Raw genomic sequence first — 57,195 nt, 5'->3', positions numbered from 1 at the left:
TCTGGCCGTGGCCGAATTGGAAATAAATACGCTTCGTTCGAATCTGTATCGCTGGGTCGATCGGTACAGGCAACAAAAATAAAGTTACATTTAGAGTACCCGGTATATACGTGCTAGGAGGTCGCCGCGAATGACCGAAGAGTGCCAAATCTGAAAGATCAGCTTTCTTCCATCCTTCTTACGAGTTAGAGTCCGAAAATCTCTTCTGTTGAATATTTGTTAACATCAGAAACGCTACTCCAATTTAACCTGTATGTTTCAGGATAATTGTCCATAGTTTAGTCTAAGCTATATCATATGTTTCGAAATAGCTGATGAGCAACACCGTAAACTATAAAATTCTTTCTTTTAACATCGCTTTAAGTTCGCTTCCTCGAATCTCCTAAAATCGTAAAAATCCGATGTCCCCTTTAAATTAAACCGCCTTATGGCAAATTTACGATGCATCGAACGCACTTGTAAATTGTAAATTGTAAAATTGCTGTCGGGAACAGTTACCGCAACTATGGAACAGGAAAATTCCGCTATTTGCCTCCTATTTTCACTGGTGAGAACGCGCTTACAATGGCGTCATCGCATTCATCACGCGATCGTATTTTCGTGTCCAGCGAGATACGATTTAAAGAACGTCCGAACGTCACTAGGACGTATTTAAACAGATGTATTTGCACCGGTGTTGAGGATAAATCCGTTGGTCGATTGCTCGCCCCTAGTTTCGATTTGATAAATCCTTCACAATGGCAGACGATTAATTTCAGACAGGATTAAGGAGATTTGCCACGGAAGGTGAACGTAGAATGGAAAACAAGGAAATACGACTGTAACTGATCGCGGTACTTGATTATTCTCATCTCAGACTATGCGATCCTTCAACCGTAATCGAATTCCAATTGCGAAATTGGACAAAGATATCTCGAAGAGTTTCCGGAAAATCGAACGGAGGTGAAGATGACTAAACATTTTCTTCGTGAACGAAGATCAAAGGTCACGAGTGACATCATAAAGCTTGATCAACAATTTTTCCTACCCGTTTCTTCCAATATCCCTCCTTCTCGAATTTCTATTTATTTTTACCCATTCTGTTTGATATTTGATACAATTATCAAGTAAGTAAGGAATTCCCTTAAAATTCCACGCTTAACGCTATGGTTATCTTTAAACAAACCATAGTCAAGACCAGCGTTGTCAAACATGACAATGGTCCTTTGTACTAAACTAAACACGCGTTTCTAAATCGAAAACGTTCCAGGAAAGAGGAACCGAAAGATACCACAAATTCACGAATATCTGACCTATAGATATCGATCGGTTCGACTGTACAAATTGTAAAATCAACGCGAAACAGGACAGAGAGGATCAAGAATCAGAAAGCCATTTAAATGGAAACAGGTCGAGAGCGGGCTGATTACGTTTTTATCCAAGGAAACTCACGAATATGTTTGAAGATCGTGTTCTAACGCATCGTTACGTATCTCGCAATATATTTACGGACGAGCACACGAGCAATGACATTTTCACGACAAATATACACGTGACTGCAGCCTTGGAGAAGGCCTCGCATCGAGCACCCGAGTATCGGGTATTGCCAATGTCAATTTGGCTTGACGCTTGTCAGCAGGTAGGTATGATTGAGTTTAACGCGGTCGGTTTGCTCGAAAACGAGAAAGAATAGCTAAACGGTAGCCAGCTCTTGAAATACAAAGACTGTCAAATTGCAGAAATCGAGTGTTACAAAATCGCATTTCTGAATCGATCACTTTCGACATTTCCACGAAAATTTCAACAAAAGAGCCATTAATCGTATAATTTTGTAGACAATTGACGATAGTTTTCTGAGAAGCAATAAATTAATAGGTAAAGATCGTCAAATACAGGGTGGTTGGTAACTGGTGGTACAAGCGGAAAGGGGGTGATTCTACGCGAAAAAAGAAGTCGAAAATATAGAACACAAATTTTTCTTTCTTTTTTTAAATTTTTCCATCGAGACAACGATCTACGGTGAGATCCGTTATAACGAGACGCGATAAAGTGGACGCGTACCGAGCGAAAATTCAAAGTCGATTTTCTCGAAAACAAAGCCTCGAACGAAAAATTGTTATTCTACATTTTCGACTTCCTTTTTCGAGTAGAATCACCCCCTTTTTGCTTGTACCACCAGTTACCAACCACCCTGTATAATAAGAGGCTGCAAACAGCGCTTCTAGGTACTTGAAATGTAGCGCGGATTTGTAATTTTCTTTGGATTATTTAGGTTTGTGCAAGTTAAAGATATTATACACTAAATTCGTTCATATGAACGTATACAACACATCAAGCATAGAAAGAAGACTAAAAAGGAAACACCCAGCAGATCTCATAAAGGATATAACATAACAAACACGAAGATGGTACCCCGCTGGGGGTAGCCACCCACGTGATAATCAAACAGCTAAAAAAATCTAGCAAATGTCCAAATTGGACAAACTGTGAATGTGAAATATTAAATAAAAAAGAAAAATATGAATGTGTAGTTAAGGGATAAGGGTAGAATATTGTATCGCTACAAACGTTTTCTTAATATGGTAACGAGATATTAGTGATTTTTGTCATTAGCGTATATTGGTGGTGTAAAATTGATCATCGTCTAATTAGACGATGACTCACGATCAAATGCTCAGACGATTATTTATGATTAGAATGTCTCATGATCTGTTACCGCGAATATGATGTCATTTTGTTTATCGCACAATCTATATTATTATTTACGTTCAGTCTCATGATCGATTAACATAAATACGATGTCATTCTATGCGTAAGATATAGATTAGGTCATATTCTGAGAATAATATTTATTAATATTATTCAGATAATTTTTAGAGAATTAGTTATTCTTTAACGCTATTAGATTCAATTAGATTATTTAGGTTTAAGAATATAATCGTTTGTTTAACGATACGAACTGTATTATATTCTTTATTAATTGTAAATAGTCTGCCAGTGACGAAGAATCAAATGGAAAAATAAATGATTACATTATTACCTGTTAAAAAATAACTATAATTTTCCAAACAATTATATTCACAGTATAAGACTTGATCTTATAGCATTGTAAACGAAACAGCATCGTATTTATAGCATTATATTTATCGATTTGAACGTTTTTAATTAATTTCATACCGATATCATGATTGATACGTGTCAAGTGTAATAACGCCAACGATGTATTAATAACAAGCTCTGCATCCACGTGCGTTTCCTTACCCTCTAGCTTTATAGTTAACACGTATTAATCTCTAAACATTTTACATTCCGCGTGTTGGAACCTGAAAGCATTACGCAGAACGATGACAGAAACAACGTATGTACTTGCTATACGAAAGCGTATTCTTCGAACTGCCTAACCAAACCAACCGTGTGCAAATTGCGTTTAAATGTTCCCTCATAAATTCTCGCCACTTGTTTACAACTATTAAAATCAATCAGTCGGCTAGTTCGTGTATCGGCATATATATATAGCAGTCGAAGATAAAGTCGTTCGAATAAACGTCTACACGTACGTCGTTATATTTCTTTAATAATAATCCTTAAAGAGAAGCCAAACACCATCGGTCGATACGTATTGATTAATACATCTTTGATACATATCAAAAGCTAAAAGCATTCAGATATTCGTAGATTGGAAAGAAAGAAAAAGAGAAACGCGTGGGCGAACGACGACCGTGAGGAGGCGATCCGCGGTAGAAACAAGCGAAGGAAAGGCTTAGTAGACGGACGAAGAGGACGAAGAGGAAGTTTCGATACGGTCGCGGGTCGACCGATCGACCAATCGCGTAACGTTGGCGGGGGTTGAGCCATAAATGTCGCGTGGCGAGCCACGGAAACTCGCCGACAGGTCGGCGCCACCGTACCGACGCTCGGTATACTAGTCTACATTTTTGGCGGCAGCCGCCCAGTCTAAGGTCCAATCCTCGAACCGAACGGTCGTCCGAAATACTTAGGTAAAAAAGGGCTAATTTCCAATCGACCACCGCACACCGGTCGACATAGTCGAGTTTATTCGCCAACTTTTTTTTTTGTTCCACTTTCTTTTTCTTCCTTCTCTTCTACTTCGATTCTTCGTTCTCGGCTTACCGGGAGAAAGAAAAGAAAACGAGAACAAGTTGACTTTGCTCGAGGATTTTAAACGATCGCGCGACCACTTATTTCATTGGTTCGAGAGAGAAAGAGACAAAGATCTGGACGTTAAGGGTGGGAAAGAGATAGATAAATCGTGAGTGCGACACTCTATCTGGCTGAACCGATCGAGGACGATACCAAGAGGAACGATTCGCTGGAAGAGGAAAGATCGAGGATTCTCGTCCGTGTGTGCGCGCCAGTGTAAAACAGGGCGAAAAATAGGAGAGAACGCCTGACTGGACGTGGGCCTGCCTGCGCTTGTCCTTCTGCGTATATTTAGTAGGAATTCGCTCTTCCATTAACCTAGACTGCGCTGTTCTAGTACACTTAAACGCGAGTCTGCAAATAATTTTAGATTGTATCACTGGTTCGTTTCGTTCACACTGGTACGTGTGCTTTTTAAGACTAATTGATGTTACTAACCCACGAGAACGAGAGGAACTAATTACACTGTGGACAAATTGATGTACACAGTGGTGATTAATCTTACGAGACAGAAACGATCGAATCATTGGACCATTTTATTACGTCGATAAATTTCTAATTTCAATTTCTAGTAAGAGAACAAAGAAATGAACGAAATCACATTTTTACGAATGATCGTTGAAGTCTCATTGACAATAGAAAAAATGATCTATCTGTCTGTTTACGCCTGATGTTTTACAATGATAATACCATGCATGACGATGTTTGTACCAATCTATATGTAGTAATAATCGTATCTATAGTATTATAACAATATATGTTTGCGCGTGATTTAATAACAAAAGAAAATATGTAAAACATATTTCATCGTCGATCTTTAAGAAACAAAAAAGGAATACTACGATATATAAGTAATACTATATCGCAAGTCCCGAAGAAAGAAAAACAGTGATATTACAACGAATGTTTCATTGTACGAGTCTATAAATCGATTCGATAGATTTAGATAATATGAATGACTCAGTGCGTTCAACGATCGATCGATCGAACGAGTCGTAAAGATACAGTCGCGAACACCACCGTCCCGAATCAAAGTTCTAATTTCGTGGAAGCACGTTTGCAATAGTTGGCGCGACTCGCGTCTCGGTTTCTCTGCTATCGCATACCAATTCGAGGCAGACCGATCGTTTGCTGCCGCGTGCTTCTCAAAATGTAGTGGTAACGTACAAGGCACAGACATCGATGCTCGAGGTTTCTCGTACGCGTGTGCCAATCATACAACCGACGGAATTGTTTATAATAATTGGCAGCGATTTGTTTGGCAGTTATGTAACGCGCCGCGGCGTGCCTGTCGGGATAAAAATATCCGCGGGACGCCGCCAAGTCCGACGTGTCTGTTATAGCCGCTCCCTTTCTGCGGTTAAAACGCGAAACTCTTTTTTTTTTTTCTAATATATATACGTTGCGGTGAAAGTGCAAAATTTAGCAAATTTGATCCTTGCAGGAACAAACAGATCATACAATTAGAATTCCATATAATATTCATAAAATATCGTTCGTATTGTCCATTTGAATAACAGACGTTCATTATACTGACCGAAATTTCCTTCTATTAAATGAAGTTGAGATAAATAGGATTTTAGTACTTTACTATACGCAGCATCGATATTCATAAACTGACACCGTAAATTGTCTAATAAATTAAGGATAATTAGGTTTCTACAAAATGTGGGAATGAGAGCTGGTCGTCAACCGATATTTTTCAACCTATTCGGTACTATAGTACGACTATTTGGCATAATTCTATTTCTACAAATTCAAAGACAGCGTCGAAGCACGCGAAACACTTTTCTCCCAGCAAACGTATGCATCGTCTCGGTTGATCCACTTTCCGAGTGTCGTCTATTCCTCACAGACAGAAGTTAACGTGTTAATAAAAATCACCATGCACTCTGATAGCTTTTGAAACGTTTTCAACGATTGTTTTTAAGAAATAGTCGAATACTCGGAGTAGCTTAGAAACCTTTTGTCGGACTAAACCTCGTTCTCATAGGAGATTACGGCTAATGGAAATATTAGGGTTAGAAAGTGGGAAAGCGAGTTATTTAAACGAATATTGACGTAGAAAATGTGCAGGATTATAAGAATTTGTTCAGTGCTGACGTTAGAAAAAGAAGTTGCGAGTAGCGATACACTGTCATAAATTTTTGAGACGATGTAACGCGTATAAAATTATAAACGGCTAAAGTGACACGCTCCAGATTGCTCATTCTCTTAATATCATAGAATACGTCACAAGTGCCAAGAGGCGCCTCGCGCCGCTTGACGAGCTAAACTACGCGTCTGACCGAATTAAGGCGTCACTACTTTCGGCCACATCGGGCTAAATATAACGCCGCAAAAAGGCGACTTTCTAGCCGTGACAAAACTTCAATTCTGAATCAAAACAATTATAATTAACGTCCGTCATCTACGTTTCTCTGTTCTCCTTATACTTATTAAATTCGCGCGATTTAAATTGAATAAATTTTTAAACATGTTAGAAAACTATAATAATCAACGTTATACGTTGTAAAGTTTATATGCTATACAAGTATTTTCTCCATAAGAGAATAACGTACATTTTATATTGCAGAACATATAAATAAGTATCCGGGTCTGAATTTTTTAATTCCGAAAAATTTTTTTTTTTTCAATATGCCGATTATATAACAAGCACGAATTTCATCCTACAAGTTGAGGGTTAAATATACTGCGTTACTATCATCCTTGAAATGTTGTTCATTTTTTTTTTTTTTTAATATCGGAGAGCGTGGTCTTGAAAGAAGAGAATTAAACACGTTTATCTATTTGTTCGATTTGTTTCATAGATAGGTCCAATATTTATAAGCAAACTCCAATTTACTTCGTGTTTATCACTTGCTTCGTATTTGTAATCATTTTACGTAAAATGGTTTATTTTAGTACCAGATTTCGTTTGTCCGACCAATTGCACTCTGAATCTACTTAGTACGTTCGTACGTATCTATACAGGTTTCTATATAGTACATCATATTCTCCACTACTTTTTTTTTTACAAATTTCACTGAGAATTCGTTATAAAAATTAAAGGTGCTAAACGAATACTCTATCAAAAAATATATATATATATATCAACGATAGAAATTTCAAGCTAAATGAGATTTCTCAATTAATTATTCGTCGAAAATCGACAAAGTTTGGTATCTCCATCGAGCTAACGTTATTGATTTCTAAAGAGCTTCTCCGAACCTCAACTCGAGCAGCGTTAGAGGAAACTTTTGATGCGTCCAGACGTTTGATATTTTCTGGGTTAAATGGTTTCTAGCGTTTCACCGCAACGTGTCGAGCTGGCTGTCTTCGGTTGATAGTTAAAGTTTCAACATTGAAGGCCGATGTGCGAAAGTTTCCTTTTCCTCTGTTACATTCTCGCCTACCCTTCATCGGATCACGCGAAACCGCCACACTTAGAAAATTCGTTCTTTGGCAAGTTTTCAATGTGAACATAATTTCTGACCACGCCATTACGATCGCTAAATTCGCTTCCTGCTGGTATTCTCATTTAAAATTGTACAATATCGTTGAAAGATTTCCTCAACATTTTTCTCTAATTCTTGAATTACAATAATATCGGTGGAATACAATTTTTAACAATGAAGTTTAAATATCGCTTTAACGATGAAAAATCTTATTTACAATCTCTTTAGAAATATTTTTCTGTTGTTTAATAACAGTGAAATCTAACTTCTGTGATGGAGTTTCATTTTTCAAATTCAACTTGCATAAAGTACGCAGAAAGTACTTGTTTTCGTGTTAGAATTCCGTCGTCTGACTAATGACTGTCCGAATCTCCTGACATAGGACATTGCACTAGTTGATAGTACGAATTTACAGATGTTAAACTTTCCAATAATCGACCTATGTAATAGGTGTTCGACATAAATACCTCGATACTTAAAATAGCTGACTGCTTGTTCGCTCTTTTACGACCGGTTCATTGTTCTATCTAAATGTTTCCATTGAAATTTACAACGAAATATACATACAGCCTAAAATTAGCTACGACATTACGAACCCTGTATCTATCTATTCTGTAACAAAACTAATTCGAAGATAATACGAAACGCGAGACATTCTCATGAAACGTATTGAAAAGTGGCGACCTACCTAGAGAATTCGTAGATCACAGTTAAGCCTTGAACACTCTTAACCGTGATACATTCTGACGCGATCGTTCTGGCAGGGAACAATGAAACAAAGAAGTAACAGGTGTCGGGGCACCTAACGCTATCAGCTGTCATCGACGTTGATCCACGTGTTTGGCCGGTAGTCTGGCATACGTCTCTGATTATTCAATTTCTAAAGGCCGTCATTTAAACGTGTATTACGCGTCCACGATGACGCACGGAAGTGGAACGCGCTGGGTGAGGACCTAACGCAGTTGTAAGCCAGCAAACGAAAAGTCACACCGTGGGCCGGCACGTATTTTCAGTTTTTGGACCTACGCCCCGGATGATTTGCTTGAACCCGTCTTGCTTATTTTTAACAGTCATCTAGATTACACGCGTGTTCGTTAGATAGAAGAGTTGGGCAAAAGTTATGTTGAAGAATAAAAAGATAAATTCGATTCGTTGGTTAGTTAATATTTATAACCGGAATTTAACAAAAGTTCGAGTTATTAGTTAATTAGAGGTAACTAGCTTTACGAACAGAATGATAAGAGCTTAACTATGAAAATTATTTGGAAGGATTTAGCGCGAAAAACGAGAAACATGGGAACCTTTGGGAAATTCCAAACAAGTTCTCAGAAAACTTGCTCGTTCCTAAACTATCGTTATTATTAGAACGCTATATCTTTTATTTACCATACTTGCTAACATTCCAAACATTACGAACCATATAATACTCTTTTCATCTTGGACATAACTAAAAAATTTGCCATCACTGAATTACCCTGTAGAATCGTTCTCTAAATCTCCGTTTCTTGCATATATAAACATTCTCCAACTATCAGATATCTTCTCAAACAGGAGACTAATTCGAGCGAATTCTGAATACAAGGTACTTCATCTTCAACTCACTCAGAATAATAATTTTCCTTGATATCCACCTTGCAGGTATATAAACTATCAAATTATCGAAAAACTCTTAAGCAATAAACTTTTAAATGAGTCGAGGTGATCTTGAACGATTTGAACAAATAAATTCTCTAATTAGCCGCGCATGGAATCTTATGGACCGAAGGGTGGGCACGTGTTGTTTTATGGGTCATTATCGTCGTCGCGGGCATAAAGGAGCCCATTCCGATGGGGAAGGGGGGTGGGGGGTTCGCGAAAATCGGTCAAAGTCAGCCAGAGACTCGTCGACTATGCTGCCTTCGCACAGCTTGGATGTCCACCTGTTTCCAACTAAAAACGGACCGGGGCCCGGGCAGCCTAAATATAGCGACCGCGAATCCGGGACTCTTACGTCACGACGCGACGCGACGCATCATTCTGCGTCCACGACCACCGAGCTTTTTCTTATTTTCCCTTTTCCATTCGCCACGAACTCGTTCATAGATGATAGAAAGTATAGTACGATAAGAAGCATCGATTTGATACTAGATTGTTCTGTAATATAATGATTGGATTGTAGGTGTTTGTGCATTTATAGGAGATTTAAATATATTATGCAAAAATACCATAGAACATACCTTAAGTACTTATTGGAACATTCCGAGAGCAAAATAAATTTCTATCTGGGTTCATGACCTGCGTTTCTTTAATTGCAGTCGAGTGATGAACGTCGTTACTGTTCAATAAAATCGTGTTTCGGTTATTTGAAAATCATAATTCATTTTTGTATACTTTTATCAGAAAGCTATCATTATTCACAATCTATTATTTCATTTACTGGTGAAAGCAAAAGATTAAAGTACAAAATATTAGCTTCAACGCACGCAGTACCTTCAAATTTGTGGTATGTAATAATAATCTACCAAAGAAACAGAAATTGCACATACCTTTTCTTGATTGCATTCTGTAAACTGCAACACTGGCTCCATTGATGCAACCTGCAGAGACACCTGTTAGTACGATATAATATTATTCGTTGCTCTATTTTATCTTACGAAAAGGAATCATATATACGTACATGCATACATACTAAGATATTTTCCGAATTACATTATAGATGAATTTTTCATCATAAAACATTTTGAATGACTATTAATTATGTATATACACATATATGTTTGTGCAAATACGACAAAGCAAGGTATCGACTTTCGTTCGAAAGAAAAATGTCTCTACTTTTCATATACATTAATTCATATTAATTTTCTTATTTTCGTAATAATATTAAAGTTATTACCATTTAGAAAGCTTTATATTGAAATATACGCAAATATTTAACAGTATAATATACATCACTGATAACTTTCTACTCAAATGTAACAAAATTGCATACTATGAAATTTTCGTTACAATTTTATTATATTTATATCTCTTGAGCAACAGGTATATTAAAAAACAATTACCTTTGATAGATATTACTGATTTTGCGTATGGTTTGTGCCATTTGACCGTTAAAAACTTAATTAACACACTACGAAAAATTGCACTTTACTTTTGTGGCCGAAGGGTCAAGCAACGTTTCAAACTCAGTCTTGCAAACTTCTATGAAACAAATTTTCATACGCATAAATTTCAAAATTTTCAAATAACACAAATTATTATTCGATACTAAAATGCATTATATAATTCTTCTCTTCGGTAGAAAGAAGAATTATATTATAAATTTTCAATTTTTTGTATTAATTTATTTCATTAAGTACAGAGTCGTACTTTAAGGTTGGTAACAATTATATTGTAAGATAAGTGGCGCCAACTTCTTCAAATTATGAAAAGAATCACAGCAATAAAACATTTGTTTCTAAAACAACTTATAGTACTCAAATAACACAGTAGCTAATTTACCTGAGAATTTTCACGTCTTTACACAATTATATAGATTTTTTGTATCTAAATCCATAGCCCAAAATTTGTCAAATACAAAGTTATTCCCTAATATATACAGAGAGCAAAAAAGTATCTAGATGTCATTCTATTTAGTAATTATTATAGCATTTATCTTTTTTATACCAATTAAATAGATCCAACTATAGAAAATTACTAAAGTATAGCAATAAGTTTTGTATCATTTAGTAATACTTTGATACAACGACAAAAATTTGATACTCTGAAAATAAAACGTAAAACTGCTAAAATAAAAATATGTGCAAATACTTTTTGTAGCCACTATAGATATAAATAATTCTCCAAATACCTGATCGTAATTCTTAATGGAAACGGTTCGACAAAGTGTAGAAGCATTCATTAAGTTTCGACGTTCCATTCGATTACTACGCAGAAATACGTTCGGTGATTAACCAAACTATGTAATTACGAGGAAATTAACTCGGTCGCCAGAATCAGGCATTAATGGACGACCGTTGATTTAGATCACGTATTCCAAATTTATTTCCGATGACCTTCGATCGCTCTTGCCGAGAATGAAATAGGAATACATGCGAAAGCGTTCGGATGATCCAGGCCGAGTATGAAGTGCGCGCGTTTCTAAATTTAACGGCACCATTGCGTCAACAAAAAGAAAAGCCGATGCTCCTGTTTGTGTCGCAGTCCTCGATTGGCTGATCCGAGGAATGCCGCAACCAATCGTAATACACGTAATACCATTCGCTATTCGAAAACAGGACGAGTACGTGCTTTTCAAATACGAGCACCAAATTCGAGCTTTCGTATTTTATTCAATGAAACATTTCATTGATGTTTAACGTTTCTATCTAGATATGTATATCTATATATTTAATGTAATATTATATATAGGTATTATATTTAAAAATATATTTCTGGACATTGGCAGATGTATTATATAGAATAAAATTAAGAAAAAATAAGTTTATAAATTTTAAATTTTATTAAATATAAAACGTAATACGCTAATGTGATTTTAATCTTGGCACTAGATGGCATTATGTGTTAATACCGAGTAGTATGGTACAAAGTGTTAATGAAATCTATTTTTTACTGCCAGTTTTAAATAGTAGTTGTAAATATATATAATTATAAAATCTGGTTTAACAAGAATGATGAAGAAATCGACCGCGAAAAATTGCGTCCGCTATACTTAGAAAGCGACAGGATGCCAACAAACACCTTTGCAAATTATCGTCCATAAGTTTCTTATTTTTAGCGCGTTTACTGTCTGCTAGCATTACAAGCCCTAAATTTGTGGCATTATTATCCTCGTACTTGTTAGATACTATCCCAGATACCAAACAGGGAAATTTTAATGTAAACATAATCTTAGCGAAAAGATATATTTTACGGCGCTGTTTTTTTTTTTATGTATTTCAAATTTAGAAATTCCTTGTTGTTTACAAGATCGATTATACACATACCGTTATATTTACAAATTTCCGTGAAAACTGTATTTCTAAGAAATTGTAGTCTTCTATTTAAGTTTATCGCTCTTCGATATTTCTAGCGATCTTATTGAGAAATATTATATATTCTAAACATTTGAAATTTGGCACGCTGAAGTATCTTAAATTTGAAATATCGAAGACATCGTATTTTATAATTAACATGCACTTACGCAATGTTTTTCTCTCGCCTTAGACATTTATTGTAACCATTTTTATTCCGCAAATGATTAACTGACAAAAGAATACGTAGTGTTACATCAATTAACGATTAATCTGTTTCAGAAATTGCATTATCGCTAACATACAAGATTTATACCAACGAAGAGCAATTCCTATATCGAATCTGAATCAAAATCGTCGATCTTTCCTCCCTAACGCGAACAAATTAGATCATCGGATATCTTCACGCGTTGAATTATAAAAACGCTAAAAGTAATTTACGTTCGTTTATTTTAGCGAACGAGTGTGGTTAGCAGTTCAGTAGAGCGGCAAAATGGACGCGCGCTTTAGAAGCAATCTCGACATGATCGGGCGCAACGAGCCCATCACAAGGAAGGCCAAATTCTGGCAGAGTTACGTTCGAGCCTTAAAAGGTACTCCTTCATGCATTACCTGGAATTAAGAAATTTAACGCGAACAGACTTTAACTTGAACGTTTATTCGCTTTCAATTTAAACTCGATCGTTGCTGAAAAAAGTTAGTTTCTCCTCTATCAGCTTGATGTATATTCAATTTTTATAATATCGAATCCTTTTTGAACGAAATTTTAGTTCTTTTAATTTCTTTCGTGCTTCTCGTTCCCTTCTCACTTTTTTCAAACGAAATCACGTAACTTCCAAATTTTGTAATAATTGAGAGATTTTTTAAGCATGTATACTTTTGGTATGGTGTTTACAGGGGGCTAAGAACGAACAGCCTATAAAACTATTACTGTTTACAGGCACCGACGATATGAGAGCCCCTGAACACACGCACAGACCTCGCAGCATTTTCCGCTCAGATTATCCTGAGCTATCCACCTCGTGGCCATTTGGAAAGTCTATCTTTGAAACCCCCATCCATGCGGCTGATCGCATCAACGTTCCTGGATACAGGTAAGATTTCTTGGAGTACCTTTGAACTCGTTAACTAACAATATTTCAATCGATGCTTAAGAATAGATACTTCGTTGAAACTTTGATAACATAAATAATTTAATTAGGTAGGCAAGCCACTCGTGCGATAAAAGATAAAAGAAAGATCATCTTAACGTGTTTTTCATAATAAGACTACTACACAATACATCGTCAAATGTAATGACGAACATTTTTATAGAATAACCTTATGAAATGTTGCAAAATCTCAGAGTCGATGTAAAAGATGTTTGCGTGTTTCTATTACTTATACACACTTGAGCAACGACAAAATGATCGACTATGTTCTTACAATCTGGCAATAGCTTTACAACGATTAATTTATTCGAATAATTATCTTGAATAATATTATTTATCATCTTAAATAATAAGACGAAGCAAACTTTTTTTTTATTAAAGTAAACGTTATTCCCTGAAGGTACCTGCCCGTCCACCGTGAGATCTACGGTTACACACCGAGGCAGATCTACCCGCATCAATACAAACCTGTAGAACGCTTCATCCCCGGTACGTACTAAAGAACTCTGAGCAAAAGTCCAAACCAAAGAGAGTGAACGACGTCGTAAAACCAAATCAAAAAAGTAATTATAAAAACCACAGAAAAGATCAGACAGAAAGAATCGAGAAAGGAAAAGAAGCGCGAAACGAAACGAAAAGAAAAGTTTGGAAAGTTTAAACGTTGTTGTAAACACGCGTCTCGAACGTTTACGAACGAGAGAGAAAATATAATTATAAAAATTCTAGTGCCAAAAAGTAAAAAAAAGAAAAAAAAAACGGAAACGACAAAAAGATACGAATGAAAGCAAAAAAGACCTGAGTGAGAACGAAAAAGAGAATGAACGAAGAAACGCATGAGAATGTGGAACGAAAGCATTATCGTCGTTGAATCCAATTAATTAATTAATTATAACCGCTCGTTCTCGGAGTTTTCTTCCTTTAGTTGATAATTCTTGTCAAAGTTCTTGTCAGTAATTTGTAACCAGGTGCTTTTGGCTTCTGCCTGTTGGATAGACGAATAAGTTAAGATAAAAGTTAAAACTTTGAAAGTCGAAAATAAATAAACGAACGAAAAGGAAGGATGTAAAGACACATTAACTTTGTCGGAGGTGTAAATATTTGGCGGTCCGCGAATATTTCCCTCCAAGGCCTTTCTCAGAAGCCAGAAACGCCATCCTGGAGGATCCGTCTCGTATCCTTATGAAAAGAGCCCTCCACCTTTGCTTGCACTCCATCGTGACTAAAAAAAGAAACGAAGTGAAAATGAGTAAAAAGCGAAGCAAGGAAACTGAAAATATACATACATGGGATGCTCCCAATCCTTCGAAAAAAGAAAAAAAAATACCTTTGTATTGTTATGTGTCATCCCCATCCGACGTGTGAAATGCGTATGCACTTTTGGACACGTACGTGTTTTGAATTTTTTCGAATCGTATTTAATTCACCTCGAGTTCATATTTTATCTACAATCCGTGTCTGAATACCTTTTCTCTTCACGTACACAGAACCATACCATAATATGTGTAATATTAATTTACTCTACTCCGTACACTTTGTATCTAAGTTATTATACTTATAATGTCGCTATACGAAAACATGCATCTATACATACGTATAAAAAATATATATAATTATGTTGAATATATCTCGAGACTTGTTTGCCTCGCGATTATACGATTCATTTTTCTTCTTCTTTTGCGCCTTTTGAAATAGATTTTTCTGTTTTTAATAAAAGGAAAGTAAAAGAATAGTTCGACTATATGTGACTGAGGAGCAGCTTGACATCCACTGATGACCGACGCTCCCATTGGTGTTCGCTGGTGTTCAATTAATTACAATAATTATCTTTGCATCAGAGATGGGCTAGAAATGATTTTGGTAACCAATTAATGATTAACTCGGTCGTGGTGATAGACATGTTTGTTAGAGACTTACGTACTATTCGATCGTAGATAGCATCTGATCGAAGATCGTGGTATCGATATAACAGATATAATTTTCGCATCGCACGTTTAATCGCCAACGTAATCGCGTTGTTGCATCTCTTCGTGACTAAATAAATAATAATACGATACATACGTTTGCAATTGAATAATCAGTGAATAATCAGTTTTAATAAAGAGATAGCAGTACATCTACCCAACGAATTGGTGTGCTATAGTCTGTCAAAAATTAATTGGCCACTCAAGGCTGCTTCACAGCACCAGAAATAGCACATGTCGGCACTAACGCGTGTTTCTTTCGCATAATTACGCAGCTATACTATAACAGAATAGCTATACTATGTAACTACTATATCAGAACGAAATAAAAATTCCGAAATATACAAATATGTAATAACGTGACATGGCACAAACGATAGTTGCTTTCAATGACAGAAACTAGACATATAATGAGGTTTTACTATTGAATGGCCTTGAGCGATTAATTAATTTTCGTCAGACTACAGATAGTCTACGTATACAATTCTCAGTAACGATAGCGATAATGAACTAAACTGTAAATAGTCAGCAAACATAATGCCCATCTCTATTTTGGAAAAAACTACAAATTTAAACAAAAGCGTGGAGACATTAAAACAAACTAAACGTAGAAAGTGTCGACGTATACTAAGCGATAGCAAGCTCGACCGAAGCAGCACAAAACCGTGAATTAACAATTAGATTAATATAATTAATACCATTAATACGATTGTCCGTTAAAAATCGGTGGATGTCTCTCGTGTTGTTCGATGTCGTCAACAATGGAAGTGTCGATGGATGGAAATGGCGACGATCAACGACCGAACGACTGACAGAAACGTGGCCAGGCATCATGGATCATCGTTCATCGATCATCGATCACACGGCTCACTGATCTCTCACGCTCATACGTTTTATTCTCCATGCCTCTTGCGTCGTCCGAGAAAACGAAACCACCATCATCATCGTCATTCACGTTGCTCGTCGTTGTCCAGATAAACGAGAAAATATCTGCGAGCTAAGCAACCGCCCGTTAAATGGGAACAAACGAATCGCATGCAGCTCTGATCCTAATTTCTTTCCAGGCACTAGTCCCAACAAGTGGCTTTTACTCAATCGCATCGTCGATTTGAGCGACCTTAGGCGACAACAAATTGCACGACACTGGCAGACTAGAGAAACTAAACAACGAAACACGCTTACTACAAAAGTGCGACTTCGTCATTGCATACGAAGAAAGGATACTGACATCTTGCGCGATACTAACCTACTCACTGTCTAAACTATACCCGATACGCTCCCAATAAATATGATTAGCGATTAGTATCTCGAGCTTGGTGACCTTACAGTGAAGTGTGATATTGCTAAACATTGCAAGTTTGTTTATTATCGTTCTATTTTTGACTATTATCGATGATCTTCACCTTAGGAGAAATAGACGCGATAGAAAAATATTTGACTTTTAATATCGAGTGTATCGAGCGTTCGTACAACTGCAACTGCCACAGATCAAGATATTAATTGCTGAGACATTAAGAAGTAACCCTTAACATTTGCTTAACGGTACACAAATAATATCGTCCTTATCCTGCAATTTACATTAATATCTCCAAGTGATTAAACTAGTGATTTCTTCGTTCCGAGTGGTACACTATCAACCAAAAGTACTTACCTGCGTATTCTTTACACTTTACCATTCGATTGTTTCATAAAAAAAATCCCTATATAAAATTACTTTTACGCGTGACCCTTCATTTATTAGGATGAATAACCAATTAAGAACAAGTAACAAGTTGATTACACGTACGAAGTATTCTCACCAAATTCTTATTTTCCATAATTCTATAATTTTATTTTTCCCCGGTAGAGCTTCTAAAATCAATTTCGCACTTTTCGTTCATAGTGTACGGTGAGCACGAATCGTACACAAAAATCAGATCCAAGTATACAGTTGTGTATGGTAATTAGCTGGAATCATGCAAAGCGTACTTAACATACTAATAATACGCCTGCATCACATTTTTATCCCATTTCCCTCATCGACACGAAAACGAAAGAAAGAAACGAAAGCAACGATTTCACACATGCGCACGTGCCTGGATTTTTCTTCATCGATGTGTTCAGACGATCGTCGAGAGAATGTCACGACTATCCACGGTTCTCGAAAGCATGGGAAAGGAAATATGATCGAAGCCATCCTGAAACAGTGGCCAATGCGACGGATCGAGAATACGAATCGCTTTGTAATAAGCACGAGAAAGCTGCTACACACTGTATATGCATATGAAATTTCCAATAAACTCAAGTGACTCAACGAACGAACGTTTTTTTGGCTAATAATTTTTCAGCGATCGTTTTTTACTTTTCAAGATACGGCATATTTTTATTTTTTCGATTTTATGCTACTTCGAGACAATTTTTCTAATTATACGCGGGCGAATATTTTTTCAAATGCGATATTTTTCGTTGCGTTTCGCCAGGAGCGTTGCCCTCGCCGACGCCATTTTTGATTTTTCCTTTTTCGCTGTATAATCGAAGGAACTTTTTGTCTTTTCGCTTTTGTCCACGACGGCAAACGATATTTAGGACGTGTTAACTCTTGCAGCTGAGGTGGAGGTCGCAGTTTGATTACACTAATCTGGATCGAAAAGAACGAGAGATGAATTAAAGAACAAAAATAAAAGAACGATTTGGATAGGTAATCGGAAGAAAAATATAGAAAGGAAGAGCGTATGACGGCGATTCGATCGTAATAATTGTGGTAAAAGGCTGAATTCATCAGAGAAAAAATAGTCGTGAGACTTATAAATAGAAGAAAAGTGAAAAAAAAGGAAAGCAAAAGGAGTGAATAAAAGGAAATTCAATATGGCCGCCAAACTTGAAAAAGCTGGAAATTTTCTCTCGACGCTTGCGCGTTCTAATTTTTTACCATTGATCTATTTGATCCAATATCGTCACTTATCTCCATTCGTTATTCAATTTCTTAATTTTTATATTCGTTATTATTATATTATCATAAACGAGGACAAAATGGAGAAAAGAATCGAATATAGGAGATAGAAGGACGATGTGGAGCAATTGACCCAAACACTCCAATTAATATATGCTTTACTACGCACGCGTATTCGAAGTATTCTTTTCCTCCGACTAACAAGCGATAATTAATTTCAGCTAGATCCAAAAATTTCTATCTTTTTCAGGAGATGGCATGTACTTTTTTCTTCTCTCTCAATCCGATCCCCCCAACCTCAAACTTTTACCTGCTTATCAATTATAATACCGAGTTGATGGAAAAGTAACTTTGATCTTTGATAGCACTAAAAGGAACAATTTCAAATAGTCACTATTTCACAATAAATAATGTAACAGATTCTAAATATTACGATAAATCCCATTGCATCGTTTAACCTTTACTAAAAATTACGTAGATGGAAAAGATATAAATAAGTTAAAGAATTGTTTAACGATGGATTTGTATCGAAAACAACTCAAAGAACGCAGCAGAAATTCAGATAGAATAAAATTATGAAAACAATGAAATTGTGTACCAATCGCTTTGCTCTTCGTTACTTCTCCACCAACCAAATATAATTATAATTCTTTCCTTCGACAGTGACGCATTGATTAACCGGATTAAAGTAATTTTCGAACCAGTAGAATCGTAGCAGTAGATAGATAGCGATATAGATTCCGTAGAGAAACTCTGTAGAAAAACCCTGTAGAAAAGACCTGTGTTTCGTGCAGTCTTGATGATGGCCACGAGTTCGTAACGATTAACAGGAATAACTCGTACTTCGCGGCGAATTTCTAAGTGTATTGCGATTCATTGAGCGACCGGTGAGCAGTGTAAAAAATGAGATAAGAAAATTTTTAGAAAATATCTCATCGCTCTTTTTTCCTCTCCGCTTTTGGAGAGTACGATGCGATTTTTTGAGGCGGTATTTTTCACCCCCACCAGGTTAGTATACTTTTTTACACGTTACGTGGCGTCGTGTTACATTTCATTTCTTTCTTTTTTTTTTTCTTTTTTTGTGAGAGCGGCTCGAATGTTTCGTTTTTCTCTTTTAGAAGGAAAGAATCGTGCTTCGATAAGCTTTTATCATATACATCTACGGCTTGCTACGGATAGGTGAAACACGCACGGCTTTGGAAGAACACCCAAAAACGGGGACAAAACCCTTGTGAACCTTAACTTGCATTTTTGCCCTCCTAGTTATTCGTTTTTATCGGATTAGCAGCGAACGGAACACGATGCGTTAATTAAGCTTCTTACTATCTTTTTAGCATAGGGTGTTTTAGGTAAAGTGTCAAATGTACTATACGGTAATGAAAAGAGTTGAATGTAACTTATGTGTTACTCGATCTTTCCCGTATAATTTATTTTTTATTCTTTTTACTCTATTTTAACTATTTTACTGCAACACCTTAAAAGGAAGCTTAACAATAAACAAGTATTAGATAAACGACAGCGATATGTACATCTGGTACATGTAACACTTTTAGCTGCAAACAGCTAATTAAAGGAATTTAGTTAAATCGCTTGAATAATTATTATATCTATTCTTATATTCTTCCTAAAACACCACTGCGTCTTTTATTAAAGCCACGTACCAACGGTGCATGACACTGCGGCCTGGAAGATTAACAAAAAACGCTGCTACTAACAAGAGAAACATCTTTCTTTAAAGAATATGTAGATGCCGAAAGCTAAAGTACTAAACCAGAGAAAATGAAACGCAAATAAATAATAGTTGGGCAGATTCCGGCCAGATTCGCGACGAAATCAAACCGATGGTACGCACGGTTTTTCACATTAGGTGTCATTTATCATACGTAGATTGTAGCACACGATAAACACATCGAACGATTCATCGGAGAAAGACAATTTGGGAAGATGAATCTCAAGCCTCTCAATAGTTTAGTGACATGTTGTTTATGTGGACTTGCTACGTTTCTTCATTCTTTTTTTTCTATAGAATATCATCGGTCCTTCCCGATGGAATATTAATCCTTCTCGAGTAAAAAAATGGATTCCATTCATTGTTTGATCAACGATTCGAACGAATTTAATCGTTATTTTAACTTTTTATCAAACTGTTTCGATACCTAGTCTATAAAAAAAAAAGCAATCAGTAATATGATAAAATAAAAATTGTTTTGTGCAATATTAAAAAAAAAAAATGATCTTCCGATTTGCTAAATATTAAACGTTAAAAAATATTCTACACCGGTATAGAAAGTTCTTCTTCAAAAAAATGATTACCATTGATCACAGATGTACAAGGTGTTTTAGAAAAATCCATCCTTTGGATATCTTCTTTAACAACGAGAAAATAAACTAAATATTTACTTTGTACGGATCGCCTTAATATTTTTAATTAGCTGTGTATCCTTTCTTTACTCGAAGGAATCTGCAAGCCTGAAAACAAAAAGTTGAATTCGATTTACGATAAATCTGATTCGACCTTTTGCTCGTATTTTATATACATATTGAGTTCACGAGAGCATTTTTTACATCGTAACGTGACAAATCAAGTGGAAAGAAAATGAATAACTCCTTAAACGTTGAAATAAGATATGAATAATTCTCCGTTAAACTTGATTCGTCGAAAGATTTTCGATAAAAAGAAAAGCGCTCTTGTCACCTCACTGTCGTTTATTTGATCATGCAACGTCGAGAAATTCGCGCCTCGTCATCGATTACCCACGGGACAAATCAATATCTCGTATAACGGTCGCGCGCGTTAAAAGTTCGGGTCACGTAATGCTGCGATTTGTTGAATTCTCGATGTTGCATAACTCTATCGATTGCATTCCTGTATAGGTCGAACCCTACAAACTGGTTGAAATAAATAAGAAAGACAGAAAAAGATTACATAAACGAAAACCAAAAAAAAAAAAATAATACAAGTTCGCAAGATATAAGAGAAGCAAAATATATTAAAGCATAGAGTACATTCTAACAATGATGATAATTTCTAATCTGTAAAATCGCAACAATAAAAAAAAAGCAAATTCTGTTAGAAGAATGAAAGAAATCCTATATGATTATTTTTAAAAGTAAATTTTTCCACTACGCTAGATACATGCAAAAGCTAAATTTATAATGAAAAGATATCCACTGTCAATTTACAACTATAGATTGCGAATAATATACGAAGCCTAATAATAAACGGAAGACTTCTCGTGTATTTCGTGTACGCTTGTTGATGCCGGATAAAATTACCGGTGTGCTTGTGATTAATTATTTTGACCGAGTATCAAAAGATTCAGAGTCGGGAGGGGAGAGACCGTCAGGAATGCACGAAACATTGTGCAAATTTTTGTTTCATTGCCATAAATATCACGATACAGCGAAACCGTTCGACCCTGAGAAAGCTTGGGCCGATCATCTGAACCGCTTGGCAGACATCGACAGGCTGTATCCGAGCAAATCGCCTTTGTTGGCTCGGCATATTAGCCCTCCTCTCAGTACGAAACGATTGTTCGATATCCACGGTGAGTACTTCTCGTTGCTCGCCTTTCACTTCCTCTTTTCTAAATGAGTTTCTCCTTTGAGCATCGCGTCTCAACTCAGAACTCAAGAAAATAAGTGTATTTGACGTAATGAATTTACTGTCAGTGTGATTAATAGCGAAGAAGATTTTAAAGAAGATCGACGAGTCGTTGTTGTATCAAATTGCTGTCTCTTTATGACATTTTATCGGGCACTTACGTGAACACCGTTACTTTGAATACGAAGATTTGTAAGTGGTGCGCATTTTAATAAAACGTCCTAATGTCGAAAAGATTTTAAGAAATTGCGCGACCATGATTTAGCGCGATAGCTCCGGACATTAAAAGTACAAAGAGTTATTATTTTCCGCTAAAATCTCAAACATAGTCTTTCATATTCCGATCGTCTCGTTTATTTCAAATTCCGAGTAACTGATTCTATCTAAACTGAAGTTGAAAACGCTATCTGACGTCTCAAACATACTGTTCAATTGCAATTTTTACTTTTTCATTGAAAACACTGACGTTTCTTCTTCTTCGCAATTTTCCACTCGAGTAACGCAAGTGTGATTCGTTAAAATTGCAAACTGCGAAATATACGATATTAAACATCAAAGAGAATCCAAGAGGAATCTGTGAACGAATATGATTTTTAATTCCAGGTAACTTGGTGACCGATTACGATTACTTACCATCCTTCCCCTCGTTGTTACGCAAGAAGCCTTTGTTCGATCTTCTTGAGCCATCACCAATGGCACCGATCAGTGCCTTCACCAGAGACCCATGGTGGTACCCAAGCTTTGCTCCCTATATTCCCAACTATGCTGCCAGAGCTACCCCGTTTTATCTGAGGGACAGTTACCTTAGTCCTGTCAAACGTAGCTATCTGTGGAGCCGACATCCAATCAGGCCTTTCGGTACGTAATCGCTTTATCTTTTTACTGGCGATGCTTTCATAAACAAACGATCGCTCCTTGTCTGAGAAAGTATTTGCAAAAACACCGTAGTACAGGTGTAGGTCTAGTAGAGCTTGATACACTTCTTGGTTATTAAAGTAGTTCGTTTGTTTCGAGTACTTATTCGAGAACTTCATCCTATGAGCGATAATAATTAGAGTGTGGGCTTGTTTATACAAATTTGTATTTTTATGAACATAATTGAATGTTATGTAGAGATTTGTTTTACTCTCTGAATACTGCAACGAGTACTATGGATACTTTATTTGAATATTTCCTGTTTCCTTTATTGTTTTTTTACGTTAAATTATTCGTTGCCTTTCTTATTTTGCTATCTGTTTCGTTACGATTTGATTGGATTTATATCATTTCATACGTGGTAGATGCCTCACTCTGTCCAAAGAAATAAACGTTTAATAAGTAGGTAATAATTGACTTCTGTTTCGTACAAGTGACGAAATTTTCTCAGATAAAGAGCGAAAAACAGTTGAAAGCAATTTAGGATATCGCAATATATTTTAAGAATTCTTTTTAATTGAATCAGAGTCGCGTTAAGGAAAATATCATTATTTTCTTTTTTTTCTCTCCAAAGACAGTTTGCATTTAAATCAATTGGAGCGAAATTTGCCTGAAGACGCTAATTAGTAGATACGATGCAATAAATTGCAGAATAAAAAGAAACTACTTAAATTAAACAGGTTTAAAAATTCAGCAGTATCCCTGTTTATTGCAAAATCGAGGAAAAGTACCAAAATCTAAATAAACAAGGCTGTCCAAAAATTCCTAGACAGTTAGGATTTAGCTTGAAACGAAAATACAATAGAAAACAAAAGCGACAGAGCTTAAATAGGGAAACAAGATTCAAACAATAGTCTACGAATTTTTGCACGTTACTGTACCTTTTCACGGTAAAGGAACACGCAATGTAGTTATCAATTATTTATGATATCGATGTGTTATCAACGTTGAATTATTTACAGAATCTTAAATCATTCCGAGTGAAAATTTCTTTCCGCGACATTCGATCGAGTGCTTAGTTACGTAACATTATAAAATGGCATTACATCTGGCATTATCTGACCGATTGTTTACCATTTGGCTCGAGTACAGATACGGTTGCATCAAAGGATAAACGGCAAAATTCATGGCGGCACGTGCCAGACGCCAACTTCCGGATTCGAGCCAAGTACATACGTACATATTCCTTTCCCTTGGCAGACTCTAGTTAATTATTTAACGATTACATCTTCGCTTTGCACTCCATTAAAATACCATTATTCAACTCTGTCGCTGCTTTCGCAAATCGGACAGTCGATATCGCATAAAAGATTTATTACTAGAAACTTGTTGAAAGTGGTTTAAAGAACAATAGATTGTATGAACACAATGGAATCCATGTTAGGTTAGGTTACAGAGTAGGAATCCATACTCTAGTTGACTTTTCACAGTTTATTATGTTTTGTAATTTTTAGGAAGAAAGAGAGAAATATTAATAAAAAATTGTAACAACTTGAAATTTACTTATAGAAAAGCAAATTATATACGCGTTATTAAATTGCAAGACGCTCGGGTCAATAAACAGCCTGTTCTTTTTATAATAAAGGCAAGAGCGTTATGGTGAAACTAATACTTCCGGTACTCGCACGATTCAAATGTCAGGGTAATAATATCGCCATCAAAGAGGCGATATCTTCTTTGTTCGTTCAATTCCTGTGCCCTACTTCTTCGTATTACTGAAAAAAAAAAATTTTATTAAAAAAATTTAATAGGAAAATATTTAACAAGCTTAGAACTAAGAAACTGTTATTCGATCTTAACTAATTTTTCAAAATTACTTTCTAATAATATCCAAATTTCTTTTTTGATACTTTCCAGCTTGTTAATATCGATATTTAAATTAGCGAAAGGAGTATTTAAAGCAATCAAATTCAAATATTTATTCTCGTGTATCAATGAAATGAGAAACGTGTGTGACGATAAGAATATTTAATTTAGCTTAAATCACTGGCAGAAACTGGAAATGGTACTGCGCAATTGTTGCTGACTTTGCAGCATTGTTTTACCTCGCGAAGGTTTCACATTAATGCGAAGCCATTCACTTGCTAGATTTTCTCAACATTATATTGTCACGTGAACATAAGCCTCGATCGACCGCTATTTCTGTGGAAGATATGTATCTATTCGTATAAAAACTATCGATCCTAATTAATTAATCGCTTCAAACGTTCGTAAAGATAATGTAAACAAGATCAATAAGGAAGGTTGTATTCAAAAATTCAGTGAAAAATAATGTATAAAGATTCAAAAGAAATTGGGTAAAGTATTGGATAAAATTTAGTAACAAAAAAAAAAGAAACGAAATAAAACAGAACGATAGTAAGAAAACACCTAGAAGAAAAGACTTGTTAGTGAAGGAAAGTGATATGCAACTCGAATATATCTGTTGTATTTCAGGAGACTTATACTACTATTATTCGAAGCCAGTTCCACGATTTCACTTTACCAGCCCGTGGTATAATAAACGTACCACACATTAAGAAACAAAGTGAGCGATAAGATTAAAATGTGGCCAAGTGTTTTGCATCCTGTTATCCTTACACGTTAATTCTGTGAACAAATAATAATCAGATGGAACGAATCACGTCATGCTGCTGTACATATTTCTGGCTACGATGAGGTTTATTTATCAATTAACACGCAGCTAAACGTAACAAACGTAACACGAACGAAAACAAAACGAGTCTTAAACGAAGTTTAGAATCATTATTATAGCTCGTGTTACCTGGGCTGTTCGAGCGAATGAGACTGAAATACATATATCGAACCTAACCGTGTCATCATAAGATCATATAAAATCACTCACCATGTTTACAGTACGAAACAATTCATGCAATTAAAAAAACAAAAAGTTATAGAAAACGAAGAATTGTTGCCAAACAGTGTCACACATCTTGTCTGTAATTTTGTACGTGACTTATGTGCCTGGATTTACAACGTCCCCTCTAATAGGTTATTTTTATTTGAAATACGCTCCTCTATGTACATTTCACTCGACTAATATGCATATCAATATACAATTGTATACATATCGACAGAATATCGAAGCATGTCCTGCAAACAGAAACTCCCGGAGTAAGGTAATAACAATAAACGGATCTTTGTTCACGATTATTCAACAGCTACTCGTTTCCACAGACTTGTCGATAGTTTGTGTTTGCAGAGAATTTCAGATTTTTTAACACATCAGCTTTAGATGTCCCGCGAGATATCGACGGACACCGGAAACACGATCCGTGTCGAAAACATTTTTCTTACCGTGTAAAGATATTCCTTTCCCTCCCCTGTTAAAAGATACTCTAATTTTTACTACGTACGTGTATGTGTATATATACCTACTCTGTTATCCTGGCGTTACGCTTTGAGAGTTCTAGCCAAAACACCGTATTACACGTTTTCACGGATTTGAAAAGATTCGATGCCGGATAACGTATATTTAAGCGATTAGAACTCTCGAAGCAACGTTCACACCTTGTTCTAGATATAGATATTTGTGCCTGATCCATCGATCGATCTTTTTGCAGCTCACGTCTACTGATGACTGTGCCGCCCCGCATGGAACGCGTGATACGAAAATAAACGATGGAAAAAGCCAAATAAAGTCTCGAAAAAGTTAACAAAAAAAAAAAAAAAAAAAAGAAAGATGTGAAAGAGTATTTACATCGTATCCTATAAGCCACCATTCGATACCTATTTGCCTGATTATTCTTTTTCTCACAGTACGTATCATCGTCCACGGAGTTCTATTTATTAACGTTTCTCATCACCATGGTTTATTGTACTATTCGTTCGTGCTGTCTACGAATAAAATAAACACTGCCTAAATTTTCTTTCTCTACGAAATTATGATCTTACATGCGTGATCTTATCTCCATCTCTATCTCCCTCTTTGTTGCATCGTCATCTGTATTTATATAAAGAAGTTTAATCTGAAAGCGAAATATCAAACCCAAAGGAACAGGTTTGTACAACAATATGCATGTTTATTATCTGAAAGTTTTACATCTTTAGGATGTCCATTGCATTGGCCTGTTCTGCCGGGATTCGATCGGTGTAACAATAGACAGTAGCCGATGTATGTACGTTCGCGCAACTTGTGTTTAATAATTACACTTTATTCTCGTATTTGATAGAGCATCGTCGAATCCCGACCGATCGGCTCTTTACAAATATAATATCTGTGTATATAATTTATGGGTCTCGGACAGAACGCATATCGAGGGATCACAACCGCTTCTTTTACAATTAAACTTATATTGGGAGGGAGAAATAGAGGAAGAAAGGGTCATTGGAGGAGAACGTGACGAGGGAAGAAAAACGGCCGTTTTTAAGTCGGCTTGCTTTAAATCGCATGACCTCTGTAAGAATTATCTAAATAGTAAGAGTAAATTCAAAACGATGTACTGTCGCCAACTTCGTCAAATATGCTCATTTTTTGTCTTCTATTTAACAATTCATAACGATATAATAAATCGATTAAAATTCTCACGATTATAGAAAAAAGTTCACAATAACTCATCCCCGCTGCATAAATAACAATTTTAACGAACATAAATTACTTGGTATTTGTATAAACAAATTGGCTAGTCCTTTTTTTTTTATTTAATTATCTAAACGTAATGCATCGAATCCGATTTATTTCACTTTCAGATAATACGTTTGACCGTTTTACGATTGTTCGTTTCTGGAACTATGTAAGTTATTCCGATGACATGGTGCGGTCTAATGTACTTACATTTCATTTTACTTTTATATATATATGTATATATATATCTTTTTTATTTTTTCTTTTCGATTTTTTTCAAATAGTGTATTGTTTCCATTTTAATGTACTCTTCGTAAATATTCTTAGATACTTATCTCCTATAGACGTTGGTATTCAAATCGTTTCCGATACTTTCTAGACTTTTCATTTATGCGAACTACGTTTTATATTGCACAACATAATAGAAATATTAACTCGTACTTAATTGCAAGGAACGGATTCTCCTTAAAACAATTCGAAGAGAATAAATGTTTCACGAAGTACGAACAAAAATGAAATACGGTGTATGTTACTATTTTACCAAAGCACGTATTAGGTAGTACAGTACTAAATGTTGCCTATTGCCTCGTATCAATTAATTACGTAATCGAGTTACATTCGAAACAATAAAGCGACGAAAACATCTGAAAGTGAAATAGTACGTTCTTATAAATGGCAATCATCCAAGGGCTTTTTTTTTTAATCAGCCAATAATAATTGCATTTCGACGATTTGATAGCCTGTAAATCAGTTTTAATATACGTAATACGTATGTATTCAATCTATTTCATCGCAAGATTAAAAATCTCTCAACGACTGAGATTCTTCTTCTTACACGCAAAGTGCTAATACATATATCTCGTTAATAATTATATTTTGCGTCTGAATTAATATCTTTTTAATTTTCTTTAATACCCATTTGTTTCGTTCGAGCATATGTCCTTCGAATAAAGGCGATAATAATAATCTGCATAAAATCATCATCTTAAAAATACTGGTTCTCTGTTTTTTCTCTGATTTTTCGTTCATAGAGAATAAACAATCTAACATTTCTACAACGTACCTTGAAACATATTGTCGATAGTTTGGAATACTGAAAACTAAAATAAGTATTTAATCGTGTGTGTACATAGAAATACGACTTAACGCGAACGAAGAAAAATATAAGAAACGGAAAAATAAACGTAGAGCGAAATGAAAGAATATCTATGTACATGATACAGCGCGTTTCATTAAACAATTCTAATCAAATCAGCTGCAAAGCGATGGCAATAAGAGTAAGTGGAATAATCAGCAATATCTAATAATTACACTGAACATTGAACATGGAAGCAATAAATAGTCAAAATGAGAATGTGGAAATTTCTTTGAAACGTTAATGGCAATAAAAGAATCATTCGGATCTGGAAGATATAGATACATAATTGTCCAGAGAACAGAGAAGTGATCCTTGATCCAAATCCAATGAAAAAAGAAAGTATTAATTTTTAATTATCATATTAATTATCTTAATCAGATGTAAATCAGGAAAGAGGTAAATTTTACTCCTTTCCCTTGGCGTCTTCATGCTAAAATATGAAAAGTAATACTCACGAAAAAACATTAGCGAAGTCAGAATTACGGTCCTTTTTTTTTTTTTGTTTTTTGGTTTTTGTTTGTTTTTAAACTTTTCGTAACAAGCACACTCGGGCGAGTTCTATCGATATACGATTACCTTTTAATCACTAATCAGTCAACATAATAATAATTACTTAAAATGCTATATTTAAATCATACTCGAAGAAAAGAAATTAAATCTGCCTTTTGTTATTAAAGTCTTTAACGATCACAAATACCACTACGTGTCTCACCCGTTCTTTCCTGTTTTTTTTTTTCTTTTTTACTATTCATCTGTTTGGCATAACCGCTAGTTAGTGATAGAACATATCATACAATGTTATGCTCTTAATGTTCGCGCCTTAATAAAAATTTTGTCGCCTTGTCGACGAGCTTCCTTAAATGAAGGAAAAACCGAGTACAAGGCTGTCATTTCTTTTTGGCTGGATTCCTTTGTGGTGTAGATGGTCTTGTGGCTTGACCCGTATTCAAGCTTAAGTACTGGTATTTAGCCTTCTTCTCTGACGGTTTCAAAATCTGCACGTACACCATGAATAATAGATAAGACATGAACGAAATGCACCATGCAATGCTCAACAAATTATAACGCAGTAGCGCTCGCTTAAAATACAATACAAATGTTTCACCCAAATTCAAATGACCGCAATTATTCTCAACTACTGAATATCTCAGGCTCAGCGTGACCTAAACTTATTGACAAAAACTAGAGTGATAGGTAGGCGATCAGATCGTTCATTTTTATATATAATTGATTGCATTTTTACATGCAGTCTCATTTGTTCTTCCTTATTTTAACATAAATTACAATCTAGTACCCTAATTTATTGGACTTTAAGCGAACATTACTATTTCATCATCGAATATTCACAAATCCTACCTGAAAACTGCACATTAAAGTTTCGTCAACACTCATCATTCCTCCGGCATTGTCGAACTCCCCGCAGTAATTTGGCGCGGAGAACAGGGTGACCAATTGTCGTTTCGCGAAAAACTCGTAACCGTCTTCGACTACTTGATGTGCTCTACATATCAAGTCCATATCATGACGATTTAAGAACTTCGACACCACGTCTGGTCCAAATGTGAAAGATACACCTCTATCGTTTTCGCCCCATCCCTAAAACACAGAAGACAAAAGTCCATAATATATTAGTTTGGAATTACTTCGGAAGAATCGACGATAAATGATTACACAACGAAGAAACATTATACCTGGACTTCTTTATCTGGATCGGACCATAACAAGTCACAGAGAAGGCCAGTATCAGGTACATCTGTCGGACGCATTATTCTTTTGATTTGTTCCATATTCTGCTAGATAGTAAATAAATATTTTTTATTGTACATTTTTTGAGAGTCGATAATTTTATGATAGAAATATCGTTAAACATGAAATTAAATTACATTAATTACGTAATAAATGAAAAACCTTCCGAAAAGAAGGGTCTATTAAATAGCAGAATCGTTTCATAAAACTTTCACGTATTTTGTAAATATTAAAAAGAAGGCTCTTTAAACGTAGCTAATAATTAAAAAAGGGCTAGGACAATTCGCTATTTTATCTTGTAGGCTTTCCTCGAAAATTCTTCGATAATTCTTATTGTTACAAATTTTTATCGAAGAAAATATCGAACGGCAAAAACAGAGTAGCAATGTATTTATGAAAGAAATTTTCTCAAGAAGTGACCTTTTTTTATGAATGACAAAAGATCGATAGTTTATTTTATGAAGATATTAATCTTTTGACATTCTAACAGGGATCAAACTTTTAATATTTTCCTTCTTACATTGAGTATAAATAGAAAATCAATATTTCCAGCGGCCAGTTCTTTTATAAATCTTCCTCCGTGAACGAACATGCTACACAAGGTTTCAATTAAAGACGAAAGATTCGAGAAATATGGATACGCAATGGACACGAGCCAGATCTGGCTCCAAATTCAGCCAAGGTTAATGGAATTTAATTTTTAAATAGTAGAAGCTATAGAAGTAGAATATTAAAGTACGCTCATCGATATAGGTCTTATTTTTTAGATGAAAATCGAATATTAAATCTCCCTGGCGAGTACAAATTTCATACCATATATTCGTCTGCAACAGGATTAAATAAATCAACGAATTTCACGCTTCATTATATGTATAAGCCAATCAACAGTTGCGTGCTAACAATCGCAATTTTAACTCTTCTTAACGCCTTAAAAATAATATCGAAAATTCTGTTTTAAATATAGATTCCATTTATATTAGTTATTCTTCTTTATTTCCCAGTGCATCGCAAATTCCAACATATTTTATAATTTGTTTGTTAATTTCGTCTTTCGAATAAATGTAAGTTATCCGAGGATAGTAGCGAGAAATTTTACGAATTATACTTTAAGACGCTTAATCGTTTATACAAATGGACATACGTGTATTTCATAAATTTTCCGTTTAGCTTGTTAAGAAATGCTCTTTAATGCCGTATCGATTTTAACGCGCCACTTCCGCACGCAACATTACAGGAATGACTTCTTGCTTGAAAAATTTTGCCTCTTATCCAACGTTTAAAATATCTCTCGCGTAAATACCTTTTTGCGATCTTTCGCTTTGTTATTTCTTTGACCATTCGCGATTGTTATTCCTATAGATAATAACTACGTAGAAATTCAATAATCATAGACACGAATAAATATCAGACTATATAGAGCGTTACGAAAAAGTATATGACTTTATGAGCATAAAGTACTCACAGAGAAGAAGGAATATCTATAGAATCGACATAAATCCTAAAACTAATTCTTTCGATGTTGTAGGAAATTATAAAAACTTACAGAAAGGAAAAAAATATATATCGTCTAACAACGAATAATAAGGAAGTAAATTGTAAATTATCCCACGATCTTTTATCCCCAGAATCATCCTCAAAATAAATCATCATCTGCGTTAAAAACATATTCGTTGATATGTACACATGGAAAAACATAAAAATCCCCGGTAATTTAATTTCGAAAATTTCGCAAATAATTTTCTGCAGAGATCGATATCGAATCACCTGAAGATCTGGACTGAGGCCGCCATGACAGCAGAATATTTTCTCGTCGATGATCGCAGCGATCGGTAGACAATTGAAGCAATCGGTGAACGTTTTCCATAGTTTGATGTTGTATCTTCTCTTACATTCGTCGTAGAACCCGTATATCCTGTTTATGCTGGCGCACTCGTGGTTGCCCCTCAATAAGAAAAAATTTTCCGGGTACTTGATCTTGTAAGCGAGCAGCAAGCATATCGTTTCCAACGATTGTTTGCCCCTGTCTACGTAGTCGCCGAGAAACAAGTAGTTCGCCTCTGGCGGGAAACCGCCATATTCGAATAGCCGTAACAAGTCGGTGTACTGGCCGTGAATATCGCCGCAAATCTTAAGCGGCGCCTCCAGTTCAAGCAGGATCGGCTGCTGAAGGAAAATCTCCCGTGACTTGAGGCAAAGGCCGCGCACCTCGCCCTCTGACATTAAGACGGTCTTTCCTGGCCGGCATCCTCGGACTGCGCCCAAAAATTCGCACGTTTAAATGGATTTCCTGCCTCTGTCCCCGGGGTTGGGCGACGCATCGCGAGACATCGGAGAGTCGTTTTGTCACAGGTACATCGAGCATAACTCTACGCTGGAGCATGAAGGTATCTGACTGCCGAGAGTCGATTTTTTCTCAAAAGGGGGAAAAACAAGGGTAATACGATTATACGGATTCCACGGATCGTCCTATTCGGTAGGGTTTTCTCTTGTTGCTTACATAAATACAATCTGGACACGTTCGGGACTAATGGTGGCTAATCTTTTTTCGATCGACTCGAATGACAAAGTTCGTTATTCATATATCACATTTCGTGTTTAAATCCCTTAAACGCTAGCGTAAATGAAATTCCACACTGTGCATGTTTTGTTTTGTCGTGTTCGATCGGTGAATTTCGTTTTATACGCAATTATAATATTTAATCGAAGAATAAAATTGTACGAGTACCTTATTACGCACTTAGTATTTTCCATTGATACCGTAATATTAAATGTATTGTAAGTTTGTAAAAAATAGTTCTATAATGGAATATATTAATTTTATTTGTTTGATCAATTATCAATTTTTAAAATAAAAAAGAAATGCACACGGGATGAAATTTCATCTGTGACAGCGTTAACGTGATTTCCTTCGATGACAACTTTTAAGGCTGATTCTTCAAAACAAAAATAAATATCTAGATTTTACTATCTCGTATCGTTTTTCTTCTTTTACATTAAAATATTCATGTAATGAAAAATTATCATTCAGGCAACGGTATTATACATATATGATCTTCTCCGTTAAGATTGAAGACGCAAGAACGCAAGAGGTTTAATCATAAAAACATCAAGCAATGCGATATAGGTGTTCTCCTGATGCAATACTCGGGGACACAAATGGTTGTCGTACACCGTCGTTATAATGCTTCGAAGGGATTAAGCGGCTGTATGAGTTCGAATAATACCGTATGAGCGTAAACTTGCGGAACAGTTGAAAACAAAAGCTCGAAGCCGGTTGGTGATCACGTGTAGATACCACTGATCGTGATATATGAATATAGACTACAGTAACGTATAGAATATAATATGTATATGCATGTATATCAAGAGTACGTTGTACGTATGTATACGTATACGAACGAGCAAAGAAATATGAAATTTCGTTCGCAGATTACTCTTCGGAACCTTGCATCAGTGTCACTGGATTATTTATAGCTATAAAGGAATTCACGGTGTGGTTAAACTGGGCCGATGATGGTTATTGGAAAACTGCATATCAGCAAGGTCACATCAACGAGTATCTAGGCACCATAATTAATGGCGAAAAGGGAGAGACAGAAAAAAAAAAATGACGGAATTCCTGTAGCGGAAGAATAACAGAGAGTTCGAAAATGACAAAATGTCGGAAATAAAGTCTATTAATAATTCGGTTTATTTATGGAAACGGGGCGTACGATGAAAAAATTGTAGTCATCGTCATCGTTATATTTGCTCACACACGCGATAATTTGAACTGCTCTTTAGCCGCGACGTATTACGATTCATTTCAACAGCGTTATCAATTCGTATATTGTAATAAACGTTTCATGGAAATGTTGTTCGCGATAAAATACAAAGATAGTACTGTAGGCACGCAGGAAAGATCAAAATGATTTTTCTTCGCCAAGCATTAACATCTTCATTCAAATTAAATAAGTTTCCTTTTGCAACTCTCAGAAGAATAAATTTCCTTATTAAGCAATGGTACACATATGTTATATACATTAATCTTTCTGGTACATAACAAACAATTTGGCCTTCTTATAATATATGTACGTCAAATAATAGGCTGGCAACAAATATGCTTAAGAAAGTCAGTGTTGTAATGTATATTTATTAACTGAACACATTGAAAGAAACATATGCCAGGGTAGTATAAACATCGATACTAAAACATACTCATGAATATACATCAAATTGTGCCGTAAGTTCTTGAAGAAGATTGTGATACTATTTTCTTAAAAAAGTAATCGATTCGCTAAAAGAAGATGGAAAATAATTGTACACATACTATTCGTATGAAAGCTAAAAACAACACTGACAAGTATCGTATGAAACATGCATTTAAATTAACCTGCATTCAAGCAATAATTTACGTGCAAATTGGATCATTACAAATTATACCCTTTATATAAATATGGCTTATTATTTGAAGAAAGTGATTTGAGTTTAATGCATTTATTCATTATATAGACAATCCCAAAAGCTTTGCGTTCTAACAGGTATTAGATACATGACGATATAGTTATATTTTACTTACGTACTTTACTTTAATAGAAAATTCATACATATTCACACATAGTTTCTTGCCATAAAGAAGCTAATGGGACATTATCAATATGATGATTGAGTTGACTGAGAATGAAGATGATATCTTGGGAAAATTTTGATGTTGCAGGTACCACAATGCTGTATATCTAGCTTTCTACTTTATTTTACATCGTAAATCATAAGCAAACGATGGCGAGCGTTCACGCACGACGTTGAGGCAGGTAAAAGCGCAACTAAAGAACGGAAAAAAGAACTACATGGGGTGGTTTCCTTGTTGCATACCGGCAAAATCCGGAGAGAAAATATCTTTTAGCCTGGCTTTCTTCTGAACCTGGTCTTTCTGCGTGTGGTATACTTTACCGCAAAGAGTGTTCCGACATGTAGCATGAGAAAAGAGAACAAACAAAAGGAAATAGTTTTGCCTTCTGAGAAAGTAAAGAAAAAGTGCGGAATAAATCCAAAGACCTCTGACGTGTCTAAAGAATTACGACGGACTGCAACAACTGGAAGAGATCGATATCTTTTTCTTTTTTTTTTATGTATATATATATATGTGCTTTTCTCTCTAATATCCTACAAACCACGAATTAGAAACGAACTTTCGACAAACGAGGAGACTCGAGGAAAACCATTCGTCGACTCGTAATATACACAGATATTGGATGTCATAAAGTAGATCGCGCACGATTTAATCTTCCTTTGGCTGGAAAGAAATCGTATACATATATACTCGATGTACGCGGCGCGACTTCGCATTGAGCGATTTTCACTGGGTATTACCGAGAAAACTTTCAATCAACTGTACACCAAACTGAAGATGATATTACCGAAAACAATTTCACACTTTATTTTCACATAGGCTCCCTTTTTATCACGTACCTTCCAACAATCTTTGTATCAGGTTGTCGACGTTCAACTCGACATCCGCCATTTTTTCTTGCCACTGACTGACTGACCCGATGTTTGTAGACTAGATGATACGTTTGTGTACGCACTTAACTGTATATATTACTCTCGTCGACTTTCATTGTGTATATACATGTGCTGTTATCGACTGCTTAGTCCTATATAAATACAAGAAAGATGATCATCGCAAAAACCTAATTTTATCGTCATTAAATATTATTTCCCAGAAAAAATGAACATGGATTTAGATGAATGCAACTGTACTGCATTTGGTTTATCTATATATGCATACATATATCTATATATGCGTATATCAAACAATAATACGTCTTATGTAACGCGAAATGTCTATTCTTATATAAATGAATGCAATGTAATGCATTGTAACAATTTGCATATTGTAAGAATGTTTATGATTTGATCGTATCATTGAAATTTACAATTTACATAGGCAGTCAATGATTGATATCTTGTTTGGAAAATACGATAAAATCATAATTTCATATCATATAAATAAAATCATATATTTATACATAACAACATAAATTTCTACTATGTACATTTAATTCATAATAAATATACATAACGTAATTTTTTAATCTCGGTAAATAAACATAATTTTACCTGAAGACTGTTAAAAAAGCAAGAAGAGATAAAACGTGCATTTAGAATGGTATTAATCAAACACAAGCTACGCTCGTGAGTTGAGTATTTTCAAACATGTATAAAATTGTAATTAGATAGTAAAATCGTAATACATTATATTTACAATAAATAAAAGAGATATATATATATGTGTATACATGTATATATACATGTATATATGCATATATGTATATATATATATATATTCATGTTATTCATATTAATATTTCAGCCTAAACTAATTCATATACTATAAAATGTGTTACATTTTTTGTGCACTTAATAAACCGAAATGCTATATTCACACAACGGAAAATTTTCGAGAATATTTCAACACAACTTTTACAATCCTTGAAATTTTTCTTATATTATTCTATCTTCTATATTGAATAATTTCTAACAACGCGTAAATGTACATATATATATTTCTTGAAGAAGTATTGTAGCTGCCTTATTAATAATCTCAGATAAAATATTGTAGTATTGCTGGGTTTAATTAAAAGTATCCAAACATTTATACTAACTTAGGCATATTTCCTGTGATAATCAGGTGGTGAGTCTGCATAGTCTTGTTGAAGATTAAAAAGTTCAGTATTATTTTTCTGTAAGTATTGTAAAAAATCATGAAAGTGAGACAGTAACAATTGTATGCTTCTTTCATCCAATGTAGTATACGACAACATTCCTCCAAGTCTCACTGCAAAAATAATTGACATAATAGCAATATTTTCGATGATAAATACATAAGAGTGTTATTACAAAGTATACTTAAAAATAGTACCAAATAGTCGTAGTAAATGAAATGCACCATATAGTTGACTGGGCAGTGTTTCAGGATTATCATTCATAATTTGTATAAATTGTGGACGTTCCCACTTATATAACAATTGCAATCCTAGAGAAATATTGAAATATTCGCGAATACCTTTAGTTATTTCTAATGTGCTTTCCCTGAAAATAATTCAGAATTTAAGGTTATTTATCTTCAAACGAAGAAAACTGACAGATATTTATATGAAAACTACTGATGCAAGTACCTAACAGAGTCATTTTTTCCTACCGACTTTGAATCTACATAATCATCTAAAATTTTGTCAACTGTATTTTTCACAGGTAAAGCAGGTAATTTATGATATTTCAATATTACTTCTGATTCATCTATAAGTACAAACTTTAGTTCCTCTGGTATCTTAATTTTAACTTCCACTTTAGTGAGATATTCTTCCGTTTCACCAGATGGCTCTAATCGGCTACAATAAAGTATTTCGTTTTATACATCTGGCACATAAAGTTAAGCTTCTTGTAAAAATTGGTGAAATCTTTTTGAGACAAACCTGCGCTTCTTGCGTGGTGCATCTGATGTGGAATCATGCGACGACGATGGCGTAACACTACTACCAGTACTTTTACTGAACCGACTGACACCTTTATCAACTGTTGCAACAGGAGTGCTAGCTCTACTATCAGTATCCTTCTCACGACCACCTTCACTCCTACGTCCTTGAGTTTTGGATGAGGTACTACCCTTTTTATTTTTCTGTGCAGATTGTTGATTCGAATGTGCTCTTTGAACCTCTCTTTGTCTTTGTACATTTGCTTCGTTGTATTTAAGTACTCGGCTTTCAGGAACCCACTCATCCCAACTGTTTATATTACAAATGTATTTATGATTCAATCTTATTAGAAATATACAATGTAAAACGAAATCTTACTTCTTATTCCATCCTGCATAATGTATGAAATATTTAATTTGCTTTTCTTTAGTAATGGAGGACTTTAGACATTTTGCTTCATATATTAATGGCCCATGAAAGCACAGAACCTTCTCCCCTACAAATTAGAAGATATTTATTGAAAATAAGGTGAAGAATTATAGCTGAATAAAAAAAATATTTATTATTCATTGATAAAAATTCATTAAATATACGTTAGGACCTTCGATACATTAAAAATTAAACGTGAAGTACCTTCTTGAAATTTACACTTAGGCGGCATGCTCGTGTCTTTTGAATTGCTTATTTTGACTGTTAGTTTTTGAGCCGATAGTTTTAAATATCGCCGAAATTTGCCCGATAATTCGCGCCAATGGAAAACAATTGATTCCCACTGATCAATTTAAAGCAGAACTTTGAATAAAGCGTCTTTTGCTTTGTGTTACATGTTCCTATGAAAAGGCTGATTCACAATACCAGCGATTATGCCAGTGATAAAAGTTCCAATGATAGTGATATTTCGTTTGCGCATTTGTCATGCCTGAAACGCGGACTTGTTTTAAATTTAATTCAAGACTCAGATATGTGCAACATGAATAAAGGTAAACATCAAAACATTAGATATATTTCTTTATATTAAAATAAGTATTGCATATCGGCTACAAACAATTGACATAACAACAGTTATATATATATTTTTTTTAAGCCAAATGTAGAATCTGTGAAATGTACGACAGTTATCTATGTATTGCTTATCTTAACCCTAACCTATGATGTATCGATACAAAGTATGAAAATAATCAATAATGTTAGTAGCATATTTACATTGTGTCTAAATTTTATCTCTATATTCATAGTTTCGTTCCTTTTTTGTTAGATAAGATTGTAAGATACATGTAAAAAACGTCAACATATATAAGAAACAATCGATGTTCACACCTCGAGCGCTAACGCGGGAATGGCGAACGATTTACCGTAGCGCGAAGATAAGTAGTAATATGCAAACATTGCGCATGCGCTCTTCATTTGAAACAAGGTGAATGCGTAAACTTCTTCTTTAATTAAAGCACCGATTAATGTTTTTATATATACTTTTTAATTTCTTTCTCTTATCCCTTGACAAAATTATAATCGAAATAAAATATCAAGATCATAGATCTAAGCGGTAAAATTATAAATCGCTTTACTTATGCGGATTCATAATGGTGCATGTACAACAAGCGTAAATACGTTGATAATGATCAAAATCAAGTTTTGATACTTTATTTTCTCATACCGTTATACGTATTAAACGTACATAAAAATATTTCTTCTGCTACATTATTCGTTATTTTGATATAGACATTTAGAACTTGTACACAACTTTCACGAACGAATTTTCCGGTGCAAAATTATATACAGAGTAGCAATTAAAATCGAGTCGAGCAACGAGTGTTTAACGTCGAACAACGGAAATGCCGATTCGAAAAAATAAATACATCCTCTTACTGCTTTGTATATGTATATAACAAGGTAAACGAAAACCATAATTTTTCGTTTAATAAGGCGTGATAAGCAAAACACAAAGGTTGTGGAAAATTAAAAACATCACATCTCCCTATGACGTTACACAAGGTTATATTTTGTAACTTCTTCTTCATTTTTTCGTCTTGTTTTTACTGTTCGACGGGTCATGCCCGTAAAATGTGACAAAATTCTCATTCGTCGTATTGGTACGTACATCGCTCAATTTTTTTTTTTTTTTTTTTTCTTTCTAAGACAATCGATCAGAATTAATTTCTGTACTTTTTTCAGCAATATTTCTGAACAGTCTCTCAAATACATTCGTAGAAAAGTGTATTTGTTCGCGTGTATATAATGCGTGCACGCGAATAGCGATGAAAAAAATCATCGACGAATTAGAATCGAACGAATTCCAAAAGAATATCTATACAAGAATATCTAAAGCAACGCGTTTCTATTATACTCCCTTTTTTACGTTTTCTTTGATAATTTAAATAATCGAATCGTCGTTGTTGCTCGCCGCTAACAACAATAATAATTTATTCTCGATGCTTAGGGCCGAGTTAGATCGCGTTAAGTGAAGATCATAAAACTGCCACTAAACGAAAATAGAGAAGAAAAAAGAATTGAGGAAAGGCTCTGTTGTCGATTGTAAAATACGAGAAGCGTCTTATTCGACAGACTGCCAGAAGCGAGCCAGAAATTTCTTTTTTCGCGGATAATCGAGTTTAAAAAATGAAAACTGATGGACTGCCATCTTCGCGATAAGTTATTGTAAACAGATCCCGGTAAGTCTGAAAACGTCACAACGTTATTCGTAGCTTCGTCTTTTTTCTTTTTTTTTTTTTTTTCTTATAATCGATGTGTTTTTTACAACGTAGCCCTTCTTCGAACAGAATAAAAAATACAATATGAATAAATCATTATTATTATACTTCTTAAAATCCCGGACGCGCTCAGACTTCGCCGAGATCCCCGCAAACATTCAGGTAGAAAATATCGCAACTTCTCACTGGCGTGTCGGGATCGTTAATCGAACCGTCGACCATCGAACATTCGTATCAATTATCATCATTCGATCATCACGTCCATTCACACATGCTCACGCACTCTCTTGATTCGCGTTTTCTTCTTCTTCTTCTTTTTCTTCTTCTTTCCTTTGTTTTTCTTTTTTTCCCTTTTGCTTGCCCTCTTGTTGCACGATGCGTATGAGAAAAGCATGATACCATCAATTGAATAGAAAGAAAAAAGAAAGAAAAAGAAACGAGAAACGAAACTAATACAACCCTCTCTGTTGCAGACAGGTATTGCGCGCTACGAACATTGTGCAAAATAACGTTATCCAAGGATTTTCATCTTATTTATTTCATTCGACGGTAAAACGACGAGAGGCAAAGTTATATTTAATAGTTTCTCTTTTGCTCTGAAAAACGAGCTATTCGTTACGAGTTATTCGTTGAAATAAATACACGTACAGCTAGAAGAAACATTTCGCGTTTCTATGCTTTTGGAAAAAGAGAGAAAATAAGTTTCCTAGTTTTGCAAGTAATCAGAATCCAGCGATTATTCTGCACAATATTCGCTTGACTATAAAACATATGTACTTATTACATATACATATACATCGTACATATATATATATATATAATATATATATAATAAGTGAATTTATAAACTAACATTTTCCTCGTGTAATGTATCAATAATTAATTATTAATCGTAATTAAAACTAACTAATCGATATATCGTGATAATCGCAATGAGGTGTCCGCAGCATCCGGTTTTTCTTTCTCTATTATTTCCGTTTTTGTCCATCGGGGTCGTCACGTTCTTACATTTTGCCTGTCTGTGTGTATGTATATATATATAATATATATATATATTCATATATTTTTGTATAGTATGTAAATTATTTACAGTTCTTTTGCAGAAGGGTGTGATCATTATTGTGTAGGCACTATGGCTTTGGACGTACACTAATTGTAAGTTGTACGTTTAGGGTACATCCTTAAGAGATTTCCAGTTGAGATAATTCCCTCCAATGCGCCCTCGACTTCCTCAAGGAACAAATATTCGTCATCTTGATCCTCCCTCGTACTTGATCAAATTTTTCACTGAAACACCGACTCTTTCAAACTTTCTTTCTTTTTTTTCCACGCCGTTTCACGCGGCAGAAGTCAAGGCTGACACTGGTGCAAAATTCTCTTCGAAAAATCCCTTTTTTCTTATAAATCAGGTTCAGAATAACACTGTATCCTGAAAAAGAATCTTAAACGTTCTTCATCGTTACGACTCGAATTAAATATACGTGCGTTTGCATACAACGATACGCCCTAAGGTTTTCTGCTTTTACACGATTTTTCCTCTGCTTCCTATGCTCCTTCTTTCCCATCGTACGCTCGAGTTCGTCTCCGTGTTCGCTACGACATCGTCAAAGAAGCTAATCCAACACGACGATGATTCGACACGATGATCATGATCTATTAGCCAGACTGAATAATATTTTTTTCGCTAGGAGATCGTACTGTAAGATGATAATGTTTCGTATATGTACGTGTTCGTTATGTGTGTATTTTTTCTTTTTTTTTTTTTTTACATGTCACAAAATGTTCTTCATCCGCACCGATAGATAAATTCAATTATTATAGATATACTTTTCTTTTTTTTTTTTCTTCATGCATCAAACTGTACAAATTGTCGCTCTCTATTCGGAAAATTCGACCGATTACAAAAGTATATAGAATAAAAACTATGCCTTCAGCCGCTCGCGCTTTTCATCTTCTTCGTCTCTTTCTCTCTCTCCCTCACACTCCGTTTTTTTATCATCATTTTCTCTTTTTACAAACGATTTCTTCGTCGATAAAGCCTACTGTACGCATCGATCGCCTCGACAAATATTTTAATAATTACAATTCGACCATTCCGGACGGCGGTCTCTCGGCGGTAAAAGCGCACGATTTAGAAAAAAGAGAACAATCAGTCAGTCCAAGTGACAAGAGAAAGGCGACCGCCCGGAAAACGTTTTATCCGTTGCTCTTATCTTTTCAATTATATATATATATATATCGATAGAAACATTATTCTAGGAGGGATCTTTTTTCATCGAAACTATTTCCTTCTTCTTCTTTTCATACGCTATCGATTCTAATAATAATAATTTTTCATTTTATACAATTCGATTAATTAACCATAGAAAGAAACGAAAGAAAAAGGGAAACATCGTAGTTGTTCGTACCAGTCTCTCCTCTCTTTGAAACTTCAAATATATCTTCTTCCTCCTATATCAACCGTTCTTTTTCACAACTAGTCTTCATACTCTTACATCATTTACAATATTAGTACACACATTGCACAAGAAAGCGGCGCTTCAACTCCACCAGGGCTATTTTACGAACTTATTAATCCCATAAACTCAATCGGCTGCGACCGTATCAAGCTGGAAGTGTTCACCGCGCGCGTTCAACATTATCGTGATATGTTTCTCCCCCCACCCCTCCCCCACCCAAATCTCCGTTTATTCGATACTTCTCTTAACCACGCACAGGCCGAATTTCGAAACTTACGGGCCGACCGTGATAACAACTATGTGCAGTCGATCTCTCGCGGAAACTGCTTAAAAAAAAAAAAAAAAGAAAAGAAGAATCACCGCCCGTGAAACACACCTTTGATAAAATACTATCCGGTACTCGAATAACACGTTCTATCTGTATACTTTTTAATATATTTACACACGTGTCCATCTTTCTTTGTCTTTACAAAAACTATATAAGAAGCAGAATTATTTATTACTGATAAAAAAAAAATTGTCAGAGCAACGTGTCGATTTCCATTGTAACGTGAATTTGATCGCGTTTGAAACATAATTGTCGGAGTATCCCTGTTCCTATATTTTCCTTATGTTTATCCCAATTTGTATAATGGGCCGATGGATGATTCGTACGTTACTACGTTTTCTGTTCGATCGTTCCCTTTGAAGTTAATAAAACAAAAATTATCAATCGATACGAAAGCGCTAGTATTATTGGATTAACCAAGTGATCTCTATCCGTTCGAATACTAAGGAGGCGAACTCAGAGTGGTAGTCCAAAAAAGACAGGGGTCTTTGCTTGTATTGCGTGTCACGACGACGACGATTAGGACGATATCCTTTAGAATTTGAAATCAAAGAGATCCGAAAGTCCCTCCTCCGTGCCTAACGCGAACGAATAGTCGTTTTCGGAAAGAGGCGGTTCCAGAGACAGCAGGTGCTCACCGAAATCAAGAATACTTAGATCTGCAACAAAAGAGAGAGAGAGCGAATGCTGGGTTTGTCCCGTCTCATCGAACATTTTCGCGTTTTTCATTTCTTTTCTTTCTCCTAAGACTTCTATCTCTTTTAGTTTCATAGAACGTTCTCGAGAAAACGTCCAGTTACATTTGAACATTAAAACTTATTTGATTTATTTTTGGAACACAATAAGCAAGAATATTTATTATTTAAATTAAATATTAATTAGCGACAGTTAAACTGTTAAGATCGTTATGTTAATTTATTGTCCATTTAATTGTTTCGCGATGATATTCAAAGATTCATGTACATATTTTTATCACGCTTATACGTATAGTCACGTAATAAGTAAATTACGTGATTACGATTGGTTTTGTTATTTATTTTTAATAATATTAAAATTTCGCGAGTTATTTATACAGCCTAGTAATAAATAAATATATTGCTATTGACTAATTTATTACAAGCAGAAACATGCTATAATCAAATTTCTACAAAATTATAAAATTAAAAGTGATTAGTTTTTAATGTCGTTTAAAAGGTTGCCTACTTTTGCTTAGATTATTATTATTAATAAACTACCAATGTACTGGGTATTAATATAATATCAAGATAAATAGCAAGATATTCTGTGAAATAGAGTGGAAGGATTAAAAGCAATTTGTTTCAATAATGAGGCGAATGCCAGAAGAAAAAGAACACATATATAATTGCATTGAAATACAAACAAGCCAATAATTATTTTATCCATGAAACGTACCTTCGTGCGACACGAGCTTTGCTGTTTGAAACCGTTACCTAACTAGAACTCTGCCTGTGATGTGACTTTTATTTGGTTAACACACAAGTCACAGCCAGAGCTCCATCAGGGTACGGCTATCCTCCATTGTTGAAAAGGTAGAAGACCAAGGAAAAAAAGATAGCTCGAGTTAATGGAACTCGATAAATAATGAAAAGTCAACTCTTACTATCTTTTTTTTTTAAGAGATTTTTTTATTAGAGATGTTCTAAAATTCATCAGTGACATGCATAACGTTTCTTTCAAGCATTTAAATAAAATTTGAATATTAAGATGATAAATATTTCTTTTATGCAAGAAAGAGACGTATTTGAAATATCTCGGAAGTATACAAACAAAAAAGTACAGTGTAAAAAGCATTTATTAAAAAATAAAGTAAAATAAAAGTATATTTGTGTTAACAAGAAAGAAAGAAAAAAGACAAAAGAAAGAGAAATAAGAACTGGAGTGGGAACAATGTTGAAAAAATGTACAAGAGAAATATTAATTAATTAAAGCCTAATAAAAGATTAATTAGAATCTTGCACTAAATTGTTAAAGCATTGTTATAAATTAATGTGTTAATATACATTGATAACAAACTTAAAGAACTCAAAAGTAATTGCAAGAAGATAAAAACAAGCGTAATACTTGTATTCAAGATATATATATATATATATACTATTTTTATTTACATATTTACATTAAAAAGGTTGTATTCACCTTCTTGCAATTATTAGTACCCTGTACCCAACATTCGTGATAAAATATGCGATACATTTAAAAGCGTGTGTACAAAGAAGGGCAGCATAAAAAAATAAATAATCATGATACAACTTCATAAAAAAGAATAAAAATTAATATTCATGCGAATGCATTGGCCTTACTTTATTAAATCTTAAGCTCCGTTTATCTAAAACCATTCACAAATTTTATTAAAAAAAAAAAAAAAAAAAAATTAGGAAAAATAGAAAAGAAGGCAAAATAAAGAATAATAAGTAAATCTTAATAAATCCTGGTTTTGAAGATATACGCCATCCTACCTGAAGTGCTAATTTGATCCTCCGTTTGGAGTTGGAATTTGCCTCCACCCATTGGTCCATAATCATCAGATTCACACAAAAGTGCGTCCCTCATGCCTGCTAAATTGGTAACTGCAGATATAACCGGTGTGGACAAACGAGTATTCAACGAACTCTCGACAGAAGGTACTGGTTCAACCCGAACTCCGCTTTCTTCATTGGTTAGAAGTTCAGGAGGCAGACAAGGTATTTCGGATTCTTTTGACGAAGGCACAGGTTGCGTCGTCGTGTAACCCGGATTGGGGGACGTTTTGACTGTAGGATCATCAGGGCAGAGGAACACCTCTATCTCGCCATGAGATGACCTCATATGCATTTGAAGCTGTAAGCGTAGAAATAACGCAATAAATAAGTGATAAAGAAATATGGATGGTTCTAATTTTGATTGATTTTTATGAAGAAAAATAGCTACCTTTTGCTGACCAAGGTTATTGATGGGTTGTGGAACATGAAGTGTGGCTTCTGGCGGAGCTTTTACTGCCATTATAGCCTGGTCTTTGTACATTGGGACAGAACGTAAATCGTGATACGTTACATAAGCGTATTGTCTGTCTGCACAGAGCTCCCTAAGATTTTTGTCTGCGCCGTGAATCAATCGATCCAGGGTGTTTTCCTTAGCTTCTAAATCTGCCACTTCCCTTCTGAGATCAGCGATATCATTCCTATCGTTTGGTAACTGACCACCTCTATAAAATAAAATAATTACATTTACCATTCGGGTAGAAGAATTCGGTATTTAATTCTTGATAAACGATGAATAACGTACTTCCATTGTATATTGTTTTTACTTTTCTTCTCCAAAATACCTATGCCTTCCAATACATTCGTAATGTCGTATATACGACGTTTCTGTACTTCTAACTTTTCAGACGCTACGTTCAAATCTACAACGCCGTCTTGACTGCTCTCGACTAAATGTATGAACTTTTTTGTAAGTAAGCTCAGTGATGTATCGTACCGCGTTCTTTCTACCGTTTTACCTGCAAACGAAGATAACATTTCTTTTCCTCGAAGATGTGAAGGATATTATTTTAGGTGAAAGAAGGGAAATTTACTTTTTGTAGGAGTGTGGCCAGCCAGAGAACTCGATCCAGATCTCCTACGTTTGCCTCTAGGGGCTTTGAAGGCAGATTGGCTAGGACCGGTAGTTCCCATTTCCAGATTCAGTCTTCGTTTCACTGCTTGAACTGATATTTGCTATAAAAACATAACAAAACAAAGTAATATTAATATGTTGCAATACTGATTTTACTATCATAGAATTTAATTATTTTTTTAAACAATGTTGATTGAAAATATCATATTTGATTAATATGTTTACCAGGAAATGTTGATTGATCTAAAAATTATGTGTATGTAAATATAGCCTTATTTACTTCAGTTCGTGGTGGTGGTTGTGTGGGTTTCCTTGTTACTTGATAACAAGGTGTTTGTCCATATTGATGGTCTTGAAGATGAGGACTTGGTGTTTCTTCAGCCACTTTTTGTGCTTGAACTTCGTCCAAAGAGCCATCGTCCAAAAACTCTTGTTTCACTAAAAGTAATTCATGCGTATACCAAGTATGTAGCTAAATTAAATGAAAATTATGAAATGACTAGTAATTGATACATACATAATTTAGTTTCCACCATGTCTGGTGTGACAGGCCTGGCAGGATCTTCCAAGACCACTTGTCTCCTTACTCGAGGCATCTTTATTGTTTAGGAGAACCTATAACAGCCATTTATAAAAATATAAAATAATAAGCTTATGGAATACAAAGTTCATTATATAAGATTGAAGATAAGTAAGATCGGGAAAGATAATATCAAAGTTATAATAAATAATAACTTCTTTAAACACTTTTAGTCAAGAATTTCAAATATTACACAAATATTTCATAGGAATCTGGTACAAAAAGACATATCAAGATTATATCACAATATGTTAGAAAGTTTTATATCGTATTACATTGGTCCTATTAGATGTGTACGTTTGTAATAACAAATCGTAAATAAAATTTTCTCCGTCTGATATGAAATACTATTTTTATTTTATATTAAAATTAGATCTCAGTGACAATTATAGGGAAAAGTAATTACTTAGAAATTTCTGTCATCATATATAAATATTACTACATACGATAGAAATACATAGAAATAATGTTATTGAATTCATACCAATAAAGATATTATCAAGAAAATACAAATATTCCTAAACATAATGTATGTTTTTAAGAGAATACAATGAAAGATACATATTGTAAGTGTTCCATTTTGCTTCTAGAATATATGAAATACTACAATAAATTTATTAGCAAATACAAAATATTAAGAAATATTCCTATATTGCTTAAAAAAACAATACTATTTATTTTGTACGTTTAAAAAATTAATTACATTCAATATTGATAAAATTTTTTTTAATATCATTATATATATTTATCAAATCTATCAATGATGAAACGAATGTTAACAATAATAATAATTAACAATAATGTTCATAAGTATTTTTTCCTACTTTTGATTGGTTAAATCGAACTGTCGAAGTTTTTAGAAAACGTGTCATACACTACACACCGTCCATGAAGGTTAATAAGTGTATACTATTTTGGCGGATATGTATTTTTTATTTCATATCGTTTGTCGTAAAAAAATTGTGTATTGTGTATTTTGAATGTATCTGTTACTGAATGTTCGTTAACAATGATTGCAAGAGTAGAAGAAAAATTGGTAGGAAAACATGAAATGTAACATTATAACTTGATATTAGTACCTTGTTAACCTTGCCAGCAGTATATGCTTTATCAAAAATATACCATTTATATGTGAAAATTATTGACAGCGAGGTGTGCGGATCCGATAAAAATTTCTATCGATCGTCGTCCCTTCATTCTCGAGTTTTTGTCAGTGCCACCCATTTGTGAGTGTATTTTATTCGGTCGCGATAGCACATTTAAGGAGAAGCGACTTTTTAGATGCATATCAAAGAACAGACAGCATAGGGGAGAAGGTTTTTGTTCTTGAATCAAGCAACATTGGTAAATCCTAATAATAGAACTCGTATTCCAAAGAACTTCGCATTTGTCTTCGCGAAGGAAATGACAAACTTTCATGCTACAATAAAACAAAAAGATAAACAAGAAATAGACAAATAAAAAGAATTCTATCATTATACTATTAATAGAATATTTAAAATGTATTTCTACATTTTCTATTTGTTTTGGATACTTTTAAAATAAAATATTTGTATTTATTATATTTGAATTATATCTAAATATCTTTTTTTGAGAAAATATTAACGATGTTTTAGAAATAAAATGGTTTAGATATCTATAGTATAATAGTATATAAAAATAGTAGTTGCATGGAACAACGAAACGGAAGTGGTTGACCAAACGACAAGGTGACAATTTTGTAAGTACTGAACATCTGGTGAAACCTACAGATCAATTTCTGTATTGTACTTTAAGTTAAACGTGTACAGCAGCTGCAAAGGTCGAGACCAAATGAATGGAAAAACAAAAAGAAATTAAAACAGGCATTGTTCGTTATATGACTTTTGTATGTATTTGATTTTCCTAGATTTTTAAGAACCACTTCCTGTAATGTTTATAAAGACGATAAGGTTAGACGATGTAGCAACTTCGACGATCAATTACTTCATAAACAAATTAAGAAAATAACTATATATTATAAATATATGCAATATAATTTTCTATTATTGTTTAAAATCACTATTAAAATAGTTTCAACTATAAGCAGATAGTGCATATATTATTAATTCTAAAGATTAACTAATAAAATAATAATATAATTAAGATAATATAATATAAATTTTACTTTTAGAATAGTGACATTCGAATTACTATTTCTAAAAACAAGTGATTCAGCGTTATCAACTGTGGCAAGTATTTCAAAGTCGATTAGAATTCTAAGCTAATTTCCAACGCGTCGCCTCAGAAAAAATTCCCTAGAGTCATTTCCTTTTGTTATCCATTTGTTCCGATCGTACATGGTACAACGTTTTTTCGTCGTTTAGAAGCAAAGATCACAGGAAAACAAAATAGCCGCGAGAAACAGGAGAAAATCGTTCCTAAGGCCCCCGTTTTCAAAAGTCTCGTTACGCGCCTGAGCGGAATGAGAGACCCACGGTGCGGACGCGTACGAGAATTTTCGAAAAAAAGAGCAAGCGTCCCGAGAACACGAGGCAGCGTTCCGGGTGTGGTTTAAAGAGGCACGCCGCGCCGCAGGATCGTCGTGTTACAGCAGCCTTGCGTTGTAAGCAGTTTTAGAAGCAAACTCCCGGTCGAACTGCGTGGTTGTCTCGTTTTCGCCTGTTTGGCCAAGTACACACCGTACCACACCGTATAGAACGAGCGATCGTGAGGCCAATAGCATGGTAAAGCGCATTCGAAGGTTGGGAGCAATGCACGATGCTGAGGCATTGATTGGTAGGATGTTATCTCGAAGATAAAACCAGACTGGTGTAACTTGCGTCAACGGCATTGGATGTAGAACTAGCCTAGAGCCCATCGATTGGTAGGAGTGAGGTCTTTAAAATACGAGATATAACGTCTGTTCACAAACGTTCCACACGAACGACCTTTAAGGAGGTATGCAATAAATCCAATGCTCTCGTTTGATGCAACAGTTTCTTTTTCAACTTTTTCTTTTCTATTTTCTTTCTTTTTTTCAAATTCATAGAACGTCCTGTATATGAAAAACGTGCAATGCACCACAGACGGGAAATATGGTAAAAGCTTCAAATGGATAATCGTACAAGCATGCCTTGTGTGCATGAGGCTTCAGGCCCCAGATGTTAGCGACGAACCTTACTGTCCTCCTTTTTTTCCGTCCTTCCGCTCGTGGAAACCGCACAGGTCGCAGGGTCTATCAGTGAGACCCGAATAATCGCTCCCTATCTCTTATCATTTTACAAAAAGAAAAAAACGTGCATCCATCACAGTGGATCTGGTCTTACAGATCGTTCGTTACAGAGTGACCGCGATCAGCTGTTAACGTTGATTGAAGGTTCAGAGGTTGTTTTCTTTTCATTTTTGCTCGACTTATTCTCGTGTATTTGCGATACCACGTAAAATGTTCGATCACGACCAAAGCAACGAACTTATACCGATTTTATTGAACTCGGGTAATGCGTACTCGCGATATAAATCCACACGCCACGCACCGAAGCGGCCATGCATACGAGAGCGAGCGAGTGAGCGCAAGCGGGCGGACAACGAGGGAGCGCGGTTATGCGAGCGCGCGCACACACACTACTCCTGCTCAATACACATACATAGAAACGCCACGATTCGCACGCAATACGTAGAGCCGTTTAAAGAGCCAAGCCGGGACTAGAGTATCCCTAGTTAGGCGTGCTACCGGCACGGTCATGAGGAAACCTAGAATCAGTGCACGCTTTCGCGATTGATCGCGAGAGATGCCAGCGACTTTCGACGCACCAAATCGGTTGCGCTCGAAATAACGGGCCATTCTTTCCTTTTCTTTTTTTCCTTTTTCTCTTTTTTTCTTTTAATTCTTTCCTTTCTGTTTATGCGCTCCAGTAAGCACATCTTTCGTACACGATAAATTGCGATAGAGAAAAGAAACGCGCACGGAAAAACGCGCTCGACTTTTCGGATGGGGACTTGGAGTATGAATGTTTCGAAACAACTCTGTTACTATTTCCTCTAGGCAGAGAATATTTCTTTTTTTCCATCCGATCGGAACAAATGGATATCGAAAAACTGATTGTACGCGTGTTTATTTCCACTTACTTGGCTCTCGAGCGTGCGGTAGAAACTGCACAGTATTTTGAGACGGAGGCCCACGCTCTCTTCCGGGAGGTTCAGCCAGCACACGGCGCGGCGCGTGTCACAGCGCCGACGAGCGAGGCATATCCGTGCCTCCTCGATAGAGGCAAATACGTCGCCGTCGTGGTCGTGATCGTTGTCGTCGCGTTGCCGATATTTCTAGATGCAATTTTCACTGTAGGCCTGTCGATGACAGGACAAGGAAACGTGTTCGTCTGGGGAAACGACCAGACGACGAGGCTTCTCCTAACCCGGTCTTCCGAGGCTAGCCCGTGCACGAAATGTTTCTCTTGCTTTTTCGCTTTGGTATATTATATACAGACTTCGTACATATGATTTACTATTCTCTCGCCCTCGCTCGTTTTCTCTCCCTCTGTCCTTCTTTCTCAACTTGTAAACGGTTGTCGTTGTCCTCGTCGTAGTCGTAGTCGTAGTAGTTGCGTGGCCTTTATTTCTCACACACACACTTTCTCTCTCTTTCTTTCTCTTTCACGCTCGTTTTTCTATATATCTGCTTCGTTCTGTCTCTCTACCGCACTGGTGCGGTATCCATTTTCTGCAGGGCCGATCTCAGCAATAGGAACGACAACCAAGCACCAGCACCAGCACCAGCAGCAGCAGCAGCAGCAGTAGACTGAGGACCCGAAATAATCGTGCGTAAAGGGCCGAAACTGTACGTGCGTTTGCCGTGTTTTCAGCTTCCAAGGAATGTATAGGCTCTAAAGTTCACGATAAGCCCCGCCTCGACATGATCGGTCGAGCCACCGGCGAGGAAAACGAACCTTTTCTGTCGGGGTGTCGCGCGCGCACACGAGGCCGGCTCGTGAGCTGGGCGATTGGATGGACGGGGCTAGCTGGCGCGCTGGCAACTGGCTCGGGCTACGAGGCAGATAGACCCGTCTGTACCGGTAGTAGTAACACCGAACCGCGTGTCCGTGCGCTCTACTGCGCTCTCACCAACGCTCAGTGTCAATGTGGTAGTGGCCTTCTACCACTGACTCGATATGCTCTTGAACGCGTCTCTGTCATGGTGGTAGTACGTGCTTAGGCGCCTGTCATGTGTCGGTGCGTTCGTGGACGCGCGCGTATAACGTACCGGCGCACCGGCCATCTGCCGGTCGTACACAGGAGTCGAGTACGCGCGCCAAAACCGTCACTTCGCTTTTCTCCGTCCGTAACCACCGCGCCGCCAGCGATAGCAGATATCCAAAAAAGTTCCTAGATCGTGTCACCTTTCCTCAGTTTTTCATGAAAATTATTCACAGGTTCACTTGTTTTTACTTGCCTCTCGATGTTGTTTAAACGGCTATGATCTTTCAAGCATTCGTGATAACGTTTGTTTATATCCGTTAGGGTTAGATGTCCCACGATGGGTACAGGATGTCACGCTTTTCCGTTACAGCATGTCGTTTATGTTGATTGAAAAATGGAAGATTGAAAATTAGAGACACACCAGTTACACGAACTTTTCATGAAGATAAAAGACACACGCGCCAAAACTGTCCCTCTCGTTTTCCTCGAAACTGCCACGCAAGCTCCGGCATGTAGGTGAAAAATCCCTATATCACGACTTTCCCGAGACACGTTCAAGCTTGATGTATCGGTTATTCGTATTTGACAGTTTAAAACGTCACGATATATCGTTTTGATAGATTATTACCGTACCAGTCCGCCATGGTTAGGGGTGTACGCTTTCGAAACAAACGGCCACGCTTGATGTTGGCAGTGAGTCCCTTTAACAGTGGGCCTTATCGCGAAGGAAAGGGGGCAAGAATCAAACGAATAATTAACACAGTCTCCTATTATGTAATTTTCGAAGCTTTTTGATTCTCTTCCCTCGAGTACACGCGCTTCCGAAGATTGGGAGGATCCCACTGCCTATCGTTTCTTGCCCGAAACTAAGCGGGCGGTCGTCGCTTCCTTCACGATGGAGGGGTGTTGGATGCCAGGGCCGTACCACTTTGCACGTGCGAAAGTACGCTTAACTATGATTTTCTATTCTATTCTATCGTATGGCGAATCTCAACGTTAGTCGATGACTTACATTCTAATTCATATTTTCTTCTAACAATTTTATCGTAATAATACAAGCATCGATCTTTCTATTTTTTAGTAACGAAAATTTTCACTGACGCGAAACATAAAAAACATCTTTATTATATGTTTATAAAAATATATAAACATTCTTATATAATACTTGTTATACGTGTTTGGCATTTATAAGTTACTATTAACAGCTTTCGACAACAATCAAACATTTGTTGATATAGATACAATATATGAAGAATTAACAACCAAAATGTTTACGTTATTTAAATAAATTGTGTACGGTTATACATTGGTGGTATAAAGTTCTTGAGCGGTATCCTCCACAAAACGCAGGGTTCCATGGTACGTTACTACGTACTTATGGATCGCCAAGAAGGGAGCCCGGTGTTTTCTTCATAACGTATTTATTTGAACCCTACGCAAGTACAAAAGGATCGTACCCTACGTAGGACGTAAGAGAGGGTATATACCCTCCCTTCTTGCTTCTGTATTCATACGTTCCTACATACTGTTCTGTCTCAAGCCTTAACCCGAGCCAAATTATACGGGGGCGCCAAGAAATCAAACAAGACACCAAACTGAACCCGAAACGGCTATATGTCTACGATCACGAAAAGTTCGGGACGTTCTGATTCAGGACGATCGAGGATCTGCATCGCTGAGTACGTAATCGCTTTCACCTCGGCGTTTTGCGTATGTTTGCCGATCGTGAACTCTTCTCCTAACGCCGTCGCAGAGATCTTGAAGTTCTCGCGGTCGAAATTAGTAATCTTCACTTTCTGACAACACAAAGCGATACTTCTTTTTTAAAAAATCACAAAAAAACAGCGTTTTAAAGAACAAGGTACTTTATTTCGATCTCTGAATAAATAGTTAAACAACATATTAAACGGAATGGTCCATCGAATAAATGATATCATATAAAAGGTAAAAAGAGACGTAAAAATGCAAAGTAAAGCGTTTTCGTAATCGAGGAGGGATTTTAATTATAATAATGATGTAATCAAAGTTTAATGAATGCAATATACCTTCGCAACGATAAACGGTTCGGCGCTAAACATGAATAACAATTCGTCGAGGAAATGAAAAAGAAGACTTTCCATATCGTGTCCTTCCGCTTCTACGTAATGTAACTGTGTCATTTGAACTCGCTCTAAATCCGTCATGTACCCAAACATGGCCACCGCACATTGCTCGAAAGCCTCTTCCATGGTATTGCCCCATGCGTGCAGTCTATAATACGTCATGAGTATTACGATATATATTTATTTTAATAATATAATATTGTTAAAGCAATGTAGCGATATATAACTTGTCTCTGTATCAACAGTAATTATTGTCCTATTTTTCGTTTTAGGTTATCTTTGCAAGTAACCTCTACAAAATATCTGCTTTAATTGCGAAGGATTTACAAACTTAATACTTACTGCACATCAGCCGTGTGGTCCAAATCTGAAACAGAAAACGCGCGCATATAATTGCAATTGTCTTGTTATGTAATTTCTTGTACAATTAGGTGTGAAATAATGTTCTAAATTTTGATTCCGACTTGTTCACATGTGGCAAAATGGACGCCGGTATAATGGCGCGCCGGCTGCCGGTTATATCATTCTAGTACGATGAAAGTGTTTACTTCGTGAATTTAATGCGTTATTACGCTCAAAGTATGATACTGGGTACTTACATTCGTATTTAGCCGGAGGTATCGCAAAATCTTCTTCGCTTAACGTGTCCATGATTGCGCACAGCTGATCTCACGTACGTGAATAACCGATCAGCTGATTCTCTGACAGGTTTAATCAATGGCAGTCCCGGTTGTGCGTGTACGAGATAATACTACGTAGATGGCGCTACGTAAAAGGATGCTCACGATCTTGATTACCGATGGAGCAAAAATGGTAAACGCAATCATAGAAAAAGTACATATACATACGTATGTATATACATAATTTGAATTAATAAAAATTTATCAACATTCAAAGGTAGGATAAAGAAAAGATTAATTACAATTTTTTCATTGGTATTTCCAGTTAATCATGATATCTTGAAACGTTCGTGTAATCTTTTTAAAGGCGCAGTATGTTTGTTTAGCTTTGTGTACTTTTTCCAATCTTTATTTTTGCAATTTCAATGGAAAAGTAGCTTACATATCTCCAGATTAGTTTCAGTACACTTACGGTTGCTCTCTTGCCGGGTTTATCGAAGCATTTACTAATCACTACGCTACGCGCGATCGAGCGTAGATTTCGAATTTGTGTCATTTGTGCGCATTAGTTTTCATGATAGCGGCAATCACCGATCAGTGAATGGTGAACCGCATAACCAGCCTTTAAATGCCAACCAACAGACCTACATATTTTTCTTCTGAATAAATACGAGATGCAATTGACTCATTTTTCGAGAAGATGTAAAAGGAGCGGCATCTTAAATTTTAATTAAATTGTTCTATTCTTATATTTTTATTTCCATATTAACTGAAATTATTTTGTCCTAATAATATATAACTTTGTTTGTTCAGATTTTTTTTATTGTAAATAGACAATGTAACGAAAATTTACGATACTGCACTGAAATGGAAGTATATAATACACAAGAACATACGAAGATATTCAAAGTATAGTACTTGTTATAATATTTGCTGGATGAGATGAACTTCCGCACAGATTCCATTTCTTCAGTTGTACCCACAAAAATATGATTTTGCATAAATGTCCGCAGTCTACTATTATCGTTATATATTAAAAACTACCGATAAATTCATCGATCTAATCATTCCAACAGAAATATCTATTTGATGGCTTTCCCGATGTTCGAACAAATTATCGAACGATTTCATCGACGATCATCGGACCGCTTCGACGATTAACTGTGTCGATTGATCCTATCGATCAAACGAATGAGAGTCGGATAGGCTGATCGGGCATGTAAGTATGTGGTACAGTTTCGTTGGGCATTTTTCCTTGTCAGTCGCCTCCCCGATGAAAACTAGTTTCTCATATCGGTGCGACGTGATCCAAGGGCGTCTGGTTCGAGCTCTTCGTAATCCCCTGTTACATAAAACTGCGTAGACGGTACCATAGCAGTTCCATATGAACATCTTATCGTCATTTGTTTACAGTATCGTTTTCAATTAGCTACCGCCAGTGGCAGGTATGTACTTGCAAGGTCACAAGGTCATGGGTGCCTATATTTGCTCGCATGTGATTTATACGCGATCTTGGTACCACAGGCCATGTTTCTATCGTTATCTGCTTTTTTTGATCGATTGTCTTGTATACTCTCTTATTGGTAATTTTCTGTTGGATGATGT

General features: G+C 35.6%; 5 protein-coding genes and 3 long non-coding RNA genes across 17 annotated transcripts; 2 read left to right on the top strand and 6 right to left on the bottom strand.

Annotated features, from left to right (window-relative positions):
• The first annotated feature begins 703 nt into the window (after nucleotides 1–703).
• On the top strand, nucleotides 704–2,966 carry LOC143303178 (uncharacterized). Its single transcript, XR_013059237.1, has 3 exons — nucleotides 704–1,618; nucleotides 1,719–1,854; nucleotides 2,252–2,966. It is a non-coding gene; the product is annotated as an uncharacterized LOC143303178 (long non-coding RNA).
• Nucleotides 2,967–3,818: 852 nt separating this feature from the next.
• Mf (myofilin) lies at nucleotides 3,819–26,809 on the top strand. Of its 4 annotated transcripts, none has more exons than XM_033338191.2 (8): nucleotides 3,819–3,977; nucleotides 13,025–13,161; nucleotides 13,509–13,662; nucleotides 14,120–14,208; nucleotides 22,014–22,157; nucleotides 22,817–23,071; nucleotides 25,565–25,655; nucleotides 26,692–26,809. In XM_033338191.2, exons 2-7 carry the CDS (start codon nucleotides 13,062–13,064, stop codon nucleotides 25,645–25,647), a joined length of 825 nt encoding a protein of 274 aa, XP_033194082.1. In that variant the 5' UTR covers nucleotides 3,819–3,977; nucleotides 13,025–13,061; the 3' UTR covers nucleotides 25,648–25,655; nucleotides 26,692–26,809. The 4 variants fall into 4 exon arrangements, with proteins under 4 accessions (XP_033194082.1, XP_033194084.1, XP_033194083.1 ...); XM_033338192.2 differs by lacking the exon at nucleotides 3,819–3,977 and adding an exon at nucleotides 4,018–4,249; XM_076621864.1 differs by lacking the exon at nucleotides 3,819–3,977 and adding an exon at nucleotides 4,519–4,541.
• On the bottom strand, nucleotides 8,955–10,744 carry LOC143303202 (uncharacterized). The gene is made up of 4 exons (XR_013059292.1): nucleotides 10,619–10,744; nucleotides 10,103–10,165; nucleotides 9,794–9,891; nucleotides 8,955–9,710 (listed from the first exon to the last, which is right to left on the bottom strand). It is a non-coding gene; the product is annotated as an uncharacterized LOC143303202 (long non-coding RNA).
• On the bottom strand, nucleotides 14,764–18,242 carry LOC143303204 (uncharacterized). The gene is made up of 2 exons (XR_013059294.1): nucleotides 15,638–18,242; nucleotides 14,764–15,561 (listed from the first exon to the last, which is right to left on the bottom strand). It is a non-coding gene; the product is annotated as an uncharacterized LOC143303204 (long non-coding RNA).
• Nucleotides 26,810–27,129: 320 nt separating the features above from the next.
• LOC117158842 (serine/threonine-protein phosphatase PP1-beta catalytic subunit) lies at nucleotides 27,130–36,208 on the bottom strand. Of its 4 annotated transcripts, none has more exons than XM_033338184.2 (6): nucleotides 36,025–36,208; nucleotides 35,428–35,499; nucleotides 32,341–32,828; nucleotides 30,522–30,623; nucleotides 30,187–30,426; nucleotides 27,130–29,825 (listed from the first exon to the last, which is right to left on the bottom strand). In XM_033338184.2, the coding sequence occupies exons 1-6, from the start codon at nucleotides 36,074–36,076 to the stop codon at nucleotides 29,718–29,720; spliced, it is 1,062 nt and encodes a 353-aa protein (XP_033194075.1). In that variant the 5' UTR covers nucleotides 36,077–36,208; the 3' UTR covers nucleotides 27,130–29,717. The 4 variants fall into 4 exon arrangements, with proteins under 4 accessions (XP_033194075.1, XP_033194076.1, XP_033194078.1 ...); XM_033338185.2 differs by having other exon boundaries at nucleotides 30,522–30,620; XM_033338187.2 differs by lacking the exon at nucleotides 35,428–35,499.
• A 694-nt stretch (nucleotides 36,209–36,902) lies between these two features.
• MRG15 (mortality factor 4-like) lies at nucleotides 36,903–38,921 on the bottom strand. The gene is made up of 6 exons (XM_033338190.2): nucleotides 38,664–38,921; nucleotides 38,409–38,526; nucleotides 38,031–38,339; nucleotides 37,734–37,946; nucleotides 37,478–37,647; nucleotides 36,903–37,393 (listed from the first exon to the last, which is right to left on the bottom strand). Exons 1-6 carry the CDS (start codon nucleotides 38,689–38,691, stop codon nucleotides 37,221–37,223), a joined length of 1,011 nt encoding a protein of 336 aa, XP_033194081.1. The 5' UTR covers nucleotides 38,692–38,921; the 3' UTR covers nucleotides 36,903–37,220.
• A 560-nt stretch (nucleotides 38,922–39,481) lies between these two features.
• Nucleotides 39,482–52,689, bottom strand: LOC117158841 (E2F transcription factor 1). Of its 4 annotated transcripts, none has more exons than XM_033338177.2 (8): nucleotides 51,801–52,689; nucleotides 47,652–47,749; nucleotides 47,415–47,572; nucleotides 47,094–47,235; nucleotides 46,805–47,018; nucleotides 46,451–46,724; nucleotides 46,000–46,360; nucleotides 39,482–44,184 (listed from the first exon to the last, which is right to left on the bottom strand). In XM_033338177.2, exons 2-8 carry the CDS (start codon nucleotides 47,728–47,730, stop codon nucleotides 44,060–44,062), a joined length of 1,353 nt encoding a protein of 450 aa, XP_033194068.1. In that variant the 5' UTR covers nucleotides 47,731–47,749; nucleotides 51,801–52,689; the 3' UTR covers nucleotides 39,482–44,059. The 4 variants fall into 4 exon arrangements, with proteins under 4 accessions (XP_033194068.1, XP_076477977.1, XP_033194069.1 ...); XM_076621862.1 differs by lacking the exon at nucleotides 51,801–52,689 and adding an exon at nucleotides 50,852–51,460; XM_033338178.2 differs by lacking the exon at nucleotides 51,801–52,689 and adding an exon at nucleotides 48,794–49,214.
• Nucleotides 52,690–53,972: 1,283 nt separating this feature from the next.
• On the bottom strand, nucleotides 53,973–56,258 carry Archease (protein archease). Its single transcript, XM_033338194.2, has 5 exons — nucleotides 55,893–56,258; nucleotides 55,570–55,758; nucleotides 55,313–55,337; nucleotides 54,914–55,118; nucleotides 53,973–54,664 (listed from the first exon to the last, which is right to left on the bottom strand). Exons 2-5 carry the CDS (start codon nucleotides 55,619–55,621, stop codon nucleotides 54,479–54,481), a joined length of 468 nt encoding a protein of 155 aa, XP_033194085.1. The 5' UTR covers nucleotides 55,622–55,758; nucleotides 55,893–56,258; the 3' UTR covers nucleotides 53,973–54,478.
• Nucleotides 56,259–57,195: the final 937 nt, after the last annotated feature.

Source organism: Bombus vancouverensis, chromosome 9 (genome assembly GCF_051014615.1).
Source record: "Bombus vancouverensis nearcticus chromosome 9, iyBomVanc1_principal, whole genome shotgun sequence".
NCBI lineage: Eukaryota > Metazoa > Arthropoda > Insecta > Hymenoptera > Apidae > Bombus > Bombus vancouverensis.
Note: the sequence above shows the minus strand (reverse complement) of the source record. Positions and strands in the feature narration are given on the sequence as shown.

Coding starts and splice junctions, on each gene's coding strand:
- Mf (XM_033338191.2), top strand. CDS start 13,062: ATGGACGCGCGCTTTAGAAGCAATCTCGACATGATCGGGCGCAACGAG. Junction 13,162..13,508: donor TTACGTTCGAGCCTTAAAAG/GTACTCCTTCAT, acceptor TACTGTTTACAG/GCACCGACGATATGAGAGCC. Junction 23,072..25,564: donor ACATCCAATCAGGCCTTTCG/GTACGTAATCGC, acceptor GTTGTATTTCAG/GAGACTTATACTACTATTAT.
- LOC117158842 (XM_033338184.2), bottom strand. CDS start 36,076: ATGGCGGATGTCGAGTTGAACGTCGACAACCTGATACAAAGATTGTTG. Junction 30,624..32,340: donor GCCTCAGTCCAGATCTTCAG/GTGATTCGATAT, acceptor TTTACTATCTAG/CAGAATATGGAACAAATCAA. Junction 30,427..30,521: donor ATCCAGATAAAGAAGTCCAG/GTATAATGTTTC, acceptor TCTGTGTTTTAG/GGATGGGGCGAAAACGATAG.
- MRG15 (XM_033338190.2), bottom strand. CDS start 38,691: ATGCCGCCTAAGTGTAAATTTCAAGAAG. Junction 37,947..38,030: donor GCACCACGCAAGAAGCGCAG/GTTTGTCTCAAA, acceptor ACTTTATTGTAG/CCGATTAGAGCCATCTGGTG. Junction 37,648..37,733: donor GGAAAAAATGACTCTGTTAG/GTACTTGCATCA, acceptor AATTATTTTCAG/GGAAAGCACATTAGAAATAA.
- LOC117158841 (XM_033338177.2), bottom strand. CDS start 47,730: ATGCCTCGAGTAAGGAGACAAGTGGTCTTGGAAGATCCTGCCAGGCCT. Junction 47,573..47,651: donor CATGGTGGAAACTAAATTAT/GTATGTATCAAT, acceptor AATTACTTTTAG/TGAAACAAGAGTTTTTGGAC. Junction 47,019..47,093: donor TGGCCACACTCCTACAAAAA/GTAAATTTCCCT, acceptor CTTCGTTTGCAG/GTAAAACGGTAGAAAGAACG.
- Archease (XM_033338194.2), bottom strand. CDS start 55,621: ATGGACACGTTAAGCGAAGAAGATTTTGCGATACCTCCGGCTAAATAC. Junction 55,338..55,569: donor ACCTCCGGCTAAATACGAAT/GTAAGTACCCAG, acceptor TTTCTGTTTCAG/ATTTGGACCACACGGCTGAT. Junction 55,119..55,312: donor GACCACACGGCTGATGTGCA/GTAAGTATTAAG, acceptor GACGTATTATAG/ACTGCACGCATGGGGCAATA.